The sequence below is a fragment of the Pseudonaja textilis genome, chromosome 9 (assembly GCF_049901715.1).
Source record: "Pseudonaja textilis isolate UNSWEBS1 chromosome 9, rPseTex1.2, whole genome shotgun sequence".
Classification (NCBI taxonomy): Eukaryota; Metazoa; Chordata; class Lepidosauria; order Squamata; family Elapidae; genus Pseudonaja; species Pseudonaja textilis.
This window is the reverse complement of record NC_141998.1, coordinates 2,832,455-2,903,024: the sequence shown is the minus strand read 5'-3', so window position 1 is coordinate 2,903,024 and position 70,570 is coordinate 2,832,455. Positions and strand designations below refer to the sequence as shown.

Here is a 70,570-nt window from a genome sequence, read left to right as displayed (position 1 = left end):
GTTGGCAACTCTAAAAAGACCATAGACATATTTTATGAGTTGACAGAGCCCTTACCAGGAGCAGTGGTGGGATTCAAAAATTTTACTACCAGTTCTGTGACCGTGGCTTGGTGGACCTGGCTTGGCTTGGCTTGGTGGATGTGGCAGGGGAAGGATACTACAAAATCCCCATTCCCCCCGCCCCACTAACCTGCTTTCCGGCTCTGTTCTCCTGTGCAGGGCAACCAAAGAAGACCCAGCCAATCAGCTGGGACTCAATGGGAGGCGGAGAATAGATAAGGGGTTGGCGGAGCCAGTCAGAGGTGGGATTGGCCGGTTCTCCGAACTACTCCAAATTTCTGCTAACGGTTCTCTGAACTATTCAAAATTTCTGCTACCGGTTCTCCAGAACTGGCTGGATACCACCTCTGGACCAGGAGGCCAGACATGCGACACCAAGGGAGTGCCCAACCCACTGGGCCACAGCATGCCAGCAACCGGGCTGCACAAACAAGCAAAGCCCCGTGGAAAGGATCAGACCTCTTTTGCTGAGCCCTTTACCATCTTACTCTCTAGTGCCATTGCTCCGTGACTTAGGGAAGAGAGAGAACATTAGGAATATTAAAGTCCCAAAGGGGCTTTTTTCAGGAGGCAACCGGACTTCCTGGTTTGTTTGTTTTTTCAAAGACATTTCGCTTCTCATCCAAGAAGTTTCTTCAACTCTGACAGGACAGCGGAGAATGGAAGAATTTACATTCTTTCCAGACCACAGGAACCATTTGCACCACTCAGGGGACCCTGAGGACACAGAGAAACCTCCAAGTGGCCTCAACAACTCTCTAAAAGAATACAAATGACCAGCTGTCTGCAAGGAACACAAATCCTTCCATTTCCCCACCCTCCAGTCAGAGCTGAAGAAGCTTCTTGGGTGAGAAGCGAAACGTCTTCGAAAGAAAAAAAAAACCAGGAAGTCCAGTTGCCTCTTGAAAAAAAAGCACCTTTGGGAGTTTAAAATTCCTAATGTTCTCTCTCTTCCCTCAGTCACAGAGCAATGGCACCACAGAGTAAGATGGTAACTTGTCCGTTCCTCCTCGTTGCTTAGCTCAATCTAGGTGCTCCTTGTTGTGAATACAGGCGTAGATCCCGTGGGATGCAACATATTTGGCAAGTCTACTTAACTTGGAATATTCTACCCGACTCTGTCGGGTTTTTTTCCCCAAACCCCAAAAACTTTAACCTTAGACTGTCTACTATTGACCTCACCCCTTTCCTAAGAGGTCTATATAAGCATTGTGCCTAACCATCCCTGTCCTATTGTTTCTTATATATATATATATATATTTATATTTCTTATATGTAACCATGTATTCATAACTATGTTTTTACTTATACCTATCATCTTGTAAGCAACTGACAAATAAAAAATAAAAAATAAAAACCTGGAGCAGAAGAAGACTGTTTACCCTATTTCAAAAGGCTGACGTGACGCTTTAGAAGATTAAAAAAAGGCAATCTCCACGAGAGACACAGTATGTAGAACAGCTTGTGCAATTTTCGCTCCGGCGGGTCTGAAATTCTACGGATAGAGCTGTCTCTTTGGAGAAGGAATCTTTTAGCCCGGCAAACCCGAATTTCCTACAACTGCAACTGAATTGGAGGGGATGCTAAGTCCAACAACAATTTTAGAGCCAAGGCTGCCCTCTAATGGATCTCATCTGTTGCAAAAGCATACTGGGAAAAAAAAAAGGAATCTATTTTTGAAAATCAGATTACGCCTGGACGTAACCCTGCTAGCTACACGTTTTCCTAGGATTTAAATAGTGCTGTGCCCATAATAGCATCCTTTTCAACTAGTTATTATTTCTGGTTTCTACAGTAACGTGAGTGTGCGCTGTTCCTGAGAAATCTTATTTTTGTACTGTTCAGACCAACCCTGGGTAATACAGCAGCGTGTTCTGTAGAGGAGAAATGGACCTAAAACAGCTCATCTAGAAAAATATATATGTATATTTTAAGAAGCGGGCTTTTTTTTTTTTTGAACGTCTAATTTCCTGCATGGACGTGTTCCTTTTCTTGGTGGGGGCTGCTCTCCGCTGGGGATACAGCGCAGGGTAAACCACAGGTATGGTGAACAATATTTAGCCTTTGCATAAAAATATTTCAGCGCTGGGAGCCATTTGGGTTGTTTCATTACCTTTAATTATAGGTGGCATTTTATAAACCAGGGGTGACAAGTTGCATTAGCTACATGCTATTTGCTTGACCCCTTGCAGTGGCTTACAAATCACGCTGCCAATTTTCAGGGACAAATGGTTTAAAATTGAAGGCTGTTTCCCATTCATTTCCTGCCCCAAACACTGGAAAATGTTGGTAAGGCACTGATGCTCAACAGGGCTGTAGAGTGCTTTAAACCTCTGGTTTCCTCCCAAAACACCAGCTTTGCATCCTGCCTGCTTCAAGTACCTTTTAACAATCACATTCAAAACGTGGCACTCAATACATTTATTTTGCTAAGAACCCTTCGTCCCAACAGCCACAGCCCTTAGACTTATATACCGCTTTACAGTGCTTTACAGCCCTAAATGGTGTACAGAGTCAGCCTACTGTCCTCATTTTACCCACCTCAGAAGGATGGAGTCAACCTTGAGCCCCGTCAGCATCAAACTCCTGCAATTGGCAGAATTAGCCTGCAAGACTGCATTCTAACCACAAGGAAGGAAGGAAGGAAGGAAGGAAGGAAGGAAGGAAGGAAGGAAGGAAGGAAGGAAGGAAGGACAGCAATAGCACTAAGTTTTGTATACCGCTTCACGGTGCTTTTACATCCTTCTCTAAGTGGTTTACAGAGTCAGCCTCTTGCCCCCAACAATCCGGGTCCTCATTTTACCCACCCTGGGAGGATGGAAGGCTGAGTCAACCTTGAGCCTGGTGAGATTCGAACTGCCAAATTGCAGTCATCCTGCAGTCAGCAGAAGGAGCCTGCAGTACTGCACTCTCACCACTGCGCCCCCGTGGCTCATAATAATATAAAGTACAAGCAAACCGGTTCAAAAAGGCCAGGTTCGCCCCTCCCCCATTGAAGTTAGATCTACTTCAGCAAACAAGCATCATTACCGATCCTAAAACCTGGCCATAGGACAACGTCCCGTTCCCTGACCCACCCCAAAGTCATCAGAAATGTATTTTAGAATATTACCATTTCTACGGGCCGAGAGCCTTTTGCGGACTTTAGATCTCTCAGTTCTTGAAGATCTGTGGTTATCACCCTGCAGGGGACAAATTTGGTAAGTTTTTAAAAATGCTCGTTTAATGGCTGGATTCACATAAACATACGCCTTACAGGTCAAAAGGTAAAGGTTCCCCTCGCACATCCGTGCTAGTCGTTTCCGGCTCTAGGGGGCGCTGTTCATCTCCGTTACAAAGCCAAAGAGCCAGCGCTGTCCGAAGACGTCTCCGTGGTCATGTGGCCACCAGGACTAAACGCCTTCGAAGGCGCACAGAATGCTGTTATCTTCTTCCCACCAAAGGGGTCCCTATTTTTCTACTTGCATTTTTTACGTGCTTTCAAACTGCTAGGTTAGCCGAAGCTGGGACAAGGAACGGGAGCTCACTCCGTTACGCAGTGCTGGGGATTCGAACCGCCAAACTGCCGACCTTTCTGATCAAGAAGCTCAGCGTCTTAGCCACTGAGCCACCGCGTCCCTTTTTAAACATACGCCTTACCCCCAGGTTAACAAAACACAACCCCAGGGATGTGAAAAGTGCTAAGTCCGAAGAAATAAATTCCAGAAAATCTCTGATGACGTGGTTCACAAAAAAAAAATACCTAACCCCCAACTATCCCAACCCGATTTCAGTTGAATGTATCCGCCGATCCAGCCTTTATTTATTCAAGGATATTAAAAAAAGATCAATCTTGCCCCCTATTGCTGCCTTAAGGCCTTGTGCTAGCTTTAAATCTGTCCAGGATAAGTGGCCCAGAGGAAATTTATAACCCAGGAAGTCTCACCATACATCCCTTCAAATAAGGACCTTTTAGATTGGGGCCAGTCAACATAGGCGCTTCGCCTTTGATCAAGAGGACGAAGAAACAATATTTTTAATCCCATATAGGCTCACAATCCTATCAATGAAGGTGTTTCGAGACACGTCTGCACACAATTCATCCATGTACCAAGAGAGGATGAGTGGTTCGGAGGTCTTCTTTAAAACACTAAGGAAAGAAACCTGAGCAATGCCACCTGTCACGCCCCCGTCGGAGCCTGTGTCTGTGGGGGAAGACGAGTTGGAAGTGGAGCCAACAGAGATCGAGGGGGCGGCTTCGGAGGAAAATGGGGAACGGGGTCAGTCAGGCCAGGGCTTTTCAGGGATTGGGATGGCTTGGAGACAGGGAAGAAGGGGGTTAAGGATGACCAAGCAAGGCTAAGCAGGGAACATGAGAGACAGGGGAGGAGCAAGGACTGCCCCCTCCTGATCCTCAAGGCTGGAGAGTGAAGAGAAGGCGAGAACAGGGCAGACTGACCCGACTACTTGGGAGGACAGCGCCCCGCCCCTCTTCACAAGGCGCACCTGGGGACTGAGACTTAAAGAGACACTACAGGGAGGAGCATTTGTCAGGAACAAACACTGCATCCTTGGAGTGTTGAGTGCCAACATTTGAACTTTCCTGGACTCGCTTTGCCCTGCTGGATTTCTTGCTTATGTGGTGCACAAGCTTTCTTGCAGCTGTGGTGCTCACAGCGTTGGGTTGGACTATTTGCAGCCTGTTTGAGGTGTGTTTGTGTGTGATCGCTTTGCTCTGGGACTTGCCAGAAACACGGGGACGTTTAGTTTAGCTTAGTTTACTTTATTGTCATTGCACCTCGTATAACGAAATCAAACACCGCTTTCAGTGCACATCATGACCAAATAAACACAAACACACATCCTTCACATTCGATACACTGAACTGAAAACTCCTGATGTTGCATTCATATGGCACTATAGAGTGGAATTCAACAGAGCTACTGCCCTGGGATAGAAGCTGTTTTTCAGCCTATTTGTCCTTGTTTTTATTATCCTGTACCGTTTGCCAGATGGTAATAGTTCAAAAAAAAAAAAAAAGAGATTTCCCAGGATGAGATGGATCTTTGAGGATGTTTTGAACTTTCTTAAGGCAGAGGGAGCTATAAAGCTCTTCCAAAGAGGGGAGAGGGCAGCCAATGATCCTCTGGACAATGAGGTTAACCCTCTGGAGTGCTGTCCTATCTGCCCCTGTGCAATTGGCAAACCATACCAAGGTGCAGTAAGTTAAAATACCCTCTCTGGTGCAGCGGTAGAAGGTCACCAGCATTTGGGGAAATTTAGAGCAATCAAGGGGCAGTTTGAAGTGCCAGCTGCCTCTGTTATCTCTGCGCTGTGCCCTGGGTCATCACACCACCCTGTACTATTAGAGAGCTGAGGTTCTCTGGCCTCGTCCATTCCCCCAAAGAAATAAATCCTGGCTTCGCCGCTTACCCGCAACGCTTCTCGCAATGATGGGGGATCCTTAAACGGCAAGGATAAGTTAGGAAAAGGCAGGACAGAGAAGGGCCTGCCGATTTTCAGTCGCTTGGTTTTCCGAAGCTGCTGATACCTCTGCAGGCTGGACTGGAAGGTGAAGCTAAAGAGACCCGCTTTGGGTTTCCTTAAAGACGACAACGGGATTTGGAACCAGCGAATGTCACGCCAGGTGTTGAACAGCTCCTTGCTGAAGGAGGCCACCTTCGATTGGGAAGCCAAGACTACTTTCGGGGAGTCCTTGGAAAGCGGGGCCTGGTGCATCTGCTTGACGGCATCCTTGGACGTCCCAGGTTGGCTCTCCACCACGGAGGGCTTCCCCCGGCTTCGTTTACCTGACTTCTTCATGAGTCGGGCCGATCTCTCTTCCCAGTCTGAACTTGAAAATGAGAGGCTCGGCTTGTTTGGTCTTGGGTTGGAAACGGCTGCCAAGACGTTACCTCTTGGCCTTCCCGACACACACGCTCCCTCTGCCCGAAAGGACGACACAGGGACCCTGTCAAAACAAAGAAAACAAACAAACAAGTAATTTTGACTGTCCCGGGGCTGCTTGGGAGGCTTCCAGACACACAGAAAGAAAACAAATATAAATGGACTTATGTATTATGATGAATTGTTGTAACTTTAAGTTGTGGTCTATGACCTATCGCGCTGTTGTTGTTTGTGTGTACACTGAGAGCTTATGCACCGGAGACAAATTCCTTGTGTGTCCAATCACACTTGGCCAATTAAGTCTATTCTATTCCTATTCTATTCCTATTCTATTCCTATTCTTTTCCATTCCACTCCACTTCTATTCTATCCTATCCTATCCTATCCTATCCTATCCTATCCTATCCTATTCCCATTCCATTCCTATTCTTTTCCATTCCATTCCACTCCACTCCTATTCTATTCTATCCTATCCTATTCCCATTCCTATTCTTTTCCATTCCATTCCACTCCACTTCTATCCTATCCTATCCTATCCTATTCTATTCCCATTCCATTCCTATTCTATTCCTATTCTTTTCTATTCTATTCCCATTCCATTCCTATTCTATTCCCATTCCTATTCCACTTCTATTGTATTCCTGTTCCTTAACATTCTCATTCCATTTCACTCATTTTTTTATGACAAAGAGTAAAACATCTCTTGTGTTTCCAGCTGAGAGTGTTATGTGCCCGGTCCTGTTACCCTCTTTCTTTTGAATGGCTTTAACATGGAAGAATATTGATTATTTCAATGCACAGAGTAGCCACCTATCTCATATACATGACTGTGAGTGGCTTACAACGATTAAAAACAATACAAAGCAACAGAACACAAAAAGCACATTAAACTATATTCTTTTTTAAAAAAAAAACATAGACGTAGACCAGACAGATATGCTTCCGCAGGATGCCTCTGTTACTCAGTGTCTACGAATACTCTCCTGTGAAGTATTGTAACAAGAATTGTAAGAAGGGTTAGCTAAGAGAAGACAATATCTATGTGTAGCTCAGGGTGGAACTACGGAGTCCTTAGTGCTCTTTCAACTTGGTTGCATTCATGCAGACATTCCATCCAACGAGATTCAGTTCAGGGGTGAGAAAAACCACGTCCTGAACTTAGGCAGAGGGGGGGAAAAATCAAATATAGATATAGAGTAGGTGGTACTTGGCTCAGCAGTAGTTAACTCTGAAAGCAATCTAGGAATCCTAGTTGAATCACCCCTTAAATATGACCAATCCATGTGCTGTGAAAAAAACAACAACCCCAATTCAATCCTAGGCTGCATCAACAAAGGAATAGCATCAAAATCAGCGGTACCGATATACCGCATTAGTGAAACCACATCTGGAATAATGCATCCAGTTTTGGTCACCACAATACATTAAAAAAAGATGTTGAGACCCTAGAGAGAGTGGAGAGAATAAAGGTAACGAGGGAGTCTGGAAGCTAAACCAGACAATGAACGGTTGCAGGAAGTGGGCATGGCTAGTCTAAGGAAGAGAAGGACCAGGGGTGAGATGACAGCAGTCTTCCAGTACTTGAGTGGGGGTCATAGAGAAGAGGGGGTTGACTTATTTTCTAAAGAACCTGAGATCAAGACCTGAAGTAATGCGTGGAAGCTAGTTAAAGAGAGATCCAACCTCAGACTAAGATATTTCCCGACAAACAAGCAATGGGACAGCTTATCTCCTGAAGTTATGAGGGCTCCATCGCTGGAGGTCTTCAGGGAAAAATATTCGGGACCGCCATTTATCTGGGATGCAATAAGGCCTCCTGCCAAGTTGGACAAGGAGGTTGGACTTGAAGGCCTCCAAAACAGAGGTGGTCTTCAGCAGGTTCTGACCAGTTCTGAAGAACCGGTAGCGGAAACTTTGAGTAGTTTGGAGAACCGGCAAATGCCACCTTTGACTGGCCCCGCCCCCATCTATTCTCTGCCTCCCATTGAGTCTCAGTTGATCGGCTGGGTCTTCTTTGGTTGCCCTGCACAGGAGAACGGAGCTGGAAAGCAGGTTAGTGGGGTGGGGAGGGAAGGGGGATTTTGCAGTATATCCTTCCCCTGCCACACCCACAGAACCGGTAGAAAAACATTTTGAATCCCACCACTGCTCCAAAGGTAGCTTCCAGCCCTATAATTCTAGGATTTCCCCAACCAAGTAACATCTGAAATGTCTCCATAAAAACCACCAAGCTCAGAGAGCATCCAGGGTACCATCCAGGGTGGGTGAAAACTGATGATTTAAAAAAAAAAAAAAAACAGACCTTTTTTGTTGAAATCGGATTTTTTTTAAATTTAAATTGGATTTTTTTAAAATCTAATTTATTTTAATAAAATGCTTTTGGAATAAAAATCCATCTAAAGATAATTTTCCATTTAAGATACATGAATAATTTAGTTTATTCGGCATGACATGGAGCTTAGTGATGTAGCATGAGGCTGTAGATTCTGCAATATGGGGACCGTAGGTTGAGTCAACTGCAGTCAGAGGAGGAGCCGCTGCAGGACAGAGATGACAGTTGCTCTTTTAAAAATTATGATTTAGATCGAGTTGACTTAAATCAAGCCTTTTTACTAGTGATTTAAATTGTGATTTAAACTGAGGAGCTGCTGTGAGACAGAGATGACAGTTGCTCTTTTAAAAAAAATTGATTTAAATCAACTTGATTTAAATCAGACCCACCCTGGTCCCATAATAAAGATCAAGCCAACAATGTCCAATGTCTCTCTGCATTTTCCTTGCTAGAAAGAAATCTTGAGGAAGAAAAGGTGAAAGAGTTTTCATCCACCGCGGTGTAAATATTCCATTTGGAAGGATTCTCACCCTTTCCAATGGAAAGGAACCAAGCTATGTGTCCTACAGCAGTCAGAAGTACCTGGAGGGCACGATTAAAAAAAAAGTCAAGACGGTATCACACTTAAGAGATGGGTGAAGTTTCAATTACACTATCTGAGATGACCCAAAGGGGCGTGGCACAAAGGCAACACCGTCAGATAAGCAATGAGTCCTTTTATTATGTCCAACTTTGTCCCCAATGTACAGGTTATCTTCTGGATGGAGAAAAACTCTCCCTAGAAACAACCTTTGACTGCAGAAAATTCAGCCCAAAACGAGGTACACGCAAACTGTAACTTAAAATCCAAACAAATCAAACTGAAGTAATTAGTTTGGCAGGGCAGGAGCAGGAATTTCAAACTTGAAAGCACAGCAAAACTCACACAGTTGGGAAGATGCCAGGAACACGGATAAGCCACAACGATATAAGAAAAAGTCACGTTCGCTCCCAACAGCTTGCTGCAGGCAGCTTCCTTTTTTATACACTGTGTTCCCAGCTGCAGGTAATGAAGGGAATCAGGGCCCGTTCCTCCCCCGTAAGCCATGCAACCCACGTTGCTCTCTTCTCCGTTCCTCCCTGTGTGCCCAAGGATGAAGAGGGGGTGGGCCTGGGTCTTCCTCTGAATTCCCTCTTCTTTGTTCTACCTCTCCCCTGCTCTGCCCAACCTGACTTTGCCCTTCCCCAGTTTCTTCCACATCCAATGGAGCCACACTCCCACTCCCTGTCCCTTGTCTTCCTCCTCCGAGTCAGATTCTGACAGGGGCATGACATCATCACGGCCATCATCTTGACATTTTGGGGGGCACAGGGCCACACCCTGGGTTGCCAGACTGACCTCACCGACAGATTATGGAGACACTGAGGCACAAGGCAGATTGAAACTTATCACAACAGCGACACAAACACAGGGACCTACCAGGAAACCAACCTGCCGCTGATAAACAGGGTCCATTACCTCCCTGGAAATATCCAGGTTTGATCCCTTGCAGCATTGACTCTTTTTTTTTAAACCATTACATAAAATGTCAGCAAGGTTTCAAGAGGATTTTTCTTCTCACCTGCGGTATTCTCTGAAACTTGCAGCCTTGGTTCGTTACCCCGTGCTGAGTTATGGGTTTTTAAAACGATGGCTGCAAAATAAATTGCAATTGGCAGAGCTCATGCATCCCTCTAAGCCTACAGATTTTGCAAGCCGCAAGGCTCAGGTTCAAGCAACGCCTTCAGCAACAAGTAGAGAGTTTAGAAGTGAGAAGAGATCCTTTTTAAATAAAAAAATAAAAAAAAATTGGCCACACCTAGAAATATACCCCTGACATCTGGATATCCCCAAAAGAAATTTCACTTCAGGCTTTTGGCTTTTTTTTTTACCATATGGTATAGACCCTGCAAAGTTGCTGGCTATATTTTCCAAGGGGATTTTATGAGGAATTTTCTAAAAGAGCAGGAAGAAAAGTAAAAAAAAAACAAAGCCCTCCGTTCTAAAAAAAATAAATAAATCTTGCTTTAAAAGGATGTTTTTAATCCACTTGTACTTACCAAGAAAACCCCCCCAAATTGTTATGGGAAAAACACCGTGGCCCTTCAATAGTCTTAACAGCCAAAGATATTCAATATTTACAGTATTTTAATCCTGCTTTTCAACCTCATGCGCGCACACACAAAAAAAGGCTCTTAAGACACTCTTGCAAATCAAAGGTAAAAAAAAAAGGAAAGAAATACGCGTCTTCTGCTCCCAGAGGTAACAACTCAGCGCCATACAGAGAAGGAAAGGGAAGAGAAGAGAAGAGAAGAGATACTTCAGCCGCTCAAGCACCATACTTGCCCCTTTGTTACCTGAACCATGGTTTATGTGCAATTAAGCCAGAAGCAGAGAGCACTTCTAAGTCAACCTTGGTAACCAGAGGGAACAGAAGAGATGGAGGCAGAGGCAGACGATGACTCAACAGGACAATAAGCGCACCATCTGTTAAATGACCATCTGCACCCCGCCTCTGCCCCCGCATGGCACCGTCTTTCTCTCTGGCTGCAAACTGAGGGCTACTCCTGCACCCCACTTGGTAGCCCAACTGGCTAAATTGTGGCGGTAAGACTTTAGAAGAAACCCTCCCATACTACCACAATACTAGACAAGACAGTATCAACAGGGGAGACCTTCAAGTTTCTAGGTTCTGTTCATATCACAGGACCTAAAATGGACACCCAACATCAAAAACGTCGTCCAAAAAAGCACAACAAAGAACGTTCTTTCTGCGCCAACTCAGAAAGCTCAAACTGCCCAAGGAGCTGCTGATCCAGTTCTACAGAGGAAGGATGGAGTCTGTCATCTGCACCTCTATAACTCTCTGGTTTGGTTCTGCAACCCAACAAGATAGACACAGACCTCAGAGAGTAATTAGGACTGCAGAAAAGAACAATTACTACCAACCTGCCTTCCATGGAGGACCTGAATACTGCACGAGACAAAAAGAGGACTGGGAAAATATCTACAGACCCCTCACATCCTGGACATAAACTGTTTCAACTCCTTCCCTCAAAACGACCCTGTAGAGCCCTGCACAGCAGAACAACTAGACACAAGGACAGTTTTTTCCCCGAATGCCATCACTCTGCTAAACAAATAATTCTCTCCTGTCCAACTATTTACAAAGTCTGCACTACTATTACTATTAATCTTCTCATCATCCTTATCGCCCATCCCCTCCCACTTGTGACTGTATGACTGAAACTTTATCGTTTGTATCCTTACAATTTATATTGACTGTTTCCTAGTATGATTTAATGGCTTATTGTACCTATGACTATTATTAAGTGCTGTACCTGATGATTCTTCACAAAAGTATCTTTTCTTTTTATGAACGCTGAGAGCATTTGCACCAAGACAAATTCCTTGTGTGTCCAATCACACTTGGCCAATAAAGAATTCTATTCTTTTCTAAATTTAAAAAAAATTGCAAAGCCCTATGAAAATGCAAGTAGCCCTCAACTTAACGAGAGTTTGTTCAGCAACTGTGCAAAGTCACAAGGGCACTGGAGTGACCTGGGGACGCTTTTCAGAAGTTACGACTGCTGCAGTGGCCCCAGGGGTCACATGATCGAAAATTCAGATGCTTGGCTCATATTTATGACGGTGGCTGTGTCCCTGAGTCATGGATCCCCTTTTGCAAACTTCTGACTAGAAAAAGTCATTGGGGAAGCTAGATTCACTGAATCGTGGTGCTAATTTAATTGCGATTATTCATTTATCAACTGTTTCAAGGTCATAAAATGGGACAATACTTCACCTAACAAATGTCTCACTTAACAACAGAAATGTTGGGCTCGTTGTGGTTGTAAGTCAAGGACTACCTGTAATATAGTTCCAAGCCCTGAAGACTACAAAGCTTCCATTCTCATCGATCTGGGCTACTCTCCCACGATAAATGCAACCACAAACCACCAAACTTAGTTTGATGTTTGTTTGCTTGAGGTGGCTGCTAGATTGAAAACAAACCCACTTCTCCCCTCGCTCCCTGCTTACTCTCATCTCAAGGTATTCCCATTGGTTTTTTTTTTCATTGTTTATTCTTCCATTCCTTTGCTACTTTTATGTTTACACTTTTCCGGTCTGTGTTTATTGTTGTAAGCTGCCTGCAGCAAGATAAATGGCAAATAAATTTAACAAATAAGTAACATTGAAGCTAATTCGTTGTGTAAACCTGGGGTCATCATTAGTTTTAAGGTTTGGATTCTCCTTGCAGATAACTGGGTGGAAGAAATCAAGTAAGCTTGTCAGGCAAACACAGCCTTAAGATAGTCTTTGGGGAAGAGGAGGAATAGAGAATAATTCCAGCGAGAAAGCTGGAAAAAAAGAAAAAGAAACCGCCTGGACTAACAGATCCTTCAGAAAAAGCAATTACTACTACTTTAGTGTCTGGATTTGCTGCGTACATCTAAGTCAGGGCTTCTTAAAACTGAGCTATCCCTATTACCACTTTTCCTAGTCTCCAGTAATGTCGTCAATCCCACAAAAACTCGAGGACTGTGGCTTCATGCAAGATCCCGGCCGGCTCCTGGATTTGACAAGCTTCCAATATTGCTGCATTACACCCAGGATACAAGCAGGTTGGACTGAGGCCGGGATGGAAACTAATCAAAGGAGAGAAGGAACCTAGAACTAAGGAGCAAGTTCCTATCAGAACAATTAACCAGTGGAACGCCTTGTCTCAAGAGGTTGTGGGTGCTTCGACACTGGAGGGTTTTAAGAAGAGATTGGACAACTATGTTTGTTTGAAATGGATACGGTTTCCTGCCTGAGCAGGGGGTTGGACTAGATAACCTCCAAAGTCCCTTCCAACTCCTATCCTATGCTATTCCTTATTCTATTCTATATTCTATCCTATTCCTTACTCTATTTTCTATCCTATTCTATTCCTTATTCTGTTCTATTCCTTATTCTATTCCATACTCTATTCCATATTTTATCCTATTCCTTATCCTATCGTTTCCTAGTCCTTATTCTAGTCTAGTGTAGTCTATTACTATTCTCTATTATCTTCAATTAATGTGGAACGACTTGGCTTCAGAAGTTGTGAATGCTCCAACACTGGAGGTCCCCCCCCGCCCCCCCCCCAAGAAGAGACTGGACAGCCCTTCGTCTGAAAAATGGGGTTAGGATCTCCTGCCTGAATAGGGGGCTGGACTAAATGACCTCCAAGGTCCCTTCCAACTCTGCCATTCTACCAAGGCCTCCGAAGGTCCCTTCCAGCCCCGATTCTCTCTCTCTCTTTTCCACATTTGCCCCAATGATTCCATCCCCACCCCCAATTAAAAAAAAACAAACTCTGACATAAGTTTTAATTAGTAAATCCTGACTGTGAATGGGGGCGTATCGTTCTGTACCTCTGCCGATGGGCAGCTTGGGCCAGCCTGGTTCTTCCAACAATAGAGGCTGGAGGGGAGAAAAAGAGAGAGAAAGAGAGAGAGAGAAAGAGAGAGACCCCTCCTCTAAAGGAAGAGCCACCTGGCGCTCTACCTGCACGCAAAAAAACGCCCCCGGCCGCTCGCTAACGACCACCTGCGTCTACCTGCCTGTTTCAAATGGCAACGCTCCCCGAGACAGCCAATCGGAGGCCGGGATTGACCATGATCCAGAAGAGAGCCAATCCCGGCCCACCTGTCCGAGCTTTCCCTCTCGCAAAGTGGAAAGAAGAGGCGGGGACCCAGCGGAGTTTCAGCCAATCGGGGGTCTCGGTGTGGGAGGTGGGGGTAGTGGGGGAAACCTAGCTTGGGAAAGTCAAGGCCGGCCACGTGCTCTTGGCTACCTTTGCAGGTGTCCCGTTTAAAGAGCTGTCCGTTCGGGCTGGGCCAGCGCGGGGGCTTGTGGGAAGTGGAGTCCCGCCTGGATTACCGAATAGAATAGAATAGAATAGAATAGAATAGAATAGAATAGAATAGAATAGAATAGATGAAGGGAAGGGAGAATAGAATAGAATAGAATAGAATAGAATAGAATAGAATAGAATAGAATAGAATAGAATTGAATTGAATTGAATTGAATTGAATTCTTTATTGGCCAACTGTAATTGGACACACAAGGAATTTGTCTTCTGTGCATAAGCTCTCAGTGAACATAGAAGAAAAGATTCATTCATCAAGAGTCAAGAATCATCAGGGACAGCACTTAATAATAGTCATAGAGTGCAATAAGAATAGAATAGAATAGAATAGAATAGAATAGAATAGAATAGAATAGAATAGAATAGAATAGAATAGAATATTGGAATGGAATAGAATAGAATAGAGAATAGAATAGGAGATAAAATAGGATAGAATAGAATAGAATAGAATAGAATAGAATAGAATAGAATAGAGTTGGAAGAGACCTTGGAGGTCTTCTGGTCCAACTACCTGCTCAAGCAGGAGAACTTATAGAACAGAGAATAGAATAGAAGATAGGATAATATAGGAATAGAACAGAATAGAGAAGAGAAGAGAAACAGGGGTCTCCAAACTTGGCAACTTTAAGATTTGTGGACTTCAACTCCCATAATTCCTCAGCTAGTCATGCTGGCTGGGCAATTCTGGGAGTTGAAGTCCACAAGTCTTAAAGTTGCCAGGTTTGGAGACTCCTGAAGTAGAGTATAGAGTAGAGAATAGAATAGAATAGAATAGAGAATAAAGAAGAGAAGAGAAAATAGGCTGGAGAATAGAATAGAAGAATGGAATAGAATAGAATACAGAATAGAGGAGAATATAGAATGGAATGGAATGGAATGGAATGGAATGGAATGGAATGGAATACAGTGTAGAATAGAGTAGAATAAAGAATAAAGAACAGAATAAAGAACAGAATAGAGAATAGAAGAAGAGTATAAGATAGAATAGAATACAGTATAGAATGGAATAGAGAATAGAATGAAATGGAATAGAATAGAATAGAATAGAATAGAATAGAATAGAATAGAATAGAGCTGGAAGGGACCTTGGAGGTCTTCTAGTCCTTGGAGGTCTTCTAGTCCAGCCCCCTGCTAAAGCAGGAGAACCTATACCATTTCAAATAAGTGACTGTCTAGCGTAGTCTCTTCTTAAAAACCTCCAGTGATGGAGTGTCCATGATTTCTGGTCCCCTTCTAAGTCAGTGTGTCTCAAACTTGGCAACCATAAAACTTGGACTTCAACTCTCAGAATTCCTACTTTTAAAGTGCTGATGTATCTAACCACGCTTGGCCAAATAAAAGTATTCTATTCTATTCTGTTTTATTCTCACACTGTCAATGAGTGGTCCAAAAGATTGCACCACTTAATTCCGTATTATTTTTTAAATTAACTTTCGTACTTGCATCGCTGTTTATTTTACAAACGTTTATCTGCTAAAAGCCATCGTGTTAAAATTTGCATGAAGATTTTTGTAGCTTTGCATTAATTAAAGTGTAATGTGTTTTCACGGGTTGGCATTTTTAATACAGTTGAAATGGACCGAATTCTCGTTTCCACAGCATAATCCCCACCACCTATTTATCAGTGACAAACTATTATTGGAAATTGAAAAATGGATGATGGTAGCAGCTTTTCCAACCAACAAATTTTATTAAAAGGCATAAGCTTTTGTGAGCTGCAGCTCACTTTATCAAAGTCATTCTATGCATCTAATGAAGTGAGCGGCACAAAAGCTCATGCCTTTTAATAAAACTACTTAGTTGGAAAATCAGACTTCTGTTTTTTTAACTGCAGACTAACACAGTTCTCCTACAATGTCTTATTGGATATTTGTATTCCATTGTTACTGATCAGCAATATTCTTCTTTTACAAAATTGTGGGCAAACTATAGCATTTCTGCCAGGATGATATGAAATAATCCATCTATATTTTTAATGTTTTAGAAGTGTAAATGTTAACATGCAGTATTTAATCAATTTTATTTTATAGAATTATTAGATACTATCCTAATTTTATTTTATAGAATATAAGATGTAATTATTAAACAGCAATAGTATTTTTAACCTTATTATGGGTTTTATTAATGGGGGGGGGAGAGAGATAATATCTGCTTTTATAGTTTGCAAGACCCTGAAGTTAGCAAGTATTAGCAGACATAACCAAACCATATTTAAAATGAAAATAAGAATAAGCTGACAATAGCAGACAAATATTGTCAGGGAAAAAATAAGTGATAAGGAGTACAAACTATACAATAGCTAGAGACACAATCTCTTTGACCAAACTGCTGTCTTGTATACATTCTCCCCCAAAGAAGCAAATTAGAAATTGTTATGACTGCCCATCTCAATCAATAAACATGTATAATAAAGAAATTGGTTGCTCTTACCCAAATCAGCCACTCTGTTTCTAATGACATGTATAGAAAAAAAGTGATGTAACCACAGCTGTTCGCTTGAAAACTTTTGCCTTCTCTAAGAGAACAGAATTAAATAAAACGGCAACGTTCAGTTTTGCTGCCTTAAACAAAGATTAAAGTTTTTTTTTCTATAGTATAAGTGATCCTATAAGACAAAGTAGGGAAGAAAATGTAAAGTTGACCAGATAGATATACCAGAACATCTTAGTGTAGTCCCAAAGCATCCTTGTGAGTAGACTCAGTCAGTGCCATACAATTAACGGAATGAAGAGGTCATTCTAGAATGAAAAAGACCAACTGTGACAATGCATTGGAATATTATTTACTGGAATATTCTTTACTGGTCAAGTGTGATTGGACACACAAAGAATTTGTCTCCGGTGCATAAGCTCTCAGTGTAAATAACAAAATGATAACTCATCAATCAATATAAGATAAAAGCAGAAGATCCAAACTTTGTCAAGGACCTTGGAGTAAGTGCTAGAGCCCACTTACCTTGGAGTAAGTGCTAGAGCCCACTTAAGTGCTAGAGCCCACTGTAACTACATAGCCAAAAAGGCATTAAGAGTTGTTAATCTAATCCTACATAGCTTCTTCTCTGGTAATATCATACTACTAACTAGAGCATACAAAACGTTTGCTAGACCTATACTTGAATACAGCTCATCAGTCTGGAACCCATATCATGTATCTGATATTAACACAATTGAAAAAGTCCAGAAATATTTCACAAGAAGAGTTCTCCGCTCCTCTACTCATTGCAGAATACCTTATGCCATCAGACTTGAAACTCTAGACCTAGAAAACCTAGAACTATGCCGCTTCTGGTCCGATCTAAATATAGTATATAAAATCATACATTGCAATGTCCTACCTGCAAATGAATACTTCAGCTTCAATCATAACAATACAAGAGCACACAATAGATACAAACTCAAGGTTAACCGCACCAAACTTGATTGCAGGAAATACGACTTCAGCAACAGAGTTGTCAATGTCTGGAATACTCTACCTGACTCTCTGGTTTCTTCCCAAAACCTCAAAAACTTTAACCTTAGACTGTCTACTATTGACCTCACCCGTTTCCTGAGAGGCCTGTAGGGGGTGTGCATAAGCGCACCAATCGTGCCTACCGTCCCTGTCCTATTATTTTTTATTTTTCTTATAAGTATCTATCTCATGTATGCAAAACTATATTTATTATTATACCTATATCTTGTAAGCAATTGACAAATCAAATAAATACTAAAAAGTAATAACCCTACTCATAGCAATAAGCGAAGGTGGTAGGAAAGTTGAGAAGGATAATAGCAGTACAGTCCTACTACGTGGGTAAATATCTTTAGGCATAAAACAGTGCTGTGGGGATTAGATATTTAGTAGAGTGATGGTGTGGGGAAAAAACTATTTTTGTGTCTAGTTGTTTCGGCATGCAATGTCCTATAGCAGCATCCTGAGGGTAGAAGTTGGAATGGTTTATATCCAGGATGTGAGGGGTCTGTGGAAATTTTCTCATCCCTCTTTCTGGCTCATGCAGTATACAGGTCTTCAATGGAAGGCAGGCTGGTTGCAATTGTTTTGTTTTCCTCTGCACTACCTGTTGAAGTCTGTACCTGTCCCGTTTGGTGCCAACCAGTTACAGAAGTACAAATCACAGACTCAATAATTCTTCTGTAGAACTGTATTACTAACTCCTTGGGCAGTCTGGCTTTCTGACACACACACACACACACACACACACACACACACACACACATTGTCTGGGAGAAGACATGAGAAATAGATTTTCATCTTCATTAGATAAACACTAAAGGACATGAAAAATGAGACCATGACATCAAGAGCTTCCATCTTGTGACCAAGTACATATACATGTGAACTATTGTGATCAGACAAAGCACTCAGAAGATCAACCTGGTCCAAGCTGTTGGTTCTCACCGAGAAATATTCCCATAATTCAGTTTCCCTTTTTCCCCAGACCCTCATCTTCCCTTCCACCTTCCCTCCATGGTTCATGGCAAACTGGCAGTGAGGTGGCAGCTCTTACACTAGCCATCTCAGTAACTATCATCAAATCTCCCTGAGTTTATGCTATACAAGGATATGTTGTTCTTAGACTACAATAACAGTAACAATATAAGAGTTGGAAGGGACTTCCGAGGTCTTCTAGTCCAACCCCATTTGTTGTGGTCCACTGGCGGCCTGCGGAGCTGGCAGCAGAGTCGGACATGGGGAGAAACATGGGCCAGTCCTGGAGCCTGGGGAGGACTCGGATGAGGGATCTTCGTCCGACACAGAGATGGGGCCACGGTCATCTGAGAGACTCCGGAGCCTCCAGAATCTGACATCATTAAGGCAGAGGAACAAGGGGAGCCTGTTCTCAGTGCATGCTTGCGCAGAGCTGCCAGAAGGCAATAACAGTTAAGACAAAAGGGGCGACTTGGGAGTAAGGCTTGGAGGTGATTGGCCGCTCCTCTAAGACATAAAGGAGGAGCAAGGGGACAGGAGCCTTTGCGGGAAGCAACTTTGTTCATTCTGATTGGTTTAAAATCTGCAGCTCTGTGTTGATTCTGTGTGTATGCGTGTGTATAGATATAGAGAGGGAAAGAGGGAGGGAGGGACACATATACATATACGTATACGTACATGCATGCATGGTTACATACACACACATACACACATATATATGTTTTCTTAAGTATGTATGTATATATAAAAAAGAAAACAAGGCTAGGGGAAAAAGAAAACTGAGAATAGCCTGGGAGAGGGGGTACCCAAATTCAGAGACACCCCCCCCGCAGAGGAGGGTCTAGAGGGAGCAGGCAGTGCCCCCAAAACGGGCATTTTTTTGACTTCGAACCATCCCAAGTCGCCACGTTTCAAATTTTCCCGCCTTTTCCCTCATAAGGAAATCAAGGCGCGCCCGGTGGGCGGAACCACGTTGACCACGCCCATTGCCCTTGAGTGAGGCGCACCGGAAAGAGCTAGGCGGCCATCTTGGGTCAGAAACGAGGAGGGGCACGTGACCGGAATTTCCTTCCACCCCCCAAAAAAATAGCCAAGGCGGAAGTGGCGTCTCTGAGGCGGCTGCCGCTTGAAGGGTTGTGATGGCGTCAAGGTTACTGCAGGTTTCTGGAGCCTTGCGGGCTCTCCGGGTGGGCCCGGTTGCCCTGGGGAAAGGGCCGGGGCCTCTGGCGGCGGGCTCTCGTGAGGCCAGCACCGGGGGTGAGCTTTCCTCGAGCGGGCGTGCCCCGTTCCGAGGCTAACACCACCCTTCCCATCATCCGCCGCCCAGGGTCGAGGGAAGGGACCGAAAGCCTGGGGGAGGGAGGGCTTCAGGTTGGGTAAAAAGGGGGTGTCGCTCAGGCGCCTTTCCGTAACTGAAACCAAGCCAAAAATTATCTGAGTTTGTGTGTGTGTGTGTGTGTGTGTGTGTGTTTGTTTTGTGTACACACAGAGAAACTCATTTCTGGCTTTTAGTTTGTGGGTGTGTATGTATGTATGTATGTATGTATATGTATGTATATTATATATGTGTGTGTAAATATACGTATATGTGTTTATGTGTGTATGTATATTATGTGTAACTTCATAATTTCTGGCTTTTAGGTGTGTGTAAGTATGTATATGTATGTATATTATATATGTGTGTGTATATATATACGTATGTGTGTTTATGTGTGTGTGTGTATATGTGTATGTATGTGTGTATATTATGTGTGTGTACACAGAACTTCATAATTTCTGGCTTTTAGTTGTGTGTATATAAGTGTGTATCTATATGTATGTATATGTATATATGTGTGTGTATACACACACACACACACACACACACATGGAGTGATGTATCTTTTTATCATAGGACTAGACTATCTAAAAATAATCACAAGAGTGTAGAGTATATATACATAGGGTCTACAGCCTCATGATAAAATGACACATCACCTACTGTATATAACGTATGGGTATTCCATATATTAAATGTAACAAAAATGCTAAAAGATGCATGTTACAATAAAAGAGTAACAGCCACCCTCCATAAAAAAAATAATCATAGAAACACACAGCAGCCTCATTGTTCTGCAATAGATGGGCTTTTTATGTTTGATCAGTGATTCTCTGATATTTAGTATTAGTATTGATTTATTCTTGTGTTCTTTTTCATTGTTTATTTCATTGTCCTATTATTTTACTTCTGTTTACAATCATTTCCCCCCTGTTTTTATTACTCTAAGCCATCTACAGGAGGCCCGTGGTGAGATAGGCAGCAAATATATTTAACAAACAAATATAAGACAAATTGATATTTAGATAGTTACAGGCAGGCAGGCAGGCACACACACACACGTGTATGTGTGTGTATGTATGTGTGTATAATATATATGTGTGTGTGCGTGTGTGTGTGTGTGTGTATGTATGTATTCAGCTTTGTTTGGGTATTTTACCACGTCACTGTAATTGTGCTTTTAAAGTTGTAGCAACTTTAAAAGCACAACTACAATGACGTGGGAAAATACCCGAACAAAGCTGAATACCATACATGTAAGTACCCACAAAAATGTAAGAAAACATATATATGTGTGTGTGTGCGTGTGTGTATTATATATATATTACATATATTTATATTTATATTTATATATTTATATTTATATTTATATTTATATATATATATATATATATAAATATAAATATGCATACACATATATACGTATACACACACACAATACATACATACATACGTTCATACATACATATATCCAGCTGCTATGGAGCCAATCAACATAAATTGTGGGAAGGCTAGAAAAAAGTATTCGGAGCTAGATTCTTGTGGTTAGATTACTGGAGACACATTCTAGTCTAGAAGAAGATGCTGTTTTCAGGACAACCAAAGGTTTCATATGCTAACTGAAGAATATTGGGCCTTGTTTTTAGACAGAGGGGGAATTTCTGAGCAGAAGAGGAATCTTTCAGATTACCTAATATTTGTCCTTCTCTACCCCAGGTATGGCTACTGATGAAGAACAGGCCACGGGAATGGAGAGGAAAATTTTGGATACTATAAAGAAAGGAGTGGTGAGCAAAACTGAGCACAGCAACACTTCTTTGAGCAATGATACTTTCAAGTGCTGAAACAGTTGACCGTAAGGAACCTTGGTCCTTTCTTGGAGGGGCAGCATTTTAGCTACCTTGCTCATCATCGCTGGACTTCCCTTCCAGACTGGTTTTCCTAAAGGCAGAATCAGATAATGAAATGCTTGAGGATAAAAATTGTCAAAGGATCATTTAGAATTGGGGCTAAGGATGCCGCATTGGTACATGATTTAAGGGGCTTTAACCTTCTCTCTCTCTCTGTGCTGGTTGTAGGATCCTTATGGAGTATTTCCATCCAAACCGTACGGGGGAACCAAAGATGACCCCCACCTTGTCCCCTCCTTGACAAACGTGAGGCTCGTGGGCTGTATCTGTAAGTAGCACTTCCTACAGTATACTTTGTTTCTTGAAGGGCCCTTGGTGCTTTCCGAGTTGTTTTCTTGCAGACGTTTCATTGCCCAAACTAGGCAACGTCATCAGTGCTCATCCATCGATATCGCCTAGTGTGGGTAACGAAACATCCGCAAGAAAATCACTGAGCTCAGAGAGTACCAAGGGCCCTTGCTTTCTACCCTGAGCTGCAAATATTTTCCTTTACTGAGAACCAGTTTCTTGAATAGTGTTTGCCCCCAAAAGAGGGTTGAGGGAAGGTGTTTGAAACTGTGGTTGGAGAAAGAACTGTTATACTTGATAACGGGGGAAAAAAGGCTTTGTTTTAGATCAGGGGTGTCAAACAAGGGCCACATCAGGGTTGTGTTGGACCTTGGGGGGTGGGGGCACCTGTGGTGGCGTGGGTGGGCTTGGGAGAATCCTCCTGCAGCCCTCTGCAAGCAAAAACGGAGCCCAGGAGGAGCTGCCTTTTCACTGGCAGAGGAACCACGGGTCGGTCCTTCACTATTTCCGGGGTGGCCCTGCGGGCCAGATCCATCCCCATGGCCCTTGAGTTTGACACCCCTGTATTAGGACGGGAGCTCTCATCTCAGTCAGCTGGAATTTCTTGAGAAGCGCAAGCCCAGGGACCTGCAAACAGGGTGTGCAAAGCATTTGGAAAGAACCCTCCAGGCAGATTTCTGGTGTAAACAAAGCATCTCTTCTCTCAAGAAGGCCACATCCTCGGGACCAGGGTTGAGGGGGAATCTTAAAACCCCTTTTCTCTCAGCAGGGCAGGGTGGCACACCAGATCCAAGGGCAACCAGGGGCGCTTTGAAGCAAACGGGGCCATCCAGAGCAGTCTTTCCCAACCTCAGCCAGATTAAGATGGGTGGATTTTAACTCCCAGAAGGATGCTGACTGGGGGAATCCTGGGAGTTGAAGTCCACGTATCTTTAAAATGGCTGAGGTGAAGAAACACTGACTAGAGCGCTTGTCTGCAGTGCCTCAAAAGCAGTTGCCCCCGATGCCAGCCTCATGTGACCCTTGTTGCTGCCTGATCCTACAGAAAGACTCCTTTGGATCTGGGAGTTGCCAAGGACTGCACCGTTTGCCCCTTATGCCGCGAAGCACTTTTCCTTTTGCACCTGAGATATGGTGCAGTTTTGGCTATTTGGTGCAGTCTTTCTCTTTCCAAAGGGCTTACGTAGCTTCTGCCAAACACGCTTCTTTCTCTCTTCACATTTGTACAGCCCTGGTCACAAGAAGGAATCCTTCCGAAAAGCCTTCCTTCCTTCCTTCCACTTGTGGTTTCACTCATTTATTTCTACAACCCCATAAATTTTCTTACCAAAATTCCAAAGGGTTCAGAGGATCGCCTTTTTTTTTTTTAAACTTGAGCAGTTAGGTTTTGCTTATTTGTTTGTTTATTGAATTTATTTGCCGCCCACATAGCAAATGACTCTGAGTGGTGGCCCAGAGATGGAGCTCTCGCCTCAGAATCAGGAGGCTTCCTAGGTAGAGGCAGATATTTGGGTACAATGAGAATATATCTGCTGAATATAAGTCAACCTTGGCAACAGGAAGGACATCCAGCCAGTAAACACTCAGCTCCGTTCAGTTGCCGAGACTCCACTCCGCAAGGGATTATGGGGTGATTATGGCGACAAAGACAGCAAATGAGAGTGGCCTTTGCTTGGGTAATGTGTACGTTTTTCTAATCCTTCTGTAGCATCCTCACAATCTCGTTTCCGCCTTTTTCTAGGCGAGGAAGATGCCACGGAGACGTACTACGTTTGGCTTCACAAAGACAAAATGGAGCGCTGCCCTTCGTGCGGCACCCATTTCAAACTGGTTCCTTGCGAGTTGCCGTAAAAGTCTGCAAAACCCGAATTCTTAACTTTGGGGGGTGCACAGGCTTGAGCCCAAAATCTAGAATAAGTTATGAGGTCCTGCATTTTCTGCAGCTTAATAAAAGTCTTTTGACCCAGTGTGTAAAACACATCCTTTGCGTTCTGGGCTTGGGTTTAAAAATTGCATTGAAATGAACAGCTTTGAATAAGGGGGGAGTGGGGGGGTGGCTGCATTTGCCAGTTTCAAGGCAAAGCAGCACATTGGTTTCTGAAATTTTTGTCTGGAATTATGTACACACATGGACAGAAATGCCACGGCTAATGTGAAATCTTGCTCTCCGTGAATGTACATTACAAAGACCAGGGTGCCATCAGCCTTTCCTTTATTGAATCATGGAAGGTAACTGCAGCTGTTTTTAAATGCAGTAATCATGGAAACACTCCTAGCCCCATCAGCCTCATAAACTGGAAATGGCAATCTGGCTCAGGAATTCTGGGAGCTGAAATTCACAGGTCATAAACTGGCCACCCCCATCTGAAGCCTGAGAGGTTGAACAGCCACCGCTGTAAAAGTCCTGGAAAAAAAAAATATAGCTTGCCCTAAATAAATGGATGTTGGGACTCTATAATAAAGAGGCTCTACAATTTCTATTCCACGAATAGAAATTCTGAACGTCTTCCCCAGAAGCAAAGTCCCGAATAAAAGCATCCAGAGTAATGAGTGGCAACGGAAAAATACGGCTTTTGAGTATTGAGTCAGCTTCTCCAAAATCACGAGTGGGCTTGCACAATAGGCACCCTCCTTGCCATGCCACATAGTTTTATCGGATGCCCAAACCTAATATCAGCCCGTTTTCCTCTCTCAACAACCTGATGAGATGCCGAACCTTTGAAAAGAACGTGGCTCAAGTTTGAAGATGATGCAAAACCGCCAGGTTTGTGAACTAGAACGGAAGTAGCTGGCTTATAGAGATTCCATCCCGGGACCGTTTCAAATAAAAAGGCCTAAAAGTGGACAAATTAGAGGTAATCCTCAAATTTACAGCTGCTCCCTTAATGACGGCTCAAAGTTATAACAAGCTTTCAAAAAAAGTGACCAGCTAAAAGTCAACACTTGCCCATCCTTCGTGGTTCACGTGAACACACAATTCTGGCACTTGGCAAAGGATTGCATTTATAATATAGGTGTACAGCATTGTGCAGTCATGTGATTGTAATTTGTGAGCCTTTTTTTTGCCAATTCCTACTCTTCCCCCCCGCCCCCCCCAAAAAAACCCCAGCTATTTGGGGAAGCTGGATTCACTTAACTGTCATAAAAATTACTGTAAAATCAGGCTCACGTTAAGTTCACAATGAGAAAATGGAAATGACGTCCCCAATTGTGGCTGTAAGTCGAAGACTACTTGCAATTTAATGCTGTTTGGATCCAAAGTCACACCTGGGGGGATGGTGTGCACAGGTACCCCTAAACCCAAATGAACCTCATGGCCTAATTTAGCATTGGGGAACAACTGCTATCCTGAAGATGGTTTCTTCTTGTTAATGGCATTCTTCGTGTTGCGGCTAGAAGTTGGCTACCAGCCCTGGTAATGGGGCTGTTGCTATCCAAATTTTTGCCCGTGTGCTGCGTGAACCCCAAATTTCCTTTGGCCAATGAACTGTTACCTCCAACCAGAGGCATTCAAGGGGTTTTCAAAGAATGAAAACCAGCACCCTAAATTCCAATCCTTTTTTTGAGTGTTGGGACTGCAGATGCAAATCTTGTGTGAGTGCACGTTGCCCTTCGTCATACTGACAAATATACTGAGCTCTGCTAGGGGCCAATCGGTTAAGCTTCAGCCTTTACTCTACTTCTATTTTCTAGATATTTTATTCTCTAGCATTTAATTCAGTCCTACTATCCTCCCTTAGTATGGAGGTTCACTAACCATATTGATCCATAACTGCATTTCAAAAAAGCACATCTAAAAACTAAATGACTGAAATAGTTGCTTTGACATGTATTTATTGATACATTTGCCTTTCCTCCCCCAGGAAATGGGAGAGGGTTACACAAACAAAACTGCTTCGTATTTGCTATATATATATCCAGCCCTAACATCGCTGCTGAACTGTTCCAGACTCAGCCCACCTGAAGCCATACTATCACAAAACCTTTTTAAAGTACTAAAAAAAAAACACATTTTTTTTAAAACTTCCTTTCCAAAAGAAGCTTCCAACCCAACAGGGCATGGTTATCTGCTAATAAGGGCAGAATAACCAAGAAGAAAAGTGCAATTAGTATAACTGGGACCACACTTTGAAGCTGGAGGAGCTCTTTTAAGCCACTGAACATCCAATCTCCTAACTGGGGTAAAAGTCCCAATTCAACCATCCCTGACATTCGTGGTTTTTTTTCCTGAAACTTAAATCCGTTATTTGATACCTTGCAATCGGGAGTCACATAAGACAAGACATGATCGAATTCAATTTTGAGACAAGCGGACTTTTACTTTCCAAAATTCCCCAGCCAGCCATGCGTGGGGAATTCTGGAAGTCCACGTCAACCAAGACTGAGAAACATTCGCCTAATTTCCACACGTAGTTTTGAAGGGACTACAGCCGAGCTGACCATGGTCAACCAAGAAAGGCGTGACAGCCGTGGGATCTAGGACAGGAGTCTTCAACCTTGGTAACTTTTAAGCCTGGCGGATTTCAACTCCCAGAATTCCCCAGCCAGCAAAGACCCTCCAGGCTTAAAAGTTGCCATGGTTGGAGACCCCTGATCCAGTGGGTGAAGTTGTGAACTCTGCTGCAACAACTGGACAGCGACTACAGAGCGGGAGACAAGTCTTTGAATCTAAAGTCTGTCTCTTGTGTTCGCTGTGATCTGCAATGCCAGGAGCAGCATCGGAAAATCCTTAGGGCCGTGATGGCGAACCTATGGCACACAGAGCCATTTGTGTGGGCAACACGAGCCCCAGCCAAGCTTAGCTGCACTGCACATGCTGCGCGCCTCCCAGCCGATTTTCGGCCCATTTGAGGCCGTTTTCGGCCTCCCTGAGGCTCCAGGGAAGCCTCTGCAGCCTCAGCAGGCCGAAAAATGGGCTTCTGGGAATACTGGAAGTGCCCGTTTTCAGCCTCTGGAGTCCTGCGGAGGCCGTTTTTGCCCTCCTGGGGCTCGAGGAAAGCCTCTGCGGCCTTTGGAGGCCGAAAAATGGGCCAAACATCAGCTGGGAGGCAGGTGCACGAGCAGTGCAGGTAAGGGGGCGCGGGGGGGAGGGGTTGTTGCCTTCTGGGTTCTGGCACACACACAATTTTCAGCAGGGGGGCCTAAAAAGGGTTAGCCATCACTCCCTTAGGGAATCAATTAATCCAACAGCTGCACCCCACCTCTCTCTCTTTTGTGATGTGCATCAACGCTTCACATGGCAAAATCGTGGTTTGGTAAAAGACAAAGCGAGGCGGGCTAGATTTATATCCCGAAAAGTGCAACCTTAAAGGTTCCTTAGACCCACTTTTGCCACACAGCGCTCCCAACCTCCCAATTCCTGACAAATTTTAGGAGCTCTACCATGCTCCGCGATGTGCCGAAAGGGCCTTAAGTCCCAGCATCCGAAAAAGGCGGCGCGCTTCTCTCTCTCTTATCGTCCCAAAGCAGGACGGCGCCTCCTTCCGCCGTGAACAGAGCAGCCTCCAGACACACGCCAAGCCACTGGCGGTTAATTTATAATTATTAGTAGAATGAATTTACAAAATAAAAATTACAGGCAACTGTGTTAAATTATTGTACATTGCAGCCCAGACAGGTGGATCTCATGGGGAGAGGACTTTGGGGGGGTGGGGTGGGGGGGGCAGAATGGGGTGGAGAGGGAGAAGAAGAGGGGGCACTTATGCCTCCAATTTGGTTTAAGTTACTGTCGGGGGGGGGCAACACGGAGAAGATGGGAAGGGAACAGGGGGGGGAAGTGTGTTTCTTTGAAATAAATTTGAAATAAATTCATTTTGCGGACACAATAAAAATGCTGAATGCTTTTTTTTATCCTCCTCCCAGCCCTAGGCTGAGGCCATGATCTGCCACGCAGCCGAAGTGAAGAAGGGAGCTGGGCAGTTTGGATCATTATTGGCAACCTGCCTGCCTCCCCCCCCTCAGCTCCCCCCTTTTCACCAACACCCGCCCCACCCCAGCTAGCAAAAACCAGGCAGGCTTTCCAACTGGTTCTATCTTTTAGTCCAAACCGTTTGAATTCTGGACTCTGGGCCATCCATTTTTTTCCCCCCGCCTCCCCCCCAAAAAAGGCAGTAAGCAAAGGGGGCACCGTGGGGGGGGGGGGCTATGTGGGGGTGGGGGTGTACACAGGGTTTGTCCTGCAAAGCCTGGGAAGCAACTCTTGGGCTGTTGAGCAGAGGCCTGTGGGGGGGGCGGGCAGGGGGGTGGTTCGAATTGAAACCCACCCACGGTTGGGAGGGCGAACCCACTGGGGAAAGCTGGCGTTGGATACGGAGCCGGCAGCTACACAGGTGAAGGCACCCCCACACACACACACACTGCCCCCCCCCCCCAAAAAAAAGAGATACAGCCATTTGCAATGGACAGCCACAAGATTTGGGAGGAAGGGGGCGGGGGGGCACATCTCAAGGTACCACGAGCCAAAGCAGACATGGGGGTGGCGGGGTGGGTGGGAAACCAATGACAATATCGTGTAGTGTGGACTCAGGATGGGCTTGTTCTATTTCTTTTAGGTCGGTCTTGAAAGGTTCCAGGTTCCCCCACCAGGTTTGCAGGAAGCTTCCCAACCCCCCTCCTCCTAGCAGTCACCTGGACTTCCTCCCCTTCCCAAGAGAGACCCCCTGCCCCCCAAGGACTCCAGGGTGGGGGGCTTCCACTCCCGTAGCCTCCACCGCCCTCCGAGGCAGCCCTTTCCACGTCTATTTAGCTACCACGGACCGAGGTTGGGTTCTCCGTAGTCTTCCCCGCGGCTTCTGTCGGGAGGGCAGGGAGGACCGGCAGGGCTCAGGTCGAGGAGCTGCCGACCTCCGGCTTGGCTTGACCGGGAGCCGATCCCAAACTCTCAAGAGAGGAGACCCACCGTGCCTCTCAGCCCCTGCCCTCTTCTCCGAGGGGGGTTCAAACGGCCCCTGGACCCGAGTCTCCTAGGCCTTAAATGTGGGGATATGGGGGTGGTGGTGGTGGACGGACTGGGGGCAAGGGGTCTCCAAGAGGGAAGAGTTATGGGTTACGTCCAGGCCCCCATCGCTCTGTTCTCAAGGACTCCTTGAGTGGCTCCCCAGGGGATGAGAAGAGCGAAGCCATTTGGGGGGGGGCAGGTTGGAGAATGTCTTGGATGTCCCTTTCTTCCCCAGAGATTTGGGGTGGGGGTACGGGGCTGGTCGAGTTGACAAGAGGGGCCCAGCAGGGCAGCAGCTGTTAAGATGCCACCTTCCCTCCTTAAGAGCTTCCTGGCTTTTTTCTTTTTCTTTCTTTTCCCTCCTCACAGGAGGCAGGAGGTTCCTCCCGAGAGGCGTCGGATGTGCGGGGTGGCTAGGAAGGGGCTGGGGGCTCAGGGTAACTTCCTTGCCAAGAGGGCAGCCTTCCTCCTGGGCTGGCAGCCCGAGGCAAGCGCTGGGGCCAAGCCAAAAGGGGGGATCGGGAGGGGACCGGGAGGCGGGAAGGGGCGTCAAGTCCCTCCCAGGTCGAGGAGCCTCCTACCCACCCACCCGCAAACAAGGCCTCGAGAGAGCAACACCTCCTCCCAGGGAGGTGCATGCTAGCAACATGCATTAAGAGAGGGAGGGAGGAAGGAAGGAAGGAAGGAAGGAAGGAAGGAAGGAAGGAAGGAAGGAAGGAAGGAAGGAAGGAAGGAAGGAAGGAAGGAAGGAAGGAAGGAAAGGAAGGGAGGAAGGGAGAGGAAGGGAGGGGAGGAAGAAAGGAAGGGGAAGGAGGGTGGAAGGAAGGAAGGGGATAGGAAGGAAGGGAAAGGAAGGAAGGAAGGAAGGAAGGAAGGAAGGAAGGAAGGAAGGAAGGAAGGAAGGAAGGAAGGAAGGGAACAGGAAGGAAGGGGGAACAGGAAGGAAGGAAGGAAGGAAGGAAGGAAGGAAGGAAGGAAGGAAGGAAGGAAGGAAGGAAGGAAGGAAGGAAGGAAGGAAGGAAGGAAGGAAGGAAGGAAGGAAGGAAGGAAGGAAGGAAGGAAGGAAGGAAGGAAGGGGGGACAGGAAGGAAGGGAGGGAGGGAAGGAGCAGCCCTGGACAAGAAAGGGTTAAGAGAAGAGACATGACCCCAGCTGCTGCTGCTGCTGCTGCCGCCTCCTGCGGCTGCCACCCCCATCCCTGCTGCCCTAGAATGTCTTTCGATGAATGGCCCTCGACCCGTCCTCCTCGTATTCCTTCTTGGAGACCCACATCTTCTTGAACGTGTCCAACGAAGCCAGGATGGAGCCCCTGGGGGAGAAGACAAGAGGAGGAGAGTCAAGGAGGCTGGCACATCGCCTTGGCAAACCTAACACAGGTAAGTCCTCGACCTAACAACCATCCGTTCAGGGACCATTTGAAGCCACAACGACACTGGCGGGGGGGAAGCGACCAACTTCACACTTACAACTGTTGCTGCATTCCTCCCCCCTCCCCAAATTCCCGTGGATCAAAATTCGGACCCTTTGCAACTGGCATGTTACTTGTGACACCTGCAGCGTCCGGGGATCCCCTGATCCCTTGTTGGGACCCTCCGATGAGCACAGTCAGTCGGGGAAGCCAGATGCCCTGAACAGCCCTGGGATTAATTTTAACACCTGCAGGGACTCGGCTTCACGGTTTGGGGGCGAGAAACGGTCACAGGATGGAGCCAAACTCACTTAACAACGGTCTTGCTTAGCCACAAGAAGGCCGGGCTCACTGACTACCTCTGCGCTGAGCGGGCACAGATGTCAGCTCATCAAATATTTCTCCTGGTCTTCTTAGAGCGGCCAGAAGAAAAACGGAGAGGGTGAGCCGTGCGGCAGCTCGCAAACCCGAAAGCGAATTCCATCCATGTTTTCAAAGATAGTAACTAAGTGACCGAAGTTTTTGCCTCGCAAAAATTCTAACCAGAGAGCAGGATTGATGACTCCGGGCTATGGATGTGTCCCATTGGAGGATATGAATTACGATACATCCGGGGGGGTGGAGGGAAAACCAGGGTCAAGGGTGACAATGAATTATGTGTCTCAGAATCGGCTGCCCCCAGGCCTGTTTCTTTAAAAAAAAAAAATGCTAAAATTGGGTTTTGTTTTTGGGACAGCTCCTCTTCTCTCTCAGTCCACGTTTATCTTGAATCAATATCTGCTCCTTGCAAAAATGACGACAAGAAGTAAAAGGTCTTGGCTTAACTTGAGGAAAACCCAGACTGCATTCTTCTAGTACACCCAAGTCTTTACAAACCGATTCCAGTTTGTTCCTACTCCCCAAGTTGAGAATCTCTGGTTGAAGGTGTTGTGTGAACTCCTCCGAACGTGGTTTGCCTAGTAGAAGACTGGATTCGCAAAATGGACCTGAACACGGCTTGCTGAATAATTAAGCGCAACGGCCGAATTCGCAAAGGGCGCTTAAAATGAAAAAATCAAACAAGCCACATTCCTGCTGTTCAGGAAAGCTAAGTCATTATAAAACATGGTTACGACATTGGGGCTGCCGGTGGAAACTGCCTAGGGTGAGGAAGGGGAACATTCTTACCCAATCCACGTTGAGTATAATCTCTCCTGAGGAGCCGAAATCTGGAAAGAGGAACACAGAAGGACGCTTAGACAGAGGGATCAAATCAAGATCACGCAAAGCGTTAATACCACTTTATAAGGCCTTGGGGTAAGGCCACACTTGGAATCCCGCATCCAGCTTTGGTCACCACGATGTAAGAAAGATGTTGAGACTCTAGAAAACAGTGTGGAGAAGAGCAACGAAGATGATTAGGGGACTGGAAGCTAAAACATAACAGGGTTGCTAGAACTGGGCATGTCCAGTCTAGAGAAAAGAAGGACTAGGGGAGACAGGATAGCAGGGTTCCAATCTCTCAGGGGCTGCCCCAAAGAAGAGGGAGTCCAGCTATTCTCCAAAGCACCTGAAAGTCAGGACAGGAAGCAACGGGTGGAAACTCCTCAAGGAGAGAAGCAACCTAGAACTCGGGAGAAATTTCCTGAAAGTGGGAACAACTGATCAGTGGAACAACTTGCCTCCAGAAGTTGTAAATGCTCTAACACTGGAAGTTTTTAAAAAGATGTTGGATACCCATTTGTCTGAAGTGATGTAGGGTTTCCTGCCTATTCAGGGGGTTGGACTAGAAGACCTCCAAGGTCCCTTCCAACTCTGATCCATTCCATTCCATTCATTCTTCCTTATTCTATTCTATTCCGATTCCATCCTATTCTCTATCCTATCCTATCCTATCCTATCCTATTTTCTATTCTATTCTATTCTATTCTATTCTATTCTATTCTCTATTCCGTATTCTATTCTATTCCTTATTCCATTCCATTCTATTCTATTCTACTCTACTCTACTCTACTCTATCCCCTATATTCTATTCCTATTCTATTCTGTTCTGTTCTATTATATTCTATTCCCTATATTCTATTCCTATTCTGTTCTATTCTATTTCTATTCTATTCCCTAAATTCTGTTCCATCCCATCCCATTCCATTCTCTTCCCTTCTCTTCCATTCTATTCCCTTCATTCCATTCCATTCCATTCTATTCTATTCTTCATCCAACACTTGTTCTATTCTATCCTATCCTATCCTATCCTATTCTATTCTATTCTTCATCTATTCTATCTATTCTATTCTATTCTAATTCTAATTCTATTCCATTCCATTCTCATCCCCATTCTAGATAAGTCCAGCCTGTACACAGGAGCCCTCCCAAACAAGCCAGCCACGCCAACCTACGAATCAACCAATAGGAAGCTACACCCCACCAGGCACCACATAAATACGATACGTAGTATAGCCCAAAGTACAATAGAGAAAAGTTCCCCGAGGATGGGCTTCAGCGACAGTCTGAAAACTTGGAAGATTACACTCCTGGTCCAGGTGAACAGACCCAGACTGGATCCTACAAGTGCAACTACAACTCGCTCCTCGTTGCAATGATCAATGCAACCACAGAAAGCTGGGAGATCTAAGGTTCCATTTTGGAGTCCTGCATTTGGAACCAATTCATTCTCAATAACCCCATGGAGTTATTTAGAGGTTTAAAAAAAAGGAATTAGGGCTGGAACAGGGGTGGGTTTCTACCGGTTCTGCCCACCTCTGCAGAACCGGTAGCTCTGAAGAGCAGCAGACATAGAACCGGTTCTATGTGCTGATGATTTTGCCCACCCGCCCACCTGGGCTCTTACCTGACCTTTATTTCCTGATTTTTTCAACTTCAGCTGCCATGCGAGGCACAGCTACAGTTTAAAAAGCAGGAAAAAAAGGGGCTTTTTGAAAGGCTGCCTCTGCACGCAGCATGCCGATTTACAGGCACGCGCTCGCAGCATGCAGGAAGCTCGTAAATGAACGTGTTAAGTATCCCGCTGCGATGTAACATTTTTCCCCATCAATTTACCTTGATCTTGATGTCCTTTGGAGCGAGTTTCTTCACTTCGCTGAGCAGTCGGTCCCCGAAACCTGAAGAGTTGAGAAGGCAAGTTAGCACCCTCTTAAAGCACCAGAATAAAATCTCAGCCAGGCAGGAGGAGATGCTCAGGCCATCCAGAGGATTAAATTAATGGCCTTTGATCCTGCTGGGTGGAATTCAGGGAAACTGGCATCCAGTGTCTGTCTGTCTCTCTCTCTCTCTCTGTCACATACACACACACATTTTACCAGACTGTTCGGTCTGGTTCAAGACTGTCATCTTGAATGCTTGGACATCAAATTATTCTACTTTTTTAAAATAAAAATAAAAACAAGTAAGCAATTAATAAATGCCACTTTTGAGTAGCCTGCTTTATTGCTTAAGTTTCTAACAATATCCTTAACTTTAGGCAGCTTTTCTTCTTTGCTTTTTCTCCCCTACAGCTCGTCCTTGAGTTAGGAGAGCAATCGGGACTGGGATTCCCGACGCTAAGCAAAGCGCTCAAAGAGTGTTAACGTCATGCATCCCTTAGCCACGGCAATCCAGGCAATTCCGGTTGTCATGGTAACCCCAAGTGTGCCAGTTGTTAAAGAGGGAAGCAGAGGAATAAACAGGAAGTTGTTCTTTTCCATACTTTTTTTTTTTTAAGCAAACGTGCCTCTCCATTTTCTCACTTTCAGAAATTCAGGGAATGCCAAAAGCTGTAAGTGAATGCTAAAAGCTGTGGATCTGCTTAGAATGCCAAAATCTCCCGCTGCCTTCAAGCTATTTCTGTTAAAGGAGTAATGTTCTAATAGAAAAACCAGCCCGTGCCATAAGCCCTCCATTTCTTCATTCTAATTGAATTGATCTCCCTTCCATGTCCATTTCTATTCCTTCAAAACATGAGCTTCCTGTTCTAAGATTTCCAGATGCGTTTACTATCCCGATATTTATGCTGGTATGGTTCTACAGAGGAAGGATGGAGTCTGTCATCTGCGCCTCTATAACCGCCTGGTTTGGTTCTGCAACCCAACAAGACAGAAACAGACTTCAAAGAATAATTAGAACTGCACAAATAACAATTACTACCAACCTGCCTTCCATGGAGGACCTGAATACTGCACGAGACAAAAAGAGGGCTGGGAAAATATTTACAGACCCCTCACATCCCAGATAATAAACTGTTTCAACTCCTTCCCTCAAAACGACGCTATAGAGCCCTGCACACCAGAACAACTAGACACAAAGACAGTTTTTCCCCGAATGCCATCACTCTGCTAAGCAAATAATTCCCCCGTCTAACTATTTACAAAGTCTGCACTACTATCACTATTAATTTTCTCATCACTCATCCTTTCCCACTTGGGACTGTATGATTGGAACTTTGTCATTTGTTTCCTTACGATTTATATTGACTGCTTCCTAGTATGACTTGATTGCTTATGTGTATCCTATGACTATCATTAAGTGTTGGACCTCATGATTCTTGACTCTTGACGAATGTATCTTTTCTTTTATGTACACTGAGAGCATTTGCACCAAGACAAATTCCTTGTGTCTCCAATGACACTTGGCCAATAAAGAATTAATTCTATCTATCTATCTATCTATCTATCTATCTATCTATCTTCTATCCATCTATCTTCTATCAATCTATCTTCTATCTAATCTATCTATCTATCTATCCATCCATCTATCTTCTATCAATCTATCTTCTATCAATCTATCTATCTATCTATCTATCTATCTATCTATCTATCTATCTATCTATCTATCTATCTATCTATCTATCTATCTATCTATCTATCTATCTATCTATCTATCTATCTATCTATCTATCTATCTATCTATCTATCTATCTATCTATCTATCTATCAATCTATCTATCTATCTATCTATCTATCTATCTATCTATCTATCTATCTATCTATCTATCTATCTATCTATCTATCTCTATCTATCTATCTTTCTTTCTTTCTTTCTTTCTTTCTTCTCTCTTGAACCTTGTCCGAGAAAGCTGAGAAAACTAAACATCTCCTTCCGACCCATTTTTTGAGAGGGGAATTGCAGAATTAAAACTCCTTTAATCCAGAAATTGTGGCTGCTCCATCCCTGGAGGATTTTTAATGGCCAGCCATTCATCAGGAATGATACAGGGTCTCCCGTGTGAGGAGGGTGAACTAGAAAAGCGGTAGCCAACCACTGGGCCGGGGACCACTGGTGGGCCATGAGAAAATTTTGGTGGTCCCCAGAGAAAGGTTCCCCACCCCCCAAGCAATTAATCCAGGCTGCGCGGGAACACAAGGCTGTGCCGCCCACATGGCCCACCCATCCGTTGGCCTGCCCACCCTTCAGCCAAGCAAGCTGGAATTGGAAGGCGAGACCAACAGCCGGGAGGGAAATCCGCCCCGGGGTGGCTTGCTGATGTTGGCGGGAAAGTCTGTCCCATATTCCAGAGCTGCGGTAGCCACAGGACTGGCCCTTCGGTCATCCCGGAGCAGCTGCTCCGGGATGACCGAAGGGCCAGTCCTGTGGCTACCGCAGCTCTGGAATATGGGACAGACTTTCCCGCCAACATCAGCAAGTACCATAAGTCAAAATTCATATTAGTGGTCCGTGGGATTTAAAATTATGAGTTTGGTGGTCCCTGAGGTCCAAAAAGTTGGTGACCCCTGCACTAGTAGACCTTCAAGGTTCCTTCCAACTCTGTGGTTCATCTTATTATTTGTCATCATCTTATTATTTGTCATCTTATTATTTGTGACAAGTGGAATGTACCTACTCTACATCAACCGTACCTTTAAAGAGTGTAGATCCTCCGGATAAGACAATGTTCCCAAACAGCGTCCGCCTCAGGTCCATGTCAGATTTCTGGATGGCAAACACCAAGACTTCGTGGATCCCTTCGCTTTCATCTCCTATGAGGTCCGGTTGGAAAAGCAGCTCAGGAGCTCGGAACCGGGAAGGACCAACCTGTCCCAAAAGCCACAGGGTCAAATTCTGCTTCAGCGGGACTGGCTTGGCTACAACATTCGTAAGCTGGCAGAAGGTTTCTCTTCCCACCCCGCACCTTAGGGTTGTGGTTCACTGGCAGCCGGTGCAGATGGCAGCGGAATCGGACAGTGGGGAAGAAAGGGGACCAGTCAGGGAGTCTGGGGAAGACTCGGATGAGGGTCGTGCCTCCGATGCAGAGATGGGGCCAGGACCATCGGGGAGTGGGGTGCTGCCTTCGGAGTCTGGCAGCAGTGAGACTGAGGACCCAGGGGAGCCTGTTCCCAGTACGCCTGTGCGCAGAGCTGCTAGAAGGCGAGAGCAGCTGAGACAAAGGGGTGACTTGGGAGTAAGGCTGGGAGGTGATTGCCCCTCCCATCAGGTATAAAGGACAGGCCAAGGTGAAGAAACCTTTGCAGGAAGCAAAGTCGTTCGTTCAGTTCAGATTCATTCTTGAAGCTCTTTTGTACTTCGGTTAGTTTTTGTTCTAGTTCATTTGACACTTCTTGTCATTGGCAGCACTTCACAGAAAAGAAAGGTGGGTGCTTATCTTGAGGGACTGTTTGAGATTCATTACCGGCTGGGAATGAAAACAATTCCCAGCGTTGCAATAAAACAAGGCTTGTTTTTAAAATAAGCGTATGTGTAATTATGGTCTCGGAAGCCCTGGTCAGAACACTTACGCAGATCACCAAATATGGCTGAATTAACCAGTCTCTCATGCATGCGTAGCTAGGATCTCACAAAGCATTTTTTGTGAAGATCATCACAACTGCTTCTCTCTTGCACACCGAAACAGGAAATTTCAGGGCCCTTGCAGCCACATCCCAGGAGCAACACACATTGTTTCGTTCAGGAACTTACGTCTAAAGTGCTTCCGTCAGGCAGCGTGTACTGCACCTTCTCTGTCTCTAGGGCTTCATCCTTCTGAGGGTTGATGGACAGGTAGCAGGCTCTCTGTAGGGAGAGAGGAAGCAAAGCATGTGAAGCACCTGAAGTGGACCTGGAAGCCACCAGGGAGAGAAGCTCCTCGCAGGTTCTCCTGGTGGGGCAGGAGATCAGGTAAGCCTCTCCTCCTTCACTTGACCATGGGCAGCAGGCGAGACTTTGAACCTTCTCATACCAAAAGTCTGCTGGGGTTCTTCGTCTGGACGTTCATTTTCAAACTGAACTGGGCCTGGCTAGTCTAGAGAAGAGAAGGACCAGGGGAGACATGTTCCAATATTTGAGGGGCTGCCACAGAGAGGAGGAAGGGGGTCAAGCTGTTTTCCAAAGCCTTAAAAGCCTTAGTAAGACCACACCTAGAGTACCGCATCCAGTTTTGGTCACCATACTATTAAAAAAAGAGGTTGAGACTCTAGAAAGAGTGCAGAGAAGAGCAACCAGGATGATGAGGGGACTGGAGGTTAAAACATCTACCCAGGAACTGGGCCTGGCTAGTCTAGGGAAGAGAAGGACCAGGCGAGACAGGATAGCAGTCTTCCAATATTTGAGGGGCTGCCACAGAGAGGAGGAAGGGGTCAAGCTATTCTCCAAAGCACCAGAAGGGAAGAGAAGAAGCAACAGATGGAAACTCATCAAGGAGAGAAGCCACCAAGAACTAAGGAGAAATTTCCTGACAGTGAGAAGAATTAATCAGTCGAATAACTTGCCTCCAGAAGTTGTGGTTGCGCCAACTGTTGAGTTTTTAAGAAGAGACTGGATAACCATCTGACTGAAGTGGTGTAGGGTTTTCTGCTTAGGCAGGGGGCTGGACTAGAAGACCTCCAAGGTCCCTTCCAACTCTGTTATTCTATTTCTATTCTATACTCTTTAAAAGGCACTTTTACGGGAAGGAATAACGGATGGAAACTGAACAAGGAGGAGAGATTCAACCTGGAAATAAGGAGAAACTCTCCGACAGTGAGATCAACCAACCCGTGGAACGGAAGTTTGTGGGAGCTTCATCCCTGGGAGCTTTCAAGAAGAGACCGTCAGAAATGGTATAGAGCAGCGACGGCGAAGCTTTTCGGCACCGAGTGGCCAAACCGGAACATGGGCATGTGTAAGTGCCAGAAACCGAAGACCAACTAGCCAGCGGGCATGCATGCCAACTCTGGGTGCCACCTCTAGCACACGTGCCACAGGCTGGCCATCACGGCTGTAGGGTCTCCTGCTCGGGTGGGGGATTGGACTAGATGACCTCCAAGGTCCCTTCCAACTCTGTTCATTTGTTAAATCGGTGCGGGCCTGACGTTCTCAGGCACGCTTTGTATGAATTTTACCTTATTTCATCACACGGTGGTTGCTGAAGAAGCCCCCCTCTTCAAATCTACAGGGCTGTTTGCCTTTCCTTGCGGCATGACGTAGCAAAGCCGTTTCACGGGCAAGGATGTCTTTGAAGCTGCCAGGGCAGGCGTTCCGCTCGCTGAAGGCAGCCGCTTTGGGAACCCAAAACCGGTTTCTGCCTTCTTCACCGTCTGGTAGACACTTCAAAGAAGCCGCTAGCTGAACCGCGGCTTCCAAGCCTCCAGCTGAGGCTTCCCAACTGCTCCTATCTTGTGCGAGGTGCGCAACGCTCCCGCTTATCAGCAGACCAGGGAAATCCCCACTGCAGTGAGGGCAAAGAGCCCCCATGACCCACGCATATTCCCTTTGCAGACTACAGGAACCATTTGCACCACTCAGGTGAACGCTGAGGATACAGGTACACCTCCAAGTGGCCTCAACGACCCTCTCAAAGGATGCAAATGACCAGCTGTCTGCAAGGAGTATAAATCCTTCCATTCCCCACCATCCTGTCAGAGCTGAAGAAGCTTCTTGGAGGAGAAGCGAAAGGTCTTCCCAAAAAGAACAACAACAAGGGAGTCCATTTGCCTCCTGACAAAAACACCTTTGGGACAAGGAGGACTGCGAATCTCCGCAGACTCGCTCTGGACCTTACCTCTTTTATTGTCTTGACCACTTCAAACTCGGCCGAGGTGTGGAAGTCGTAGCCCTCTTTCCGCAGCAACAAGCGGAGGTAACGGGACACATCCCGGCCGGCAATGTCGACCCGCATGATCGAGTGAGGCATGGCAAAGCCCTCGTAGATGGGCACCGCGTGCGTCACACCGTCGCCCGCATCGAGCACGACACCCGTGGTGCGGCCTGTGGCGTAACTGGAAGGGGACAGAGGGAGATGGGGGTGGTCAGTCCATTATGCCAGCGGCACCCAATCTTTGGAGCCCCGGGGACCGGTTCCGTGGAGAAAGATTATTTTCTGTGGACAGGGGGTAGGGTATGTGGTGTTGCCTGTTGCCTGCCTCCTGCAGGTGGGGCTTTCCTTGTTTCCACGGCCCGGTCTCTGGTATGCTGCGGCTCGGTGCCAGTCCACAGACCGGGTAGGCATGGGCTGCTACCGGTTCTCCCCAGTTCGGGTGAACTGGTAGCTAACCAGTAGCTCATTTTATGGCCGCTTTGGTGAATCGGCAAACCCCACTCCTGGCTGGCCCCGCCCACACCACCCCACTCCTCCAAGGAGTCTCCGTGCAGCCTTCTTTTGGATCCCGGGTAGTGCAGAGCTCACGAGGCGGCTCAGGGAAGAGAAATATGGGCTGTTCCCTATTTTTTCTACTTGCATTTTTTTTTACATGCTTTCAAACTGCTAAGTTGCCAAAAGCTGGGACAAGTAGCGGGGAACTCACTCCATGACGTAGCACTGGGGATTCGAACCGCCAACCTTTTCTGATTGACAAGCTCAGTGTTCTCAGCCACCAAGTCCCTATTTGTACCCTATGACTACTTTAAGCGTTGTACCTTATGTTCTTGTCAAATGCATCTTTTCTTTCTATGTACAGTGAGAGCATATCCTAGCAAATTCCTTGTGTGTCTAATCACACTTGGCCAATAAAGAATTCATTCATTCATTCATTCGTTTACCTGGATGGCCCAGAATCTCTTACACAGACACTTACAGACTGAGGACAGCTTGCATGGAGATGAAGAGAGCAGGGACGTTGAACGTCTCAAAGAAAACTTCTGCAGCCTTTTCCCGGTTTTTGCTGGGGTTTAGGGGGGCTTCTGTCAAGAGAACAGGATGCTGGAAGGAAAACAGAGGGTCCACATCAATGTCACAAAACTGACAGGATGTTTGCAAGCCCCGCTTCCCATCGGACATCCCACCCAAAAGGGCCCCTAGTCCAGTATGAAGCCGCTGAAATGGCAGCAACGCTAATTCTGTTCACCTTCCTAAGAACACAATGTGACGTACAGCATAAGAGCCTTGGTGGCGCAGTGGTTAGAATGCAGTACTGCAGACTACTTCTGCTGGCTGCCTGCAATTTTGGCAGATCCAATCTCCACCAGGCTCAAGGTTGACTCAGCCTTCCATCCTTCCGAGGTGGATAAAATGAGGACCCAAATTGTTGGGGGCAAGAGGCTGACTCTGTAAACTGCTTAGAAAGGGCTGTAAAAGCAACATGAAGTGGTATATAAGTCTAAGTGCTATTTGCCTTTCTTTCTTTCTTTCTTTCTTTCTTTCTTTCTTTCTTTCTTTCCTTCCTTCCTTCCTTCTTTCCTTCTTCCCTTCCCTTCCCTTCCCCATGCATCTGTCCAACCCAGCTCAAAGTTGACTCAGCCTTCCGTCCTTCCGAGGTGGGTCAAATGGGGACCCAGATTGTTGGGGGCAAGAGGCTGACTCTGTAAACCGTTTAGAGACGGCTGTAAAGCACAGTGAAGCGATATAGAAGTCTAAGTGCTATTGCTATTTAATGTGAAGGGCCTCTCTATTAAACCACATTTTTCACAACATTGTGTTCTTCGGGAACATATTTAATTAGAACCAAATTTGGAGCCAAGGGCATCTGAACCACCCAGAGAAAAAACACATTATAGCAGGAAGCAGGATCTAGAAAGCTCTGGAACCCAACTCTTTACCATAAATGTGGTTTTCCGCCTCCTATTGATTAAGAAACTACCAGAAGATCCCTCAGGCTCCAATTCCCTTCTCCCTGCAATATATAGTGGTAGAGTACCTTGGTATTCAACTGCTTTGAAAGTCATCGAATTTGGTGCTCAACGTGTTTTGACGTCAAAATTTTGTCCCAGCACTCATTGTTTGTTTGGTACTCAACGCCAAAGCTTGAACTTGTCCGTATTGGCTACCTGGTAACTCACTACATTAGTGGTACCTCGGTACTCATCCTTAATCGGTTCTGGGAGGTGTAATGAGAACCAAAAACAATGAGTACCAAACAAATTTTTCCCATAAAGAATAATGTAGTGAGTCACAACGCTGATTCTGACAAGTTCTAGCTTGTAAGTTGAGTACTAAACAAACAATGAGTAGCGGGAGAATTTTTTCGTGTCAAAATGTATTGAGTACCAAATTCAGTGAGTTTCAAAGCCGTTGAGAACCAAGGTACCACTGCATTTCTTATGGGTGAAATTTGTTCGGTACTCATCGCTCTTCCCAGAACTACTAACGATGAGTACCAAGGTACCGCTGTCCATGGACATCTCTCCTGCAACTTCTCCAACTGCTCTCTGGATGTACTGGATCAACAATTCATATAGTATAAATTTGGATGGATGGCAAATTTTATGGGAACGAAACAAAAAAAAAATGACCTTGGCTACATCGTTTAAAGAAAATTTATATACATTGTTTCATAGATGGCATATTCCGCCATCAAAATTGGCTAAAATGTACCCAAATCTTTTCCCCGTATGTTAGAAGTGTAATAAGGAAAATGGAACGTATTATCCTTTACGGTGGAATTGCAAAGAAGCCCAAATGTTTTGGCAGAAAATCCAGAAAGCGTTAGAAAAGATGTGTAAAATTAAAACAGAATATAGACCCGAATTTTTCTTGATAGGAATTAATGAGGGAAAATACAACAAAGATATTATATATCTAATAATCCATATAATCACAGCTGCAAGATTAGCTTATGCCCAACGGTGGAAATGCAAGGAAACTCCAAGTGAAACAGAAATAATTAGGAACATTTGTATGTGTGTAGAAATGGATAAATTGATAAAAGAATTAAAAAAATAAGGACGAATCTGATTATTACAAAATATGGGACAAGTTTTATCACTGGTTGGAAAAAAGGAAGGATCAAGAAAATAAGAAATGATTAAGGTTTATGTATATATTATATATACTATGTATATAGAATGTAAATGTGTATTATTTTTGAAATGACTTAGCGATGTAAGACAACTATGTCGGTTAGGATGATTGCACCATGTTCACTGTTTTTTAAATATCTTTTTCCTTCTTTTTCTGTATGTTTAATAAACATTTTTTTTTTTGGAAAAACAATTCATATTGCAGTGCACAACAGTTCTCTTGGGGCACCAAGCTAACCGAAGCTTGCATCGTTTCTTTAATGCCAAAAGGGGCCTACAACAGCACGCTGGCTGGGAAATTCTGGCAGTTGAAGCCCACAAGTCTTGAAGCTGCCGAGGCTGGACAGCCCTGGCCTACACCCTCATTTCTAAAAATGTTAAAATATAAAAATAAACATAGAAGGTTAACAAATCTCCCCCCGATCTCGTGACCAGGGACGACGTTATTACCTCTTCTGAAAAGGTCTGCAGCTGGTCTTTGGAATAAACATACTGCCAGATCCTCTCCATGTCGTTCCAGTCCCGGACAATGCCATGTTCCATGGGGTACCGGATGGATAACAGCCCTCGGTGTTCCTACAGGAGAAAGATAAAGAATTCTGCTGCACAGGATGGTACCTGTGATGACCCAGGATGGGTTACAAAATAAACGCAGTCACAAAAACAGATGGAAGTCCCTTTTATGCCTTCACTTTGTTCCAAATATCCTTGACTGGAGACAAAAAACTCCCCCACCAGCAGTTATGAAAAGGAGGAAATGCCATTTAAACTAAAAAGGCCTATAATTATAATGAGTAGAAACAACACAAACCACACTGAAGCAATTAAGGGAACCAGGCAAGATAAGGGCTTGAAGATGTCCACAGATATCGGTACATACACTGGGAAGGACGCCAAACTCAGAGAGGAACAATAAACTCAGAGATATTTCCATGCTTTGTTTCCAGCACTGGCCCATATGCATGTCCATCCTACCAGTTCTCACAGCTGCAGCCCATGAAGAGGATCAAGGCCCTTTCCTCCCCCGTAGACCATGCCACTCACATTTCTCCCTTATCCTCTCCTCCCTGTGTGCCCTAGGATGGAGAGGGGATGGGCCTGGGTCTTCCTCTAACTGCCCGGCCGGCCTCTGCCCTTCCCCAGCCTCCTCCCCAACCTCCAGAGCCCCACTTCCACTTCCTGTCAGCTGTTCCTCCTTTCCCTTGGAGTCAGTCTCCAGCAGGGGCATGACAGCACCCAGCAGCCAGAAAATGAATCCTCTTGGGTGGGGAGAACGGACAATGTCCAACATGGATGCCACAGAAGAGTTCAAAGTTGGCCTATTGCAAAGCACGCTAAACCTCTCTAAAAGGCACAGTTTAAAACACAGGTGCTCCTATTTGCCTGTTAGTATTGAATAAACTAGTGTTTGTATCTGTTCTTTCTGTGGTATAAGAGCCATGGTGGTGCAGTGGTTAGAATGCAGCACTGCAGGCTGACTCTGCCTACTGTCAGAAGTTTGATCCTGACAGGTTGACTCAGCCTCCCATCCTTCCAAGATGGATAAAATAAGGACCCAGATTGTTGGGGGCAATACGATGACTCTGTAAACTGCTTCTAAAGGGCTGGAAAGCATTATGAAACGGTATATAAGCCTAAGCGCTACCACTATAAGCAAAACTCTTAGTTAAGGAAGAGACAAATCAAGTCAATTGGCATTTGAGGTGGGGAACAGGGTTCAAATGAGTGGCTCTGGGTTTTGGGGGCCCTTCTGGGTTTGCACCACCTTTGGTACGGGAGGGGAGGGATAGCTTAGAGGTGCTGTGGGTGGGATTTTACCTCTGCTTTTGGTCCAATGAAGAGATCTCCTTCGAGCGCTCCGGCCATAACGCGGACATGTTTCGGGCGGCCCACACTAGCAAGAAAGAGAGCAATTATCACTCTGCACATGAGTGTGGGCCAACCTTACAAGGCAGACCAAGACAGAAAACACAATGAGACAACCTGATTCAACTTCATTGTAAGACTAGCTCGATACCCGTGCTTCGCTACGAAACTATGTGATCGGGCTCAGTTTTGGGGGAAGAAAAAAGGGGGAAAGAATGGTGCCTCTGTCTAACAACATCCATCGGTATTCATCTGGCTAGCATCCTCTCAGTGTGTGAGAGAGCTGAGGGCTGTTTGGAAACGCAAACAGTATTTGCTGTGTGAGCAAGGAGACAGCAAGGAGCCCGGCTCAACTGTTCTGTACTAAAGCTGCTTGGTGCTGTGAAACTAAAACCAAAACTGTAACTCCTCTCCTCTGCTTGTGTTTTGCATTTGGAAGAGATTTCTTTTCAGGTGGGGAGGGGGAGTAGAACTCCTTAGCATCAGAGCGTGTTAATAATAATAATAATATAGGAAATAACTCTAAATGCTGAGGGTCATTTCGAAAAATCCTTTCTTAGCACCTAGAAGCCAAGAGGAACATATCTGCCAAATTTCAAGTTTTGTAGGCTTTATGGTTCTGCAGATTTTGTGATGATGCTTGAGTGGCCTTTCGCTTTTATATATATAGATGACAACATTGACGGATTCTCGCAAATCTGAAAGGGGGATTTTCCCAGCATCTCATTTACAGCACAAGAAACTGGATGGGTTGAGCATTCCTGCTCTGGACCCAGCGGCCTTTTATCTACTTATTCCCTTGGCTGTGTCTCTTTTGCCCTGTTTCCGAAGGTAATTCCCACATACTATTTACACCGGAGGATCCTTTACAATTGATCACCAACCCTTACCCTCGTTGTTTCCCAACTTTCTACACCTAACAACCTACGTGACAAGGAGTTCTGCAGCAATACTCACTAGTTTGGGAAGCAGTACTTGGGAATCTGATCTCCGGCAAAACCAGCTTTAACTACTCCTGAACCCTGTATGCAAAAAAAACAAAACAAAACCAAACCACCTCGTCAACAGCAAGGCAGAAGACATTTTGGTTCAAAGCACACTTGGTAGCAGAGAAAAGTTTGCCACACGTTGCTTAGTGGCACAAAGGAGGCACTGAGGTTTTCCTTCCCTTTCTGTAGATATCGCTTTTCAGGTTAAATGTCTTCCATTCAAGTATTCCTCGGAGACCAGAGGGAGACACGCTGTCTCTGACAAAGCAGTTGAGATGTTTTAAGCCTTGTGTATGTATTTCTTCCAGATCTAAACTTTTATACAGAGGGATACTTGGGGCCAAGAGAATTTTACGTTGTTCTCTTCTAGCACCTTAGATAGGATTTTTCGAGGAGCGGTGGTTAGAGTATAGTACTGCAAGCTACTTCTGCTGACTGCCGGCTGCCTACAATTTGGCAGTTCAAATCCCACCAGGCTCAAGGTTGACTCAGCCTTCCATCCTTCCCAAGTGGGTCAAATGAGGACCCAGATTGTTGCGGGACAAGAGGCTGACTCTCTAAACAGCTTAGAGAGGACTGTAAAGCAGTATATAAGTCTAAGGGGTTTTGCTATTTTCTGTGTGGCTTGTAGTGCATGTTAAAAAGTCCAGAGCTAGCGATAAAATCCCAACAATTCCAACTGATGCAATGAATGTCAGATTATGGGCAAGCTGTCCTTTCACCTGCAGCACAATAACCATGTTACACTCACCTATGCTGAGAAGAAAGCTGCACTAAATCCCAACAGGTTGTACTCAATGTGCACCCATACAATTGCAGCCGGAAACTGAGGTATGTGTAAACACTGGACTTTTTCCCTTCAACCGAAAAGAATGAAGCCGCGTTCCAAAAGAGGAGTGAACTTCAACTCATCTCTCAGGAATAAGCATACGCGGTGCTCAATATAATTGTTAATTGTCAAAGGAAAGGAAAGACGCTTCAATATTAATAGTATTACCAACATTGTCAGTACTGTGCTGAAAGCTAAGCTTTAATTATACAATCTTTACTATAACGTAGATTTTTATATTGGTTGATCCTACAAAAACCACATCTAGATTAAGATCTGGACGCATTTTCATTTCACACAGTTATTCAAACGCCAAGTCATTCTATCACACATATTCGTGGGAATTCCTTTGAAGATGTAGACTCTTATCAAACGTAATATCTTTAGTCCATTAGCTACAATTCTGAAACACTGACATATCCGGTTCAGGAAGGCTCATTTTAAAGTTACATTATATTACACAACGGCATTGACTTATGATGGTTTTATGCCACGGATCAGCATAATGTATTGATTATACAACTGAGCTACGGATTGGGAAAACATGGAAGCGCTCCTTTCAAATAGGAGTTATTCCGGACAAGCCGCTTCAGCAGCTTAAATGTTCTCAATCTGCAGTAGAGGAGCTATATGCTAACTTAACTCACATACAACAACTAGAGAATCCAGTTAGTTGCAGGTAGTCCTCGATTTACCACCACAATTGAACCAAAATTTTTCTGTTAAGTGGGATATGTGTTAAGTGAGTTTTGCCCCGTGGTACCACCTTTCTTGCCCCGGTTGTTAAGTGAATCACTGCAGTAACAGGGTTTTTAAATGAATCTGGCTTCCCCCGGTTAGTTTAAATGTCGGTCAGAAGGTTGCAAAAATAATTAAATAAATCACATGACACACACACCCCCGGGATGCTAGAATGGGTCATAAGTATGAACCAAGTGGCCAAGCGCCTGAATTTTGATCAAACGAGAAAGGGGAAAAACGGTCGTAATTCACTTTTTTCCCAGGCCGTTGTAACTTTGAACGGTCACTAAATGTTGTAAGCCAAGGACTACTGTATTTATTTTCCATGCCTCACGGTGTTATACATTACTAGCTGGATACCCGGGCTTCACTACGAAACTATGTAGTCGGGCTTAGTTTTGGGGGAGGAATATAAGAAGGGGGGGGGGATTTTGCCTCTGCCTACCAGCATCCATCGGTATTCATCTGGCTAGCGTCCTGTCACTGTGTGAGAGAGTTGAGGGCTGTTTGGAAACTGAAACAGTATTTGCTGTGTGACCAAGAAAGAGACAGCAAGGAGCCTGGCGTGGCTTAGCTCATCTATTCTGTACTAAAGCTGCTTGGTGCTGCTGTGAAACTGAAACTCCTCTGCTTGCGTTTTGCATTTGGAAGAGATTTCTTTTCAGGTGGGGAGAGGGAGTAGAACTCCTTAGCATCAGAGCGTGTTAATAATAATAATATAGGAAATACTCTAAATGCTCTGATGGTCATTTGGAAAAATCCTTTCCCAGTGAGCACCTAGAAGCCAAGAAGAATATACGTGCCAAATTTCAAGTTTGTAGGCTTTACGGTTCTGGAGATTCTGTGATGATGCGTGAGTAGTCTTTCGCTTTTATATATATATATATATAGATTATACGTTGGCTGTCAGGTTGTTCTACAAAGATTGGTCCTTCTTTTTCCCACCCACTCATTCTTCATTAACTAATAGCAGGGATTGAAACTGGTGTCTTCCTCATTCAGAAGCACTATAGTACCACCAATTTATGGATTATGCTAATAAACTAGGATTTTGAATGGTTTATCGATCATAATCAAAGCTCAGTAAGAGATTTATTTATAAGGTAGAGCAGAACATTTCATTTCGTCAAGTGCATTTAGACACACAAGGAGACAATTTTCTTGTGCGTCTAACCACACTTATCCCACTAAAGTATTCTATTCTATTCTATATGTAAATCACTTATTGAGGGGCTCACCTGGGAAGGAGCAAAAAAGCATCTGCAAGAAAATAGAGGTATTAACATGCACAGTGGCAAATATTTTAGCAGGCATTACAGTAAGAATATATTCTTAACCCAAGGAAATTAAGGATAGGAAACAGTGATATCAGGTAGAGCCCCAAAGAGCAACTACCACTGTCAAAAAATAAAATAAAATGCATGGGTGGAACAAAATAATCAGTAGGGACCATGATCAACACTAATGCCTTTTTCTCTATACTGTACAGGTAGAGGAAAATGCCAAACAGTCTGAACAACTGGTTCACTGTGTGAGGATGAGGATGATGATGATTAACAATAACAACATTGTCAAACAACAACAATAATAACTACACTGCCAAACATCCAGATTTGGCTATCCCAGGTCCTTGGTAAGGATTCAATAAGTAGACAAAAATGCCAGTCCCAGACTGAACATCTGACTGTGAATAATAATAATAATAATAGTAAAAATAATAATAATATACAATAATAATAATATGGTGGATACCTAGAATGCTGGCAGCAACCTGTATCAACCATCAGTGCCAGTCAATGATATTTGTGATACATTTTTAAATGTTCAGTTGACTGAGATTAATGTTTAATGAAATAATAATAATAATAATAACAATACTGTATTCAGCAAAAAAAAAAATCACCAAGTATTGGGACTTACAAGTTGAAGTTAAGTGACTTTGGAAAAAGAAATTGTGTCTTATTGTAATTGGAGCCCTTGGAGCAATACCTAAAGGGCTGCCTCGCTATTTGGAAATCCTGAATTTATCAGATTTGAATACCGTGATTCTACAAAAAAGCCACCCAACTTGGAACAGCTTATATCCTCCGATGCTTCCTGAACAGTTCCTAGGTTCTTGGTTAGGACTCGAACTGTTGAGCTACCAACCAGCCCCAAAGGCTGTGAATCTCACTAAAGATTTAATAATAATAATAATAATAGTTGTCAAACATCCAGATTTGCCTATCCCAGGTCCTTAGTAAGGATTTGATAGGTAGACAAAACGCCAAACCCCAGTCTGAACATCTGGCTGGCATAAGAATAATATTGTGCATTATTATTACTTAACATTTAATAATACTAAAAATAAACACTTATAATACTAATACTAATAATATACTTGGTTGATCCCTTGGATGCTGCCAGCAACCCATATCAACTATCAGCACCAGTCAATGTCAACGGTGATACATTTTTAAATGTTCAATTGACTGAGTTTCATGTTGAATAAATAAAAGAAATAATGAGTAATAATGAGTAATAATAACAATAATAAAAATAATAATAGTTTTATATTCAAGGCACAGGCTACCCGATTCCGCTGAGTAATCCCAGCGTCCAGAGCGGCGGGCCTCCCTCTTCATCCCCCCCGCCTATGCCGGACCCGCATCCCTCCTTATCCCGGGGGTCCACACGACCCGCTGGGCCCAAACCAAACCAGGTTTAGGGGTTCCGCATCCTGGCTTAACGTTGCCCCCCTAGTCCCCCCCACCGAGGGCCCTTCTAGGCAAAAGCCTGGCAGAAATCTATCGTATCTACAGATCCGAGGCGGGGCTGGGGCGAAGGCCAAGGCCCCACCCAGCTCCGGGAGCTCATCCGCCGCCGTTGCTGCAGCCTCGCCGGGCGCGGCTCTCTCTTCCCCGCCCGCCCGCCCGCCTCGGCTGCTCCTCCTCCGGCCTTGCAGGCTTACGTTGTCAATGACGACGGGCTGGTTGGCGATGATATCGTAGGATTCCATGGCCGGGGCCGCTGGGCCTGGCCGAGCGATGACTCCGGACCGCCCGCCTGCCTCACCCGCTGGAGCTCAGCCGCCGGGCCCCGGGAACCACCACCCAACCTCGCGCACCCTAACCCGGCTGCTGGGAAAGGAGGGGGAGGAGGGGGACAAAGGTAGATGGGCAAGCGTCTCGTCCAATCGGCAGCGGCGACACCGTCCTCCCGCGAACGGGAGGCGTTTCCGCTGGGCAGTCCGTCAGCGATTGGCTTCTCCGCGCCGCGGGAGGCGGGCCTTCCGTGTTCAAGTTCGGTGGAGCGAACGCCGAAAGGCAGAGGGCGGGGATGTGTGGGGTTAGGTGGGAAATGATGTCATGGTCCGTTCTTAAAGGGGCAGCGCTGTATTTTTTTTTTTAATTTTTGGCTTTGGGCTTTGCCCAGCGGAGGGAAGAAATGGGTTGGACTCGCCAGGCAATGGGATCGAGAGGCTGGAGGAAAGACAGGACATTCAACAGAATAATAGACTGAGAAGGGACCTTCGAGGTCATCTAGCCCAACCCCCTCCACCCAAGCACCATTTCTGGCAGATGGCAATCCAGTCCTTTCTTGAAAGCTTCCAGTGATGAAGCTCCCACTTCTGAAGGAAACTTCTGTTCCATGGGTTGATTGTTCTCACTGCCAGAAAATTCCTCATTTCCAGGTTGAATCTCTCTCCTTGTTCAGTTTCCATCTATTATTCCTTGTCTGGCCTTCAAGTGCCTTGGTTAATTGTCCTCCCTGTTAGGAAGTTTCTCCTAAATTTAGTTTAGTTTATTGTCATTGCACATCGTGCAAAGAAATTAAACACCCTCTTCAGTGTACATAATGGCTATGAAAATAAACACAAACACACATCCTTCACATTCTATGCAACTGAATTGAAAACCCCTGATATTGCATTCATATTGCACTATAGAGTGGAATACAATAGAGTTACTGCCCTGGGATAGAAGCTGTTCTTCAGCCATATTTGTCCTTGTTTTTATTCCAGGTTGGTTCTCTCCTTGGTTAGTTTCCATCCATTGTTTCTTGTCCTGCCATCCAGCGCTTTGGAGAATAATTTGACCCCTCTTCTTTGTGGCAGCCCCTCAAATATTGAAGTCGCCCCTAATTCTTCTTTTCTTTAGACTAGCCAAACCCAAATCCTGCAGCCGTTCTTCATGTTTTAGTCTCCAGGCCTTTGGTCATCTTAGTTTTCTCTTCTTCTGAACCCTAACCTTTAAATACTGGAATGATGGATGATGCAGTCCACCTCCAGACCTCATCTTCCCTGTCACGGCAGCGGAGAGGATGATGGAAGATGCAGTCCAACTCCAAACCTCATCATCCTCCATCCCACAGCAGCGGAAAGGATGATGGAAGCTGCAATCCAACTCCAAATCTCATCATCCTCCGTCCCACAGCAGTGGAAAGGATGATAGGAGATGGAGTCCCGCCTTTGGACAGGGCGCTGGGCTCTTAGGCTTGTGCGCGCCCCCCACCTTCCCTCCTCTGGACTACCAAGATACACACACACACACCCTCTCCAGCAGCCGCCTTTCCGGCGGGCGCCCGCTTGCAGAAGGCTCGAGCCGGCCCAACGGCGGCGGCGGCGGCAACTTGCCGCGTCTCTAGGCGGGCCCGGAAGCCGGAGAAAGCTGGGGTGGCGCCGGCGAGAGCGCGCGGATTGCGCAAGGCGAGCGGCCTCGCCGGGTTCATCCGGGCTTTGCGCGCTCCTTCTGCGGCGCTTCTCTCCTTCTCTCTCTCTCTCTCTCCCCACCTCGCGGGGATGCCCTGCGGGGGACGCTGAGCCGGCACAAGTCGCGCCGGGGCTTCGCGGGGGCCGGGCGGACCTTCCCACTGGAGGCGGTGGAGATGGCGGCGGCGGCGGCAACGCTCCAAGAGGCTTCCGAGAGGTGCGTCTCGGCCGGGTTGCCTGTCCTTGACCCGGACGCCCGGATTCTTCCCCTTTCCCCCCCACATCATCCCCAGCCCAAGCGGACCGGGCTGGGAACCTCCCCCGGCCCGAGGACACGCGTCTTCCCAGCCGGGCACCTTCCCAAGACTTGCTCGACCTTGGCGCATGGCCGTGGCGCATAACCCAACCGCGGGTCTTTATAGGTGGAGGTTGGAGAGGCAGATGACGCCTTTCCTGCATCCCTCCAAAAGGCGACCCCTTTTAGGGGACCGGGGGGTGTCACCCCTCGGCCCTGCAAACGGGGCTCCGGAACCGGTTAGGGGTCCAAGTGCTTGCCCTGCATAACGTGGGGGGTGCGCGCGCCTTGGAGCCAGCCCCACGGGTGGAACAACCGGTCCGTGCGTGGTTTTCTTGGCCAGGTTTTGGGGGGCGTTTTTGGAAAGGTGAGGAGAAGCCAGAAGGGGATGGAGTGGAGCCCGTTAAAATGGGTTGTATGAATAGGTGTTGTCCCCTGGATGAGGGGGGCTGGCTGCTATTTTATTATTGTTTAATATTTTCTTTTTTAATTTTTATTATGATGCTTTTATATTTGTGGAAGCCGCCTTGGGTCACTACGGGCGAAAAGCCAGCAATATACATTTTTCTAAAACAAATAAGTAAGTAAATAAAGTAAGTACTTTGTAGGTAAATAAATATATTTTGCCCTGGCTGCCTTCGGAGAGGGACTGATACAAGGTCACTCAGGTCACCCAGGTAGGGCAAGATTAGATTTCTGGGATCTTAGCTGATTTCTGTCCTGATGGCACCACTGCACCAAACTGGATCTGCCCTACTTTCTGCTTAGTGCTGATCACTGCGTCTGCTTCTCTATTGGGCACCCATCCATGAGAGTCAAAAGTGAAGGATGGAGGGGATTGCGTTGACTCTCAATGATGTTACGCAGGTGTCTATGGGGCTTGTCAATCGTCCAGGTCGTAGTTTGTCCCCCAAAGGTGCTTTTTCCAAAAGTCAACCAAACTTTCTTGTTTTGTTTTCCTTTGAAAATGTTTCGCTGCTCATCCGAGAAGGTTCTTAAGTCCTAATTTAATTAACTTGGTTAGAACTGAAGAAACTTCGGATGGGAAGCAAAACTATTTCAAAGTGTGGGAAGGAAGCTCCTTTTGGACATGTTATGCCAATGTTTTGAAGGGTTGTGTAGTGGGACAGATGTGCCTGTAGAATAGAGGACACAGGGATTACAAGCCTTCTCTTGAAATGTCCCATCCTGTTTGCTTTGGGATAGTAATTGGGTTGTTCCTACTGTCACCATCTATCTCCTAATAGTATCACGCTGGCATCGTCAAAAATGTTTTATAAAGCAAATAAGTTCAGAAGGTTTAGGAGATGGGAAATTCTGGGAATTGAAGTGCACTCATCTTGAGTTTGTAAGTTTGAGATAACCCTGGGTTGGTCCTTCCACGGCCCGCCAATCTTACAGGAGATAAGCGAAATCAGGCTATTAGGAAAAGATACTATAAAAAATTATTTCTCACTTTAAATGTCACATTCAGTACTAGAGGAGAATAAATGCTACTTGGTTTAAAAAATAGGCAAGAGAAATTGTAATTCTCCAAGCAGACTGCAGGATTAAAGTAATATGGTATAATTATGAGGTTCTGCATGATTTCAGAAGCGAGAGAGAATGATTCCAGGGTATAGGAGAGAGTTTTAAGTAAAAGTAATTAATGTCTTTAGTTTGAAGAAAGTGTAAAAGGAAAAGATAAACTTGATTCCTCATCTGTCTGTCTATCTGTCTGTCTATCTACCCACACACACACAACTCTAAAAACAGATCCACACCAAAACCAAACAAATCTCACACAACTTCCTGACTAAATCTTCACTTGTTTGTATCGAAAATTGATTACTCCTAAATCAGTTTTTTCAATGATTCGGACTTCCTTCAATTTCTTCAACTTCCAACTGTATAACAGAAGCTGTTTGGAGATATATAGACCCAATATTTAATGTTTGTTCCCGCCTCTGTCCTCCAGCTTATCAAGTTCTCTCTAAAGGTGTAAACTCTACATATCCAACAAGGGAGGAGCTGAGCTAGACTGCCTTCATCAGTCTATCAGAATAGAGCTGGAAGGGACCTTGGAGGTCTTCTAGTCCAGCCCCATGCTCAAGCAGGAGAATCTATACTTTCAGATAAGTGACTGTCCAGTCTCTTCTTAAAAAACCCCAGTGATGGGAGTGTCCATGATTTCTAGTGGCAAGCTGTTCCACTGGTTAATTGTCCTCACTGTTAGGAAATGTTTCCTTAATTCCAGGTTGCTTCTCTCCTTGGTTAGTTTCCATCCATTGTTTCTCATCTTGCCTTCTGGGTGCTTTGGTAACGAAGTTAACCTCATCCTTGTTGTGGCAGCCGCTCAAATATTGGAATTCTGTTATCATGTCACTCCTAGTCTTTTCTCTAGACCAGCGAAACCCAAATCCTGCAACCGTTCTTCATAAATTTTAATCTCCAGGCCTTTAATCATCTCAGTTGCTCTTCTCTGCACTTTTTCCAAAGTCTCAACGCCTTTTTTTTAATATAATGTGGTGACCATAATTGGACGCTTTCTTCCAGGTATGGCCTTAAAGTGCTACTAATATATTATAATAGGCTTTATAAAGTGATACTAATATGTGACAGAGGGCACCTCTTGCTCATGGAAATGTGGATTGGGATTGTCCTGAGTTCTGCTAACAGGCAAAGAATTCACAATGTTGTAGGGTTCTGATCTTTTGACTTTGTCCAGTGCTTTTGCCAGATTTTACAGAATACCAACCCACTCTGCGAGAACTTTTTAGGATAGGAAGGTTGAGTTGACTTTGGAAACGAAAGTGGTTTTCCTTCTTCTGGGTTTTATGTATTACTTATTAAATTGATATGTTCCTTGACTCAGTGACTTTGTTTTGGGTTGTTTTTCAGTTTTCCATCCAGCTCTGACTTCGATGCTTAGGAAGACATTCTGCCTCAAAGGGTCTGAAGTCCCGTGTTTTTCAGTCTGCTTTCCCGTTCATACAACACACTTAAGCTAGTTGTCCCAAAGGTGGTTTTTCAGGAGACAACCGGATTTTCTTGTTTTTTCCTTTGAAGAGGTTTCACTTCTTATCCAAGAAGCTTCTTCAGCTCTGACTGGATGGTGGGGAATGGAAGGATTTATACTCCTTGGAGACAGCTGGTTATTTGCATCCTTTTAGAGGGTCACTGAGGCCACTTGTAGGTTTATCTGTGTTCTCAGGGTCACCCGAGTAGTGCAAATGGTTCCTGCAGTCTGCAGTTTTTCCTCTGGAAATCCATTCCTACTCCCACCCCATTCGAAGGCTGTTTATCCCAAATTGAATAGCTTAAAGTCTGTAGAGATTCTCAGTCATCCAGGTCATGGTTGTCCCAAAAGGTGCTTTTTTCAGGACGCAGCTGGACTTCAATGACCTTCTAAAGGAGGGGTCTCCAAACTTGACAGCTTTAAGACTTGGGGACTTCAATTCCCAGAATTCCTCCTCCAGTAATGTTAACTCAGGAATTCTAGGAGTTGAAGTCCTCAAGTCTTAAACATGCCAGGTTTGAAGACCCTTGCTCTAAAGGATGCAAATGACCAGCTGCCTGCAAGGAGTATAAACCCTTCCATTCTCCACCATCCTGTCAGAGCTGAAGAAGCTTCTTGGATGAGAACAGAAACGTCTTCAAAGAAAAACCAGGAAATCCAGTTGCCTCCTGAAAAAGCACCTTTGGATCAACCTGGATGACTGAGACTCTCTACAGACGCTTAAGCTGATAATTGAATTTTTCAGTTTCCTGGTTCATGCACTGCGTTGATCCGCGAATTAGCCAAAGCTTCTTGCATTGCATATCATACCGGAGCTAGATAAACTAAGCATGACTGCATGGTATATATTTATACAAATGGAATAAATAGTGAAATAAATGTTGTGAAAACATTACCGCTAGTCTTGACATGCATTAATTGTGCAATGTGGTATGCGAACCCAGCCCTTGAATTGCAATCTAGCAAACCATGTTTGCTAGATTTGTGCAACATAAATCCAGGCTTGTACGATTAGTTTATAGTTCAGTGGACCTCAAAAAAGATAAGAGCAAGCTAAGGTATCATAGGTGGCGATTTCACAAAAAATTAGCTTTCTTTTTGTTTTCTTCCACGTGATTTATCTTGAAAACGAAAGAGTCATCTTAGACTCACTGAGAATATTACAGAAGTGTTTTCTACTTTCCTTTTTAGGATTATAAGGTTTCGTTTTCTTCAAGTATATTTTTCCTTTAAGAGTGAGAATTTCTTCTTATGTGCACGGTAAAAGCAGTTAATAAATAATTAACAAGAAAGCATTTCCTTGACTTTCAACTCTGCAGCTCTGTTGAACTCAAGATACATACGTACTTCCCAATCCATGAAAAAGCTAAATAAAGATCTTTATGCATAGTAAAAAAAAAAGGGGGGGGCAGTAAATCATATCCTTTCCTTTGCCAGCATGAAGTTGCATTTCCTTCTGCAATTTAATTCTATCATCCTTCCCATAATGTAAACACAGTCTCAACCTCAGCCATTTTAAGATGTATGGACTTCAATTCCCAGAATTCCTTAGCCAGCCATGGTGGCTAGGGGATTCTGGGACTTGAAGTCCATACATCTTAAAATGGCTGAGGTTAAGAAACACTAACATTTTTCCCCCCCTGCAAAGCCGGATAACACTTGATTGTTGACATATAACTGACATTTCCGTGCTGAAATATTTCTGGCTCTCAATCCCCACGATTCTTGGCATTTCAGCTGAGAAAGCGTAACGCTGAAACACAAAGTTCCCAATTCAAATGTCATGTTTGCCGTTCTCTTTCCTCTCAGTCACTCAGCCCCAGTCTTTCTCTTAATATTATTATTAGATAGATATCCCACCTTTATTTAAACTTGAAACCAATCAAGGAGAGAAGCAACCTAGAGAAATTTCCTGACAGTTAGAACAATTAACCAATGGAACCATTTGCCTCCGGAAGTTGTGAATGCTCCAACACTGGAAGTTTTTAAGAAGAGATTGGACAACCATTCGCCTGAAATCATTTAGGATTTCCTGTTTAAGTAGGGGGTTGGACTAGAAGACCTCCAAGGCCCCTTCCAACTCTATTATTCTATTCCATTCATATATAACATAGATAGATAGATAGATAGATAGATAGATAGATAGATAGATTGTGTGTGTGTATAGAGAGAGATTTATATCTATCTATCTATCTATCTATCTATCTATCTATCTATCTATCTATCTGTCTATTTATCTATCTATCTATCTATCTATCTGTCTTTTGCCCTCTCCACTCTTTGGAAGAGTTTTATAGCTCCCACTGCCCCTAAAAGGTTCAAAACATCCTTAAAGATCCATCTCATCCTGGGCACCCTTTTTTTCAACTATTACCATCTTGCAGACCATACAGGACAATAAAAGCAAGGACAAATAGGCTGAAAAACAGCTTCTATCCCAGGGCAGTAGCTCTGTTGAATTCTACTGTATAGTGCAATATTAATGCAATATCCGGAGTTTTCAATATATAGAAAGTGAAGGATGTGTGTCTGTGTTTATTTTCATAAGTCATAATGTACACTGAAGATGGTATTTAATTTCGTTGTACGAGGCGCAATGACAATATAGTAAACATACATACATACATACATACATACATACATACATATATACATACATACATGCCTATCAACTCAAGGTGGTGATAGTCTTGCCTTCTCCTTTTTCCATAACAACAAGAATCCCGTGAGGTAGATTGGGCCGCGAGAGAGCGACAGGCCCAAAGTCATTCAGCTGGCTTTCATATGCCTACAGTGGGACTAGAACTCACAACCTCCTGGTTCCTAGGCTCCTGCCTTCACCTGCTGACTCTTGTTAACACCTTCCAATGCACAAACGGCTGAGATGACGCTTGAAAGCATGAAATGGTGCATGGCTAAACTGAGACATGTTGGGTGTGTCTCATTTCAACTTCATCCTGTGCCTAAAGCTGGTCTCACAAGTTCCAAACTTGTGAGACCAGCTTTGACATCAACTTTTTGCAGCCTTAGAGCTCATGATGATGATTTTGATTATTATACATAAAAAATGACAGCGTACACAGCAAATGAGATAACAGCAAACCCAGCAAAAATTATTATTGTTGCTGCTGCTGCTGTTGTTATTATTATTATGGGTTTGTTCAAATGCTTCACACCATTTCATTAATAAGAGAAACCGGGTTCACTTCAGAAGCGGATTCAAGGAGGCAGGTCCCACTCTTTGCAAGTTGATCTCAGAGCAGTTGGTCACTTAGGCTTGGCACGGCTCCATGGCTAACCTGTTGATCTCCTTTGGACAACGTTCCAATAAAGGGAGAAGACTATTTGTAGCTCGGGGTTGAAATGAAGGGTCCTTCGTGCTGTCTGAACGTGGTTGTTTTCTTGCAGACGTTTCATTGCCCAAACTGGTCACATCATCCGTGCTCGTCCTTCTGATGATGATGATGGTACCAGACTATTGGTATGCCTTTCAACTCCACGATTTTTGAGTCTCTGCCTCATTTTGGCAGTATAGCATATTACTGAAAAGTATATTCTGATCAAGGGTTCTGTTTACTCTGTTCTACAAAGACCCTTCAAGCTGCAGCTGTCAAATTCCCTGCAAGGCATTTAGCAATTGAGGGGTGTCCCCCCACCCCCGGAAGCGAGAGTTATCAGGTGCCAAAAGTTAACCAGAACAGGGTAAAAGAAAACATCCAAGCCTTTTCCAGGATAGTTTCGGTGCCAGGCAGAATCTCATACAGTTGGGTTCCTCTCCTACTTCCCCTGAGATCTATTGTACATCTTTTGGGGGTGGAAGGACGTCTCCTAGCTATGCCTCCCTCCAATTATTTATCCCAGGGAAGTTTGGGTTTGGAAGCACAAAGTGGCACGTTCCTGAAAGGAAGACATCTGTTCTGATGTCTTCCCCAAACACAACAAACCCTCTGTCGTTAACGGAAAGATTCCTTTATTGAGAATGCCGGCAAAAAGTTTATTTCTCACCGCAGGCTTATAAGTCCATCCAGCTGTCTGCCACATCTATTTATCTCCACCCCCTGCCTTTTGTCCTCAGAGCTGGATGGGGCTTCGCTAGCAGCGGCCCAAGGACCAGCCCATAGATTTCCACTGCTCTCCTCTCCTCTCCTCTGCCTTCTCCACATCCATGCCTCAGGCACTGGTGCCAGCTGTTCCTCCTTTTCCTCATCAGCCGCCTCCAGACCTGGGGGCTGTTGACGCTCCATCTAAGGGCTGACGGGTGGCCCAGGCTCTGCCTCTGCCTGTCTCTCTCTCTCTGACAGCTCTATTCCCTCTTCTCCCTCGGACCTTTTAGTTTGCCTCGATGCTGACCCTGACTCCCACCCCTCCTCTTCCTCCGATTCGGTTGCTGGAGGAGCCGGCGGCCAACAGGCCACAACACCATCCCTCTGCCTTCCTTCAACGTTCCCTTTCTCCTTTTTGTCTCCCAGGCATTGCTGGGTGTGTTTTGCCACCGAAGGCGACGACCGGTCGGCAGAGTGGGTCTGTCCTTGTCGTTGCAAAGGATCCACCAAATGGATCCACCAGGCCTGCCTCCAACGATGGCTGGATGAGAAGCAAAAGGGCAACAGTATTGGCAGTGTGAGTTGTCCCCAGTGTGGAACGGAGTACTGCATCGTCTTTCCCAAAGTAGGTGAGTACAGAGCTGGCCAGGAAAGGCCCAACCACCGCTGGATAAATGCAGCCATTTGGCTGCAGCGGATTCAGGTGCTGGATTTCCTCCAAGAGTCCTAAAAACCCAATCTTGCTTGCAAACTTCTCTTTGAGTTCTCCACCAGCGCGGTGCGGCTTGCACGGAATGGACACATTGGAGGCTTCAAACGACTGTCATGGATGCTTCTAGGATGGGTCCAGATTTTTTTTCCCTTCCATTTTTCTTCCTTCCCTGGTCCCACCCAGGCCCAACAAGACTGAATGACCCATTCAATAGCCATTCATTTAGTAACTGACAATACAACGCACTGAAAAAAAACTGAGAAGCGCCTCAAAGTTGTTCATGTGACCATGAAAATGCCACAGTGGTTCTAAGCGTGAAGTACGGTTTACAAGTAACTTTTTTTCAGTGCTGTTGTAACTTCACATAGTCACTATAAAGTAAACTATGTGGTCAGGCTTAGTTTTTGGGGAGGAAAATAAGGAGGGAATTGTGCCTCTGCCTACCAGCATCCATCGGTATTCATCTGGCTAGTGTCCTGTCAGTGTGTGTGAGAGAGGAGTGCTGTTTGGAAACTGAAAGAGAATTTGTTGTGTGAGCAAGGAGACAGCAAGGAGCCTGGGCGTGGCTTAGCTCAACTGTTCTGGACTAAAGCTGCTTGCTGCTCTGAAACTGAAACTCCTCTGCTTGTGTTTTGCATTTGGAAGAGATTTCTTTTCAGGTGGGGAGGGGGAGTAGAACTCCTTAGCATCAGAGCATGTTAATAATAATAATATAGGAAATACTCTAAATGCTCTGAGGGTCATTTTGAAAAATCCTTTCTTAGCGAGCACCTAGAAGCCAAGAGGAAGATACATGCCAAATTTCAAGTTTGTAGGCTTTACAGTTCTGGAGATTTTGTGATGATGCTTGAGGGGTATTTCGCTTATATATATAGATATATATATATAAAATAACAATTATATAATTTTATATATGAGTGTGTGTATGTGTATGTACATATACGTATATATGTATGTGTATGTATATGTGTATGTATCACTATCTATATCTATATATCTATATCTACCTACCTACCTACCTATCTATCTGTAATTTTTTCTTTAACATCCAAAAGTACTTAATGAACAATGTAATTCTAATAAAGTTAGTATCATTTAAATATACATAGTCTTAATCTTTCAGTTACTAACATTTGTGTGTACATAGTAACTATAATATGTTCTATATTTCAGTACAGATAATACAATTTTCCCAATTTCTGCTTCTTTTTTCAAACACTTATTAGAATAACCACCATATTAAAAAGTATTCTATGCCTGTCAATCATTTCTTTCTCCTTTTTAGAATTTCAGCTCTTATTAACTTTCTGGTGAATCTTTCATGCTTCTTCTCCTCTGGTATCTTGTAACTCCTTTCATCATGTTTATTTAATCTAAATATTTCCGCTGCCAGAGCATCGATCCCTCGCTGTTGGATCTCTAGAGCACCCATCCGCAATTCCCCCATCACTTTTAGGAGATCTTTCTCTTTATTCTTTTTCATATTTTGAACTCTTAAGGAGTAATCTGTCTGTTCCATGTTAAAAAAATATTGCTGCCTCTTCCATATCTTTTGTCTTGCTTGTATCACTTTTTGGATTTCTCCCCTCTGTTCTTTCCTCAGCTCCTTCTGATTTCTCCTCTGTTTTCTGAATTTTCGGTTCATTTTTTAAATTGTCATTTTCTGGGGCTTTTTCTCATCTCACACCTGTATCCTGCCTCGAGGACTTCTTTTGATGCCTGCTCATCTCTTTGCAGGACCCGTGGTCTATTTCCTGCAGCAAGTGGACCGGATTTTATCCAAAGTGAGTCCTTTTGCTGCTGCCGGCATTGTGGTAGGGACACTGTACTGGTCGGCAGTGACTTACGGAGCTGTGACTGTGATGCAGGTAAGATGTAACGTGGCAGCAGGGGAGACCGCCCTCCCTTCCAAGCAGGAGTGGGATCCTACCTTAGTCGCTACCGGTTTGGAGGGTGAGCGCGTATCCATGTGCAAACCCCTAACGAGCCAATCAGCGAAGGCTATAAAGAAACGAAAAGCTAGGAGCCACCCTCCCATGCGCTTGTCGCTTCTTTTATCCTCTCAGCGGATAGTTGGAGGCTTGTTTTACTCCTCTTAGCTGATGGGAGGCAATTTTTTTTTTACTACCAGTTCGGTCGAACCGGTCTGAACCGGTAGCATACAACTGCTGCTTTCACTACATTGGTCTGCAAAATGTGATGAAGTCCAGAGCTTCATTTGATGATACAGCAGGGTCAAAAATTGATATTCTCCATCAGGATTAATCTTCTGGACAGGGGTGTCTTGGAGAGAATGGTGCGGTGGCCTAGAGGTGGCGCTCTCGCCCCACAGTCAGGAGGCTGCGAGTTCGATCCTAGGTAGAGGCAGATATTTCTGTCTCTGGACCCAATCTGCTGAATAAAAACTCTGCATTGGCAACAGAAAAGGCATCCGGCCAGTAAACACTCAGCTCCATTGTGTTGCCCAGAGTGCACCCCGCAAAGAATTACGGGGTCATTAAAAGAGGATAGGAGGGGCTCAGCGTCTGTCAGGGGCAGGACAAAGAGGCAGGCTGCAGTCATAATGCTATGCCTATTGTTTTCCCTATTCACACACACACATTTTTGCCCCTGAAGCAACCCTGGTGAAAACCAGGTAGAACTGGATTTCTTTCACAATAGAAGAAAAAGTTATAGAATAGGAAAACAGGCGGCAAAGAATTTGACTGGTAGCTAGATTTAAACTGTATATTAGCTATAGACAAGTGGCGGTTAACCTTTTTGGGCTCCTGTGCCAAAAATTGTGCATGCGCTTGCACGCTTGCTCTGGCGTGCCAGCACCCAGAAGGCAATGTGCACGCCCCCCCCCCATTGTCCCCTACGCATGTGTGCGCATTCCCCATCCCCCTACCCCCCGCTATCCCTTTACCTGCACTGCACCTCACAGCTGGATTTTTTGCCAGTTTGAGGCCTTTCTTGGCTTCCCAAAGGCTTGAGGAAGGCTTCTGCAGGCTTCTACAAGCTTTGTAGGCCAAAATCTAGCCCCGTTTCGTCACTTCCTGTTTTTCCGTAAATACTGGAAGTGATGAAACAGGGCTAGTTCTCGGCCTACAAAGTTTGAGGAAGCCTGCAGAAGCCTTCCTCAAGCCTTTGGGAGGCCAAAAAAGGTCTCAAACCTGCCAAAAATCAGCTGTGAGGCGCGCGCATGCGCAGTGAGGTAAGTTTGCCTGCAGCTCCCGTGCCAGCACAAATGGCTCTGTGTGCCACCTGTGGCACAAGTGCCATAGGTTTGCCATCACGGCTATAGACCAAGGTGTCCAACCTTGGCCACTTGAAGATTTGTGGACTTCGACTGCTAGAATTCCCCAGAGAGCATGGAGAGCAACTGCTGTAGAGCAACTTTTGAACCCACCCTGCTGCACTGCAGCTCAGGAACAGCAATCCAACAGAAACCACTTGGAGGTTGACCTGTGTCCTCCACGTCACCTGAGTAGTGCAAATGGTTCCTGTAGCCTGCATTTTTGCCTCTGGGAATCCATTCCGACTCCCGCACCATTCAAAGATGTTCATTCCAAATTGTATGGCCAAAAGTCTGTAGAGATTCTCATGGTTTGTCCCCAAAGTGCTTTTTTTTTTTTCAGCAGGCAACTGGACTTTCTTATTCTTTCTTTTTGAAGACGTTTCACTTCTCCTCAAGAAGCTTCAACTCTGGCTGGAAGGGGGGGCATGGAAGGATTTCTATTCCTTCCAGACAGCTGGTCATTTGCATCCTTTTTGTTGAGGGTCATTGAGGGATAATCTGTGTCCTCGGGGTCACCTGAGTAGTGCAAATGGTTCCTGTAGCCTGCAGTTTTTTTTCCCTCTAGGGAAAAGCACCTTTGGGACCACAAGGCTAGTTTTAACTCCTAATCCTCCACCTACCTGCCTCTCGACCTCCACAGGTGGTTGGCCATAAGAAAGGCCTGGATGTGATGGAGCGAGCCGACCCCCTTTTCCTGCTCATGGGGCTTCCCACCATTCCGGTCATGCTGGTCCTGGGCAAGATGATACGCTGGGAAGACTACGTGCTTCGAGTCTGGCGGAAATACTCCAGCAAGCTGCAGATCCTGCATTCTTGGGTTCCGGGTTGGTTCCTCTTTTGAGTTCTGGGCTCCTGTTTTGAGGTGGTAAAGGACAGGGATGAGGGGGGGGTTGTGGAGATGATTTTTTTGCAAGCTGAGAAGCATCTGCAAATGGTGTGGGGGGGGGGGATTCACAAAACTTGACTCCTTGCGCTTTGTGGGAGGGCCGTGCGCAGCCTTTCTGGGCTCCCGTTTTCTGCCGCAACAGCCTCCTGCAGCCCTCGGCCAGCACAAACAGGGCCGGCGGGGCGGGGGCCATGCACAGCACCCCCAAGCTCCATTTTCGCTGGGAAAGGGCTAGCAAAGCAAACTAAAAACAACTCAAAAGGAGAAATGCTTCCCCTTTTGCATTTGAGCATGCAAGAAGTGGCGGAAAAGGAGAAAGGGAAAGAGAAAGAAGGGAAGATGGGAAGAGAGAAAGGAAGGAAAAAGAAGGGAAGGAAGAAGAAAGAAGGAAGGGAAAAGGAGAAGGAAGAGGGAAGGAAAAAGAAGAAAAGTGTGATGACCCAAAGGGGCGTGACACGAAAATAGCACAGTCACAAAAGTAGAATAAATTCCCTTTAATGCCTCCAATTTGGGCCCCAATGTCCAATTATCCTCAGCTGGAGACCAAACTTTTCCAAAAACAGTCTACGAAGGGCAGAAATGTAGTCCAAACCCAAAGTAAAGATAATTAGAATTTAAAAAAAAAACCCAACACAAACCACACTGAAGAAAATTAACACGGCAGGCCAGGATGATAAATTGCAGACTTTCAAAGGATAACGCAGCAATCACAGTTAGGAGGACATCAAAACCCAGATAAGCCTCGCACACTTTGCTTCCAGAAAGGAGCTGTTGTGCAAACACCCTTCTTATATCCTGTCCTCCCAGCTGCAACTAATGAAAGGGATCAGGGCCTTTTTCTCTCTCCTAAGCCATGTTGCTCCCTTATCTGTTCCTCCCTGCATGCCCTGGGATGAAGAGGGGGTGGGCCCGGATCTTCCTCTGAATGCCCAGCCAGACTGTACCCACCCCCCGTTTCCTCCACAACCACACTTCCCCTCCTTAGTCAGCTGCTCAATCCCCCCCTCAGAATCAGACTCCAACAAGGGCATGACAGGAAGGAAGGAAAGGAAGGAAGGAGATTATAGTGAGAGGGAGGGAGGATCTGAGGGAAGTCCTGCCTTAGCACTTGGCCACCACAGATGCTCCCAACATGAGTGACGTTGAGCTGGCCAGGCCCACCCACCCCCCGTGCCCAACCCTCAACGTCAAACACAACCCTGATATGGTCCTCAGTGAAGTTGAGTTTGACACCCTTGCTTGAGAGTGATCTATTCTCCTGTTTTGTTTTGTTTTGTTTTTTGCTCTCATCAGGAACCAGCCGTCCAATCCCATCGATACCTCTGGCCGAGTCACGCTACCAGAGCGACCACCTTTCCATCTCGCGCACCTTGTGTGGGGCCCTGGTGTTCCCAACTATTGCCAGTCTCGTGGGCCGGGTCACATTTCGGAGAGTTAACTCCAACCTCCAGCGTACCATCCTGGTGAGTCAGGAGACAAACCGAAAGAAAGCCAGGATAGGCAGCATTAAATGTTTGGACCGCCTTCCGGGGAAACGGGTCCCAGTTCAGCCCAACTGCAGGCAATGAGGAATCTCTTGCCTTTTCCTATTGAGCATCTCTCTCTCTCTCCCTCCCTCTCTCCCTCCCCCCTCTCTCCTCCCTCCCTCTCCCTCTCCTCTCCCTCACTCTCTCCCTCCCTCTCTTTCTCCCTCCCCCTCTCTCCCCCCTCTCTCTCCTCTTCCTCTCCCTCCCTCTCCCTCCCTCTCTTTTTCCCTCTCGCTCTTTCTCCCTCCTCCCTCCCTCCCTCTCCCTCTCCTCTTCCTCTCCCTCCCTTTCTCTCTCCCTCCCTCTCCTCTCCCTCTCTCTCTCCCTCCCTCTCTTTCTCCCTCCCCCTCTCTCCTCCCTCCCTCTCCCTCTCCTCTCCCTCTCTCTCTCTCCCTCCCTCTTTCTCCCTCCCCCTCTCTCCCCTCTCTCTCCTCTTCCTCTCCCTCCTTTCTCTCTCCCTTCCTCTCTTTCTCCCTCTCCCTCTTTCTCCCTCTCCCTCTCTCTCTCCCTCCCTCTTTCTCCCTCTCCTCCCTCCCTCTCCCTCTCCTCTCCCCTCTCTCTCCCTCCCTCTCTTTCTCCCTCCCCCCTCTCTCCCCCCTCTCTCCTCTTCCTCTCCCTCCCCCCTCCTCCCCCCTCCCTCTCCCTCTCTTCTTCCTCTCCCTCCCTCTCTCTCTTTCTCCCTCTCACTCCCTTTTTCTCCCTTCCTCTCTCTCTCTCTCCCTCTCTCTTTCTCCCCCCTCCCTCTCTCTCTCTCCCTCTCTCTTTCTCATAAACACACATACACAACATTGTTCTGACCCAGCTCCCCAAACACAACAAACCTTCTGACATGAACTCAAAAGATCCCTTTATTAGGGAATGCTGGGCGGTCCTGGCAAAATGTTTATCACGCAGGCTAACAAGTCGGTCTGGACGGAAGATGAATAGTTGTCTGCCACACCGATTTGATAGCTTTAAATTTAGTCAGCTGGGATTGTCAAGGCTGGAGAGCGCCATCTTGGAGAGCCCTCAAATGAAGAAGGCCAGTCTACCATCTTGTCATTTAATTCGCTCCCCTTCTCTTCTAGCGCCCATTCAGTGCCTCAGATAGAAAGCCTCTACAGAGAGTAGTGAGAACAATTGAGATTATAGGAAGCTCACCTCCTTTTATTTAGGTTGCCGCTTATAAGCGCTATGTGCTTAGAGCTCAAAGCATAATTCGAGACCCCACACACCCACTTTACGGCCTGCTTCTGTTGCTCGCCTCGGGGAGGAGGATTCGAAGTATTTCTAGCAGGATTACCGGATCCTGGAACAGCGTTGTTCCCTCTGCCATCCATCTGGTAAAAGGGTGAGATTTGATTTTTCTATTCTATTTATTCCCTCCTCTCTCAATAGGGTGGCATTGCTTTCGTGGCCATCAAGGGAGCACTGAAGGTTTATTTCCGCCAACAGCAGTACTTAATCCAAGCCAACCGGCGCATCCTCAACTTTGTGGAGAAAGAGGATGTGGAAAAGGACTTGGTTCAGCCCGAGGAAGACAGCGGCAGTGAAGTGGGGCTCAGCTAGGAAGTACCGTTCCAGCTTCTGCGGATCCCTCCATTTTTTCTCTCTCCTTCCCCTCCAGAATAAGCAAATCTTTCTCTTAAGAGAGATTGTAGCTCATCCAGCGTCCCTTTTGAAGCAAGTGCCTTTCGGGCAACCCAGGTGTGGCTGCTTTGTGTTGTGGGGGAGATGCTGACTCGAGGTTGGGTGAGCCAGATCTCTCTGCGATCTTCTCAATCAGTAAACAATGCTCCTTTCCAAGCCAGTTCCTTGTGTGGGTGTGCGTATGTGTGTGGGTGGGTGTGCGTGTGTATTCTAACCAGTTCCCCTTCGCACTCTGCCAGACCTTCTGTCTTCGCTCCAGGCTGAATCCCGCCCAAACGCTGCCCCTCTCTTTAGAACTCATAATAATTTCAATAAACCAGCCATAAGCTCTTTCTTCCCACTAGGGCAGTGGCCCCCAACCTTTTCTGTACCACGGACAGGTACAAACTGTTCAAAATGATCCACGGACCGGTACCGGCATCAGCACGCACGACCAAGGCAAGGCGAGCCGAGCGACCGGCCAGCCAGCCGTCCCCCGCTTCTCCCCGCCACCTTCAACTCCTCCTTTCTTCTCGCGGTTGATGGGCTTTTCGGGCTCTTTCTTAATCTCCTCCTGAGTAACGCGAGACTCCACCGCCATCAGGATGGCTCTTCGTTCGAAGCCACCACCTCACTTCGATGAAACTAAGGCGCGAGGATTCCTTCAGCAGCCAAACGCCGCTTTCCGACCGACAAGCTCACCCGGAAGCACTTTCTCAAGCGCTGTCAAAACAAGATGGCGGCGCCCAAGCAAAATAGGCGGCCCGGTACAAAATGATCCACGGACCGGTACCAGTCCGGGGTCCAGTGGTTGGGGACCCCTGCACTAGGGGATTTCATGGTACGGCTTTTCTTGTGGAAGAAAGACGCTGGGGTATAGCATGTTTGCATTTGGTAAGGAAGGAGGAGCGTCCATGGGGGTAAAAATGGCGGCCATAACTTTGCAATTAGAGCCTTGTTTCTTTTTTCGCATGCATTGCGATGTAAACTGGACTGTTAAACCCCATGCTCCCTTCCTGCTTGCTTCCTCCTCTTCTTCTTCCTCTTCTCCTCCTCCTTCTCTTCTTCTCCTTCTCTTCCTCCCCCTTTTCATCCTCCTCTTCCTCCTCCACCACCTCCTCATCCTCCTTCCCGTCCTCTTCTTCCTCCTCCTTTCCCTCCTTCTCTTCTTCCTCCTCTTCCTCCTCCTTCTCTTCTTCTCCTCTTCTCCTTTTCTTCCTCCTTTTCATCCTCCTCTTTCTCCTCCTCCTCCACCACCTCATCCTCCTTCTCGTCCTCTTCTTCTTCCTCCTCCTTCTTCTCGTCCTCCTTCTCTTCCTCCTCCTCCACCTTCTTCTTTTTTTCTATTATATAGTGAATTTATATGGCCTCCCACTCACCTTCGGTGACTCTGGCTTACAAATTTTTTCAAAAAACCCCAAATATATAAATTTTTAAAAAGCCAGGAATATACAAAATTAACATACATTAATGTATGTAATTAATATACAAAAAAAATAACGGGGTGCGACTAAACTAGAAGACCTCCGAAGGCCCCTTCCATCTCTCTTATTCTGTTACTCCTTTTCGGCTACAAGATGGCGCTGGCAGCTTAAAGAATGTCAAGGAATTATTTCCAGTTCCCAGCTTTAGAGACCAAAAAAAAAAAAAAAGGTGGCCAGGTTCGATGCTTGCCAGATCTACTGCAGTTATTTTGCAGAAATGTTATTTTTATAATGTTTTGTGGAACATCATTATTCCCCTGGTGGAAATTTCTTTCAAAGCAACGACGGGAGGGCTTCCCAGCGCCTGATATTGCATTTCCCCAAATCGGAGTTCTCGGTCTTCTTAAATGCAAGAATGCAGGGTTATCTTTTTCCCCCGACGTTTTCCTCTTGGGCCAGCTTGATTTTTTTTTTTTAAGGAAACAAGAAGAACCTTTTCAGGTTTTCCATGTCAGGCGAGCAAAACCTACTTTTTATTCAGAGATCCTCTTCGGTGGTGGGCTAGAAACCAGGAGGCCCTGAGTTTGAGTCCTCCCGTGGCAGGGAAGCCGCTGGGTGATTTGAGGGCCAATCCCTTCCCCTCAGCCAAACCCACCCACAGGGCTGCTGCTGTGGGAAAAATAGGAAGCAGGGTGTCCTCGTTCCCAGGAAGATCAGACAAGAAACACGACCGGATAAATTAATTCTGCTTTATTGTAAAGCTGGAGTTAAAGGATCTGAAAGTCTGAAAGAAAAATTCTCCCAAAATCTCCGGCAGGGAATTGCGCAGCAGGGGCCCCAAATGAAGTCTGAGTGAGACACTGACGCAAACGGGTAGTTTAAATAAATATATATTTGCGTCTATATTTACATCGATCGAGATAATCAAGCAAAACAGAGGTTAAAGGTAAAGGTTTGTGCTAGTTGTTTCCGGCTTTAGGGGGCGCTGCTCATCTCAGTTACAAAGCCGAAGAAGAGCCAGCGCTGTCCAAAGACGTCTCCGTGGTCATGTGGCCGGCAGGACTAAACGCCTTCGAAGGCGCACGGAACGCTGTTCCCTTCCCACCAAAGGAGTCCCGATTTTTCTATTTGCACTTTTTTAACATGCTTTCGAACTGCTAGGTTGGCAGAAGCTGGGACAAGGAACGGGAGCTCACTCCGTGATATGGCGCTGGGGATTCAAACCGCTGAACTGCCGACCTTTATGATCGACAAGCTCAGTGTCTGAGCCACCGCGTCCCTTAAGCAAAACAGAAGCACCAGGTAAATCAGAGATCATACAGGGCACACAGAAGAAACTCCCCCTCCACAAAAATCCCAGCAACTGGTTCCCTGCCCGGTTGATGGGTGGGCGTGGCCATGGTGGGCGTGGTCTTATCGGAACTTCTGGGTGAGCCGTTTTTCATCTTCCCCAGAGTCCGGAGGCTTCCCTCAGGCCTCTGGGAGTGCAAAAACTGCCTCCCCCTGGGCTCTGCAGGCCCCCCGGAAGCCGGAAATAGGCCCATTTCCGGAACTTTCAGGAGGGGCGTTTTTCGCCTTCCCAGAGCCTCCATGTGGACCTGCACTTACCTGCGTCCAAAATGGGCCGTGTGGGGACTCCGGGGAGGGGTGGGCAGGGCCAGCTAGTCGGTTCAACTACCGGTTCAGTGAACCAGATGTCAATTTGACATCTGGTTCGACCGAACCAGGCCGAATTGACTGAGTCCCTCCCCTGAAGATGACCTCTAAAAGAGATTGCCTAGGCTGCAATCTTGAACTAAGCCACTGCTTAAACATGATTTGCTCAATCCCAGCTTGGATCCAGCGACTTGACCGAAAGGCGATTTGATTGACCCTCGAGGAAACGTTTCCAATTGGGTCGCACTGAAAGTTTAAAATCCATCCAGGGACCTGAAAAACAATCGGGCGATTTTTTTTTTTCAAAAGACAATTCGGAAAATCAAAACAAACCCAGTTCCCCCAATGAATTTGAAGGATTAAATGGGAACAAACCGACCATCCATACCAAATCCATAATTAGACGCTGACCAATCGACGCATCC

General features: G+C 45.5%; 3 protein-coding genes across 3 annotated transcripts; 2 read left to right on the top strand and 1 right to left on the bottom strand.

Moving 5' to 3' along the window:
• Positions 1-19,716: 19,716 nt before the first annotated feature.
• COX5B (cytochrome c oxidase subunit 5B) lies at positions 19,717-24,107 on the top strand. The gene is made up of 4 exons (XM_026715276.2): positions 19,717-19,881; positions 21,659-21,729; positions 22,021-22,120; positions 23,882-24,107. The coding sequence occupies exons 1-4, from the start codon at positions 19,764-19,766 to the stop codon at positions 23,989-23,991; spliced, it is 399 nt and encodes a 132-aa protein (XP_026571061.1). The 5' UTR covers positions 19,717-19,763; the 3' UTR covers positions 23,992-24,107.
• A 1,838-nt stretch (positions 24,108-25,945) lies between these two features.
• ACTR1B (actin related protein 1B) lies at positions 25,946-50,158 on the bottom strand. The gene is made up of 11 exons (XM_026715273.2): positions 49,978-50,158; positions 45,426-45,490; positions 44,421-44,496; positions 43,053-43,178; positions 40,442-40,566; positions 39,430-39,646; positions 37,371-37,463; positions 36,314-36,488; positions 33,522-33,583; positions 31,653-31,693; positions 25,946-30,386 (listed from the first exon to the last, which is right to left on the bottom strand). Exons 1-11 carry the CDS (start codon positions 50,023-50,025, stop codon positions 30,284-30,286), a joined length of 1,131 nt encoding a protein of 376 aa, XP_026571058.1. The 5' UTR covers positions 50,026-50,158; the 3' UTR covers positions 25,946-30,283.
• Positions 50,159-51,707: 1,549 nt separating this feature from the next.
• On the top strand, positions 51,708-67,246 carry LOC113445884 (E3 ubiquitin-protein ligase MARCHF5-like). Its single transcript, XM_026715275.2, has 6 exons — positions 51,708-51,934; positions 59,480-59,682; positions 61,503-61,633; positions 63,686-63,869; positions 65,225-65,394; positions 66,835-67,246. Exons 1-6 carry the CDS (start codon positions 51,894-51,896, stop codon positions 67,003-67,005), a joined length of 900 nt encoding a protein of 299 aa, XP_026571060.1. The 5' UTR covers positions 51,708-51,893; the 3' UTR covers positions 67,006-67,246.
• The last annotated feature ends 3,324 nt before the right edge of the window (positions 67,247-70,570 follow it).

Coding starts and splice junctions, on each gene's coding strand:
- COX5B (XM_026715276.2), top strand. CDS start 19,764: ATGGCGTCAAGGTTACTGCAGGTTTCTGGAGCCTTGCGGGCTCTCCGG. Junction 21,730..22,020: donor ATACTATAAAGAAAGGAGTG/GTGAGCAAAACT, acceptor TGCTGGTTGTAG/GATCCTTATGGAGTATTTCC. Junction 22,121..23,881: donor GAGGCTCGTGGGCTGTATCT/GTAAGTAGCACT, acceptor GCCTTTTTCTAG/GCGAGGAAGATGCCACGGAG.
- ACTR1B (XM_026715273.2), bottom strand. CDS start 50,025: ATGGAATCCTACGATATCATCGCCAACCAGCCCGTCGTCATTGACAAC. Junction 45,491..49,977: donor AGCCCGTCGTCATTGACAAC/GTAAGCCTGCAA, acceptor TTTTGCATACAG/GGTTCAGGAGTAGTTAAAGC. Junction 40,567..43,052: donor TGCAGACCTTTTCAGAAGAG/GTAATAACGTCG, acceptor TTTTCCTTCCAG/CATCCTGTTCTCTTGACAGA.
- LOC113445884 (XM_026715275.2), top strand. CDS start 51,894: ATGGCGGCGGCGGCGGCAACGCTCCAAGAGGCTTCCGAGAG. Junction 51,935..59,479: donor CTCCAAGAGGCTTCCGAGAG/GTGCGTCTCGGC, acceptor TTTGTCTCCCAG/GCATTGCTGGGTGTGTTTTG. Junction 63,870..65,224: donor CCTGCATTCTTGGGTTCCGG/GTTGGTTCCTCT, acceptor TGCTCTCATCAG/GAACCAGCCGTCCAATCCCA.